The sequence below is a fragment of the Camellia sinensis genome, chromosome 5 (assembly GCF_055761805.1).
Source record: "Camellia sinensis isolate YWXY chromosome 5, ASM5576180v1, whole genome shotgun sequence".
In the NCBI taxonomy this organism is placed as follows: domain Eukaryota; kingdom Viridiplantae; phylum Streptophyta; class Magnoliopsida; order Ericales; family Theaceae; genus Camellia; species Camellia sinensis.
Genome location: NC_138965.1, coordinates 61,731,244 through 61,792,191, shown reverse-complemented (window position 1 = coordinate 61,792,191; position 60,948 = coordinate 61,731,244). Strand labels below are relative to the sequence as shown.

The 60,948-nt window shown below is 40.4% G+C and overlaps 1 protein-coding gene across 1 annotated transcript; it reads right to left on the bottom strand.

Annotated features, from left to right (window-relative positions):
* Positions 1 to 23,940: 23,940 nt before the first annotated feature.
* LOC145791441 (uncharacterized) lies at positions 23,941 to 30,127 on the bottom strand. The gene is made up of 3 exons (XM_082871795.1): positions 29,540 to 30,127; positions 24,319 to 25,494; positions 23,941 to 24,204 (listed from the first exon to the last, which is right to left on the bottom strand). Exons 1-3 carry the CDS (start codon positions 30,125 to 30,127, stop codon positions 23,941 to 23,943), a joined length of 2,028 nt encoding a protein of 675 aa, XP_082727921.1.
* Positions 30,128 to 60,948: the final 30,821 nt, after the last annotated feature.

Here is a 60,948-nt window from a genome sequence, read left to right as displayed (position 1 = left end):
CACTGAAAATTTTCCTTTTTTGGGTCCGAGAAATGGTCCAACTTTGAAAAAATGGAATAATTTCGAGAGAAAATTAGTCAACCTTAGTAAAAATTCTCAAAAACTATTTTTGCAAATGGCCACTGCTCGACCAACATGGAACTTACTCTTATGATGCACAACCTCGAATCCGTAACAATGGAAAATTGTTCCTTGTTTGAACGGCACTGCACGGCAACGGAAAGTTGCCCCTTGTCTGAATAGCACCGCAGCACACTGAACGACAATGGAAAGTTGCCTCTTGTTTGAATCGCACCGCAGCGCACTGTAACCAGTTCTCACAATGAAGGTCGCAATCTAACTCTTGGATACAGAAATGACAAGGATGATCAGAACCATTACATGGACACAATCGATTTGGAAGTGTTCATGGCTGGACTTCAGAATGAAGTTGCCTATGTATCCCAAACATGGGAATTAAGCCTGATGTAGTTCCAGGTTAAGGTACACTCGGGTATCAACCTCTCCTTTTGCGCTCTAACTTTTGCCAAGGCCGCCCTTCTAGGTTTTCAACCTTGCGAGCTTTGTTTTTCTTTTCATTTCATTTCTTTTCAGAATTTTTCATTTCTTTTCTTCTTTTTTCATCTTTTATTTTCCTTTCATCTTTTCTACATTATTTGCATTTTGCTTTTTCTTTTCTTTTTTCATTCTTTGTATTTTTTCTTTTTGTTCTTTTTGTTCTTTTTCTTGCTCTAACTTTTCTTTGGGTCGCCCTTCCGGGTTTTTGACCCAGCGAGCCTCTCAAGGGTAAAAGTGTAGCTTTGTCCATGTTGAATGGTTTTGAGATCTCGAAGCCATCTGAATCCAGGAGAATGGTTGTTGTTCGCTGATGATGTAGAAGTCCATCCAATTGGGTTTGAATTGCCTCCAGTGTTGTGGATAGGAGCTCAATTGTCCTTCAGCAATACTTTCTTCTTTCCTCCCTTTTGGGATTTGACATTCTTGCCAGTCTACAATGGTTTGTGAAAGGACTCATCCTTTGAATCTTTGAACATGTTTGATATTTTTGCCCCCTAGTTCGAGGGTTGCTTAGCTTCGTAAGCTTCCTTTGATCATATTTGACCTTCTTAATCTGACTTTTTGAATCCTAGTTCGAGAATTGCTCCAAATCAGGCCTCACATTGTGGTTGACCATTGAACATTCTGAATCTAAGTTCAAAGTTTGAAAGCAAAGGGGGCCGAGTCTCGAGGCCGAGAGCGATCCTAGGCTGCACATTCTCAAGAGCGATTCCACACAGGTCTTTGCAGGATAGCGCAAAACATTTTTTGAAATCTTTTAAGAAAGCGACTAGTCGCTCGCGCTAAAGACAATGTAGAACCAATCTGGATCAAGCCAGGATCCTTCTCAATACTCACATTAACAAGCATGATTTTGTTCATTAAGGGCTCTGCACGCCTCTCTTTCTCTCAATTGATCAAATTTTTGCAAATCCTGAGGAATTCCATCCTCTTTGTTTTCAATACATTGTTCAAAAAATTTTGAAAAACTTAGGTCAATGCAATGACTTAAAGGCACAGAAGAAGTAGGTGAAAATGCACTGCCGTTTCATTCAAATCTTCTGGCACAACTAGCTCAAGACGAAAAACAACCACAAAAGCGTAAAAATCACTGCTGTTTCATTCAGATCTTCTGGCGTAACTGGCTCCATGGCAGAAACAGACTCAAAAGAGTGTAAAAGACAAACACAAAACAAGAAAGTGATGTCCGAGGTAACACCCCTGAAATCACCCGACTCTAACAAAATAGAACTGACTCGATACAAGAAGACAAACCTGACTGACTTAGTACAAAAAGTCTTCCACTATACAGCACAACAAGACTAACCCAATACCCAAGTTAGAATGTAAAATAACTATCATTTGTACATTGCTCAAAACAGTGCGTGCCATCCACCACATCTGGGGTAAACTGAGCGTCATCCACAGATGGTTCATCCCCCGATCACATAATCACATTATCCCCCAAGTTCACTGATCCAGTGCCGATAGACTTTGCAGGACCCGGCGCGACGATGACCTCTTTATCAATCAGATCTTGTATTGCGTGGCGAAGACGAAAAAACATGTTAGTGTCATGGCCAGCTTGCTGATGGAAGGCATAGTAGTCAGTTGGGTTATGTGAGAGAGGGAGGTTCTTCGGTAATGGCCGCGACTCTAGGGGCTTCAGATGCCCCTTCTTGATCAGGACCTCCAGGGCCGCTGACGGAGACATGTAAAGTGGGATGAACACCCTCTGGCCTCGAGGTGGGTATTTGGCAGGTTGTGAGCTGGTTGTGTTGGATGTACCAGTGAAAGGGTCGGCAGGTGTTGACTTTTAATGATCTCTTCCGAGTGTAGGATTTGAGCTGAAAGGGGTGTTTCTGGTACGACATCCCTTGTCTCGGCTTGCCCCTTGATTCAGATTGCCCTCAACTTGAGTGGCAAAAGTATCATCCACAGTGTTTGCAACCACTACAAGCACTTGCTGTTTGTTCAGCCCTTCGGCTTTCAAAGCCTCAACAGCCCACAAAAGGTGTTCATGGGGGTTCAATGCCTGCCCCTACCTTGTTCTTACCACTTGGCTCAACTTGGCTAAAGGATCGGGTCACTATATCAGAGCGAAGACCGGTTGTTGCTGACATGCCACCACCCAGATCTGAGATGGATTCAGGTTGACCCTTTTCAATTGCAACTCGCCCCAAGATCAAGGAGCCTTTTGGGATGAAACTTCTGGCCTGTGGTGTGGTCGATGACAGAGTCAATATTCCGAAGGCCAGATCTACTACAGTTCTCTAAAGATCTTCAATCATTCTCATTAGCTCAGAAGTAGTGGGTTCATGGGTTTGAGATGATTGGGGTTCAGGTGCATTCATCATGCATAAGTCCATGCTGACTAGAATAAACACCTCAGGCTTGGGTAGATGGACTGGGGTGATGTATACGCCGGGGTCATAAGGGACGGTCAGTGTGTCGATTAGATTGAGGTGTGGATGAGGAAGTTGGCCATTGGGGTCTGAAGGTGGAGCTATCGTCCGGTTGTTGATGAGATTTTCGACCTCATGACGAAGGCGGTAGCAACGGTCGGTGCCATGACCGCGTTGCTGATGGTACACACGGCACTTGGAGGGGTTATGTCTGGCTGGGAGTGGGTTAGGCAGAGGTTGACGATCGAGGGGTTTGAGATACCCTCTTTCCATCAAGACTTTTAGTGCGTTAGTCAGGCTCATATAGAGGGGGGTAAAAGTTCTTCCCTAAGCTCGGGCTGGGCCGGCGGTTTGTAGGCTTGGATTGGCAAAAGGGTCGGCTGTGGCAACTGTATTGATTTCCGTGGGTTCGGGAATAACGCTACTACCAGCATTGGTACTCCCTAAAATTGCCCTCCATGTCGGTTCACTTGTTCTGGGAATGATCCCACTATTGAACGCATTCCCGACCTGAACCCCCAGTTTATGCAAACTTTTGAAAGTGAATAGTGGAGTGACTATCAACTTTTGCAACATATCATGCTCGAGGTTTCGCACCACTATCCACACTTGATCCCTTTAGGAAGGGCGATCTGTCATCTGTGCTGCCTTTGCTCTCCACCTTGCAACAAATTCCACAAAAGGCTCTGTAGGATTCTGGTGGGTAGCTTCAAGCTCTTGGGTGGTCATTTCAACTTGGGTATTATAAGAATACTAATCAACAATGGCCTCAGCCAATTCTTCCCAGTTCTGCTTCACTATATTTTCCAACTTGGCGTACCAAGTGGCTGCTACACCCGACAGGGTTCTTCCATACAGAGAGTTTCTGTAGCTTAGTCAGACTCATCAACTTCAGGACATCCAAGAAAAGTCAGATATGTACCATAGGATCTCCAGACCCATTGAAACGGTCAACATGTGGCATTTTGAATATGTCTGGGAGCCGTACGGTAACCTCGGTGTACCCATCCTCAATGTCGGGAATAGAGTTAAGGCCCTGTGCCTTTTTGAATTGCTTCTCAAGGTTCGCAATTTTCACTGCAGTCGGATTAAGCTCATTAATATCAAGGGGATAAAGCCTCTCATTAGGCTGGACTAGGGGCCTAAAAACTTGAGCTTGAGCCAACCCTTCTCGAGGATCTGGACCCTACAAATCTTCAGCTGGCGGAAGTGGGTCAAAGTTCGGCTGGGGTCCCGAAGCTAGATGTAAGGTAGATGCCCCAGATGGGCGTTGCGTTTCAGCACTGGTCTCATCTTACATGGTAGTTCCCTGATTTAATGCTGCTATCACGGCCACAACTTCTTTCGAACCCCGTGCCATCACGGTCTGTTGAGTTTGAACAAAGGTGATGCGACTGGCGACGGACGGACCAGATGAACCGGTAAGCCCTAATTTCACTGGAATAGATATGAGCATAACTGAATGACTGCACTCTCTACTGAATTCTGCCCAAAATTCTGCCTTAAATCTGATAGCCTCAGGTAAAACTGATTCCCCTAAAATACTGAGGCCCTCAGGCCTAATACCCAAACTTGCAAACTGATACATGCATCCTGTAAAGACACACTCTAAAAGCACATATCAAGCAAGTAAGAGCCAAAACACCCCTATGGAGGGGTAGGGTTTCCCTGTCCTATCTTGTCAGGAACTAGGGTTTCTCTATGCATGTAGCGGTTTCAAACAACCTACAATCGGGTAAGCAACCTGTTCTAGCTTGGAATGGTCACTATAGTTTCCGATATGCACTAGGTCGAATGGTAAAAAAGGGTGCCCCGATAACAATCGGGGTTTGTGTTCCCGTCGTGGCAGAGCCTACAACCGGTTAGCCTTATGGCACGCTTCTCAAAGCAAGCCTCTGGCAAATCGTTCAGGAAAAGAATACGGCAAACACGGTGTCCTAGGCGCACCAATGCAAATGCAATGCAAAGAAACACATAAGTGTAATCAAAACAAGATATCATGAGTTTGAATCAAATTCTCTAAATCCTCAACAGAGTCGCCGAAAACTGTAGACGTGCCCGAACGTCCCGGCTCCGCGCGCGAACGGTGCAGAATCCGTTGTGTTCATGTGGGCTTACTACAGTTCGGACTCAAATGTCATGGTTCTGAATCTAGTCTCGCAAAGTGCAATGCAAGACCGATAAATCACTAAAGAGTCCAAATTCGGCAAATCGTTTTAGAAAACTGATTTTTGTAAAGAAGTGCCAAATATGGACTGTTTTGCCAGATACAGAGTCGCCACCTAAATGCTTTATTTTGGGAAATTTAGGAAACCTTGTTTCGTGCCTAAGGCCACGTGTCCGTCATCACCAAAGTTGCCTCGGCTCGGGAACTTGGGTACGAGAGGGAAAGGTCATGCAATGAGCACCCCCCGCTCGCCCGATCAAAGATCGGCCTTTACTATCATGATATGTTGTTTTTGAAAACAAATGTGCTCTTATTCCGATTTATTAATCTATCATTACTACGTGATGCACACAGCAAACAAGTATAGACTAGACTGCCTAAGTTGGAACAAAACATCTCATGTTTGTTTGTTTGAAAATGGTTTGAAGGTGCTACTCGCAAGTAGGCTAAGACGTGGATTTGCCACCCTCAGGTGGGCTTAGAAAACATGATTTTGCCACTCTCAAGTGGGCTTAAAACTCGCATTTCGATGAATTGTTCCAATTCAAGTAATCCATCCTTCACCCACAGGCATTCAGGCAGTCTATATCACATAAGCAAATAGCCTCATGGAAAGCATGCTGTCTTGGCAACACCTACACTCATGCGAGGATGCTAAAGCATAAACACTCACCGAGTACCCCGAGCCAAAACAGAAACTAGTGAGTAATCAATGCATGATCCTAGTTCATGTTAAGATGGCTAATGCAACATATGGAAAAATGCAGCTAAGATAGGCTCGGCTATTCTAAGATGGCATGTGAATGCTACATTTGATTCATGTATTCAAATAGGAATTGAAATACAATGTGGTTAGTATGATGCACCAAGCCCGGTGCATGCAAGACAAATGAATGAATACAAACATGCGAAGCATAAGGATGCTAATCAAAACATGACCTAGAACTAACCATTGTAAGCGGTTAAGTAAAAGGGAGAAAGACGTGGGATTGGAAGACATTCACACACTCACGCAAACTTATTACAAAATTCGCCCTCTCGACAGAGGGTCCGAATAAATAATACAAGCCAACTAATTAACTAACTATCCTAGCTAATTAATTATTACACAACTCTTAACTAATTATGCAAATTAATTAAGTTACAAAACAGACTACGTATGAAACTAAAGAGGCTGCCACAGCTCTGCCTCGGAATGATTGAATGATACATGCTCGATCACCTCGCTCGGAAACCCGTTGCCATGCCTCATGTTGCCTCTGTTTGCACTGTTTTTCACCTCTGAGAACTGTGAAAATATCTGTGATGCTTCTGAACCATTTCATGGCCATGCTGAGAGGTCATCGGCCAAAATATGAGGAATCGGCCAAGGAAAAAGGGTCATCGACCAATTATGAGGCTGTCAGCCAAACACTTTTAGCCGATCGTCACACCAGATAGCCGATCGACCATCTTTTCCTACGAAAAACTCTTTTTGCTGTAGCAGAGGACAAACAAGGGCATGGCAATACATTTGCAAGAAAATGTTGTGCGCTTACACCCCTTATCATGTTTGAGACTCAAAGGAGTGTAAGGCTTGACTCTCGAGCCATCAATCACGCATTCTAATGCACGATGGCCAAAGGAGCCAAGTTGCACAAATCAATATCAAATGAAATGCACAAAACACATAAGGCACCTTAAACTCTATCATGTTTGATCAAGAGGCAAGGTAATGCACACACAATGCTATGCAACCTAAGTATGCAAGCGAGGCTAATGCAACATGAGCTAGCATGCAACAACATGTAACCTAAGCATGCAAACATGTATGCATACAATGTAATAGGTATGCAACGACAATACCAACAACAAGCATGCAATAACATATAATTTAACAAGTATGCAAGATGGTTAAGCATGCAACACCGTGCAAACTAGCAAGCATGCAACTACATGCAAAGATGGACTTAAACCAAAATGGGCAGACCTCAGCCATGCTCAAATCAGTGGCCAAAACACCAAGACTAAGGCACCAAAAGGGAAGACACACATGCACACATATTGGTCCACAAGCTAGGCAACAAGAACACAACCCTTAGGGGCACTCAAGGGGTGACAAAAGTGGGAGCATGGCAAGTCTATATGCTCTGAAATTACATGCAAAGTGAAGCAATATCATGCAAATAGCTCAAATAAAGCATGCCAAGAGACTTGAAATACAAAGCTAGTCAAGGGCTTTACACTACAACCATACCAAGCAATGTTCAAATGACCTAAAGCACTCAAAACAGACCTAAGGTAGGTCAATATGGTAGCAAAAACACGCTGGACTCACAACAAAGATGGCAAGAAAGATAGGCTCCCATATTAGCTCATGTGGGTGCCGAATAAATTATAAGTCAGAAGGTGTGTATCCTAGAAGACAGATATTATTCGGCTGTATCCTACGAGAATAGGAGGCCGAATACAATATATGGGCTGAATAGGGATAAACCCTCGAAGCCGAATAAAAGAAAGGACAATGATTAAAATGTAGGCCCTGGCCCCGAGGTCCAAGAGAAACGAGTATAAATACAGGAACTATGGACTTAGAAAGGTATGTGAGAATCATTTTGCTTAACTCAGAACACAAGCTATCTCGAGTGCAGAAACTAACTTGCCCGTCGGAGTGCTAATTCCGGCACCCTTGACCAGAGTGTTTTCCTTTTCTGGTGACTAGCTGAGGATCACTAGCGTCTCCCAGGATCAGAAGAGTATTTCCAAACCATTTCTCCACAATTGGCGCCGTCTGTGGGAATACTCGAATACATCCATGGCAGGCGTAACTGAAGATCCTCCGATAGCCACTGACGAGACTACACAAAGAGATGACCTCACACCAGCAAACATGCTCGGAAAGGAAACCATCGCTGCAAGACGCGCCCTGAACTTCGATTCACCAACAACTTTAGCGCAAAAGACAATGCAATCGATCATGGAATAGGCAAAGCAAAACGAACAAAGGTTGGAGAACATGATCGCTCAAAATGAATGTCTCCGTCAGGATCTGGCCTTAGAAGTGGCAAAGTCCAAAGAAGCTGTGCGCCATGATCCCGAACGACCTCTGAGGGCAGGCGGACAACGACCTCGAGCCCGACCAAAGGATATCGATAATGACTCCAACTCATTATCCAGGGAGCTCAATAAGAAGGGACGATCCGAAACTTCTAGCTCCTCTGAAGAAAGCCTACATACAAGGATTAAGCGCAGAAGAAACAGCTCGGACGAAGAGGACCAGCACGATCCCTTTGTCTGACGGATTGCAAGGGCGGTTCTGCCCAATAAGTTCAAAGCTCTGTCATTCACCCTCTATGATGGGAAAACAGACCCCACTGATCATATTCATCATTACAAACAAGCTATGACATTGCATGCAGACAATGAGGCCCTCATGTGCTGAATATTTCCCAGCAGTTTGGGACTATTAGCTGTCAGGTGGTATTACAAACTGGAGCCGGCTTCGATCAAAAGCTTCCATCAATTACAGAAATCTTTCAGGGCCAGATTCATCACCAACGAGGTATAGCCAAAACATGTCGATTCTCTCTGGGCAATGCAGATCCAGCCAGGAGAAACGCTCAAAACATATTCGGCGCGCTATTGGGAGTGTTTCAATCTCGTTGACGATGCTTGTAACAACTCCATGGCCATCATCGCATTCAAAATGGGACTACATCCTGACAGTGCCCTCCGCAGTTCCCTGACTAGAAGAGCCCCCAAAACAGTCTAGGCGCTGATGAAAAAGGTTGAAGAATGCTGCAAAGTGGAAGATAACGCCTTGAGGGTTAGAGCCGGACAAATGGCCAACAAAACGGCCCCTTCTGAAATTGCTCAGCCAATAAGTTTCATGCCGCCTCAGAGCCCTAAGACACGACAATGCGTTAAACGAGACAAAAGGCGAGATTCTCACCGGTCAAGCGATCAATGCCCCCAACGAACGAATGAACAACTGCAAGTTGACAGCAGGCGCTCGAGGCGTGCCGACAAGAAATATACGGAATTGATAGAGCCGATCAGCGCGATAATGACCAAAGTCTAACACCTTCCATTCTTCAAATGGCCGTCAAAGATGATGGGGCCTCCCGATACGCAAAGACGGGATAGGCGTTGCGAGTATCACAAAGATCACGGCCATGAAACTGAGAATTGTTACGCGTTAAAGGATCACCCGGAAGAACTGGTGCAAGATGGCCGACTGCAACAGTACGTAAGAAAAGGCAACCCAACCAAGGCACTGGCGTTAAGACAAGATTCGCCTCCACTCGGCGTTATCCATATGATCTACAGCCAGCCGACTCCGTGCATGCAATTCAATCGCATCCAGTATTACCTTTGAGTATTACCTTCGACGCTTCTGATCTTATCGGCATAACAGTCTCCCACATTGATCCACTGGTCATCAAATTACGCGTAAACCAGCTCATCGTTGAACGCATTCTTATAGACCCAGGGAGTACTTCGGAGGTTATGTATTATGAGACCTTCATCAAACTTGGCTTCAACGAATCAGACTTGCCTCCGGCGATCCATCCTTTATTCGATTTCAATACGAATCCAGAGTACCCGTTGGGAAAGATCACACTACCTGTTCGAGCGGGCTTCAAAACAGTCGAGGTAGAATTCTTGGTCGTAAAGCTTCCTTCGCTGTATAATGTCATCATGGGGAGAACCTGGTTGCATATTATGCAGGCCGTGCCAAGCACCTATCATCAACTCGTGCGCTTCCCAACAGCCCATGGCATTGAAGAGATCCGTGGCTCCCCGCAATTGGCACAAGCAGAGTTTTAAGAAAACCCTATCACTAACCCGAATTTTGGGCTTTGATACTTGTATATGTTTCACTTCTGCAATGAAAGGTCTCTCATTTTTCCTCATCGTGCAATTCACTTCCCAACCCCTATTGTACCACTCATAATAAAGCCAACTAAGCCTTCGGATTCGGAGCGCCCTTCGTGGTAATCACGATTGGCCAAATAAAGACTCCGGATTCGGAGCCCCTCTGGTGCATGACACCTTAGGGCCAACTAAGCCTCCGGATTCAGAGGCCCTCCGGTGCATTACACCTTAGGGCCGACTAAGCCTCCAAATTCGGAGCGCCCTTCGTGGATATCACAATTGGCCAAACAAAGACTCTGGATTCAGAGCCCCTCTAGTGCATGACACCTTAGGGCCGAAAAAGACTCCGGATTCGGAGCCCCTCTGGTGCATGACACTTTAGGGCCGACTAAGCCTCCGGATTCGGAGCGCCCTTCATGGATATCACCAGTGGCCGAATAAAAACTCCAAATTCGGAGCGCGATTTGGCTTCCGAAACTCACGCACTGGCTAGGCCAAGGGAAAATTTATTAATCTGATCGGCCATGTTTTCAAGCGCAAGTGCCGATCGATCATTGCTTTAGACAGCCCGACCTAGCCCCCTTCGGTAAGTACCTACACTGAGCCGATTGGACCATAATTAAAAGTAATACCATTCATCAACTTAGCAAGTTGGGCACACTTATAGCCCCTTTTACATACGAAAATTACTAAACAATTTACAAGTCTGTGTGACAACACCTAGCAAAAGCTAACGATTAATCCTCTAGACTCGGATTCGGAGCCCCTCTGGTGAATAACACCTTAGGGCTAATTAAAGCCACCGGATTCGGAGCAGCCAACATCCGTATCGCGACTAACCTAGTGGACTCCGAACTTTGAGCCTCATCGGCATATGACGCTTGTGAGTCGAATTAAATTGCAAATCCGACTGACCAAATTCGGGGTATGCAAACTGTGCTGGCACAACCACATGAACAAAGCAAAACATGCCAACATTTGAAATAAGGTGCTTGACTGAATATATAAACAAAATTTTTCAAAATGAGGCACAAAGGTTTGAAACAAAACATTTTATTTGATTAAAACGGTAGTTACATAAACGCAATCCGCGTCTGAGCATTACAATATCTATTTACAACTTCGAAAGCGAAAAAGGGGATAAAGTCACGTTGGTAAAGCGGCAAGGCCGAATCAACGCCCGGTTGCCCGAAAGGCCCCCACGGCTTGCCACGCCTTGATCCAATTGTGCCTAAGCTCACGCTTTGCACATCGCCAAACTTCCCCTGATACCATTGACAATGTCTAGGCAAAGATCCAGGACAAGGAAGGCTAAATTCACTGATCGCTGTTTCTCTTTTCGGGGTGATCTGCTTCGGCGACTTGGAGACTCACGAATCTCCCACTTTGTTTTTGGACGCCCTACCTCCCGCATGGGTGGGTTCGCTGCTGCGATCCATTGCAACATCAAGGTCGGCCGAAGTTCGAGCTTCTCTGCTGCTAAATAAAACCTTATCCGACACCCCACACAACAAATAAAGTTAAAGCAAGTGAATTTTGGCACGAAGCGCCCACTCCATTTATTTTTGATGCTGGCAGCGTTCTCGAGGCCCCAATCCCGAGGCGATTTCATTAACTCTAAACTCCAAGAGATGGATGTCAATCGACATTCGCCACGGTCTAATTATTATCCAAACGGCCTTTTGAAGTACATACACTGGCTAGGGCAAGGGCAGATTCATTAATCTAGGCCCCGCGCCGATTAATATTTGCCACAGCCACTCCACGTACTAATTTTTTATTTTTTTTGGAGTTACAACTGCCTATCTAAACGGTAATTATAGAGTCATGCGCCGATTAAGCCTCTTGACGCCATCAAGCCAAACAACGTTTGCATCCCAAATGCACTAAATATTCGTGCCGAGCTGGCAAACCCGTTCACATGATAAAGTACATAACTCGGGCCGATCAATATTTACACATTCATTCTAACATGTAATAAAACACGAAACACGTGTACGCCGAATGCAAACTACAACAAAATATTCATAATAAAACATTTTTATTCGGTCACGCAAGAATTACAGTTTTGAACGCGATCTGCGTTTCAACCTTATAGTGAGTATTCTTATATGGTGTCACCCTCATCCTCACTTTTCTCGACTTCAAAAGCGGAAAATGGAAAATGATTACGATGGTAGAGTGGAGATGCCGAGCTTCCACGGCTTGCGATGCCTTGATCCAGCCGTGTCTAAATCCACGATTCTCACATCGGCAAACATCTTGAGCAAGCTTCTCCTTGGTCTTCTCAATTCTAACCTTTCGGCCGTCATGAAAACCTTTTTCATAGGCCCTCCCCTTCGCAGACTCCACTGCGAACATACTCGCCGTATCACGATCGGCGAGCGCGGTACTGATAAGCCGCTGGGTGACCCTTTCTTCCACGATTAGGTTGGTCTGTCCGAACGGCTGTGCCTGAACTGCCTTAGCTCACGTTTAGCCGCCTCCGCGTGAGCCTCCAAGCTGCGAATACGTTCATCCTTCTTCTCTATGTCTCGGCGGGCAGCGCGCAGATGCATGCTGATTTCGTAGGCGGTGTAAAGTCCCTTCACTGCCCTATGAATGCCTTCACGAAACACTTCGAAGTCTTGTCGACCTACCATCGACTGCTGAACCTCGGGAGGAAAAATTTGTCGAGCAAACTCGACTGCCCCATTTGGATCTCGAACGACCGAATCTGCCTCTATCATGGGTTTATTACCCACGAAGACCGCATAGCTCAAAGGGCATGGATTCGCGTCGGATTCCCTTCTGCCACGGGGCTGCGAAGACCTGCTCTGAGGCTGCTTGTCCCTCCTGGCTGACCTACTACGACGTTAAGGAGATTGGCGTCTCTCCCGATCCCTCGAACTCCTACCTCCTGCGCGCGAAGGATCACCACTTCAATTCATGTCACCACCTAGCTCATCTAGCGTCTTCGCTTCCCCCTTGCTGTTAAAAAAGAGTCTATTCGACATTCACCCTATTCAATCTTCCTCAAAGACGTTCGACTCAGTTGTTTACTGAGTACATAAAAATAGAACTTGCGTTCATTTATTCAAGGGCAGCATCTTCGAGGAAATCTCATTAATTTTGAGACCTCAACCGCCTGGCGGCGATCGAGTCCGATCCCCCAGCCGCCCCACAAGTCGACTCACCATATTCATAAGTCGTCTCATCCAGCGCCTGAATGTTCATGAACCGCCTGGGGCAAGGGCAGATTCATTAATCCATTCGGCTTACGTGCCCCAGCCGCCCCATGAGTTGATTCACCTATATTCATAAGTTCGTCTCACCCGGCGCCTGAATGTTCATGAACCAACTGGGGCAATGGCAGATTCATCAATCTTTTCAGCTGTAGATTCATTAATCTATTCGGCTGACGTGCCGCAGCCGCGCTATGAGTCGATTCACCTATATTCATAAGTTCGTCTCACCCGGCGCCTGAATGTTCATGAACCGCCTAGGGCAAGGGCAGATTCATCAATCCATTAGTCTTATGTACCCCAGCCGCCCCATTAGTCGATTCACCTATATTCTTAAGTTTGTCTCACCCAGCGCCTGAATGTTCATGAACTGCCTAAGGCAAGGGCAGATTCATCAATCTATTCTACTTGAGTCGATTCACCTATATTCATAAGTTCGTCTCACCTAGCGTCTGATTGTTCATGAACCGCCTGGGGCAAGGGCAGATTCATCAATCCATTCTGCTTACGTGGCACAGTCGCCCCATGAGTCTATTCACCTATGTTCATAAGTTCATCTCACCCGTCGCCTGAATGCTCATGAACCAACTGGGGTAAGGGCAGATTCATTAATCTATTCGGCTGACGTGCCCCAGCTGCCCCATGATTCAATTCATCTATATTCATAAGTTTGTCTCACCCGGCACCTGAATGTTCATGAACCGCCTAGGGCAAGGGTAGATTCATCAATCTATTCCACTTGAGTCGATTCACCTATATTCATAAGTTCGTCTCACCCGGCGCCTGAATGTTCATGAACCAACTGGGGCTAGGGCAGATTCATCAATCTATTCAGCTGACGTGCCCCAGCCATCCCATGAGTCGATTCACCTACATTCATAATCGACTTACTAGTACAATACCCACGAACTATTCGGCATGTGATTGGTATATCAACTTTGCCGAGATTGCAGTTACCCAATCGGCGGAAGCCGTGCAGCAGGATATTCAATCTTGGAAAGCACAACAGGCTAATGATTTTTATTCAAAGTACAAAATGGTGAAAGGCAAAAATTCTTCATTGACATAACATCACAAACTGCATACAAGTGGGAGTGAAATGAGAAGGAAATTTTCATTAATAAATTTAGCGCAGATAGTGACCAATTTATACATGAAAACTACCCTGAACCAACAAAAGTCTACCAAACAAAAACTTACATCGGAATTAAAAATATTTAATAGAATTAGAATGTCTCCCGGATCAATCCTCGGGGTCAGATTCAAGTGGCTCAATGTCCACTTTCTCGTAGGGAATTGGTAGGGCCAATGTAACTCCAGCGGCAGTAAGGGCTTTGAGCCACCCATGTTTGAATCCCCGATTCTCGAATTTGGGGACTTTATCTACATATTCCTTGAGGGCGGCACCTTTTCTTGCCTCAAATGTCGCAGAAGCCTCAGAGTCAGCTTTTTCCTTGGCCACCTTCAGCTCTTCTAACTGAAGCTCCACCTCGGAAAGCGCTTCCTTCGCTAACTTGAGCGATTCTTCGCTTGCATTCGCCCTATCCTCAACGTCAGAACGGAGCTGATCACCTCTCCACCTCAGCTTCAGCTCGCGCACTCTCTATTGCGGCTCTCATGACTTCAAACTCGGCCCTACTCTTCTGACCGCCCACCTCTGTTTGCAAACGGTCAATCCTTCCAAGGGCATCATGAAGGCGGCGGCCTAAGTCGGTGATCCTGCCGACCGTCTGCAAAACAAGTTGGAATTGTCAGATAACTTGTAAAAACAAATTCAAGAGAAGTTGAGGTCACCTACCAAGAGGGCCGATTGAGCAGACAGGGCTACGGCCACAACATTCGGCATGACGTGAAGGGCAGCATTGTCAGCCGGCAAGGAAATTGAAGCCGCCAGGCTTAACGCTACAGCTGGATCCTCAATGGCTGAAGCGTCAGAGAAAATCAGCGTATCTTTGATTTTTGGCTGAACAATGAAAGGAGCAACCATGTCCGACTTTGCTAAGCGAGGCCATTTTTCAGCAGGACTAGTTTCTGAAATGGCCTCTCCCTCGGTGCTACGCTTTTTGCCCCGCTCCTCCGGAATCGCCGGTTCTTCAATGACCTGTTGCTCAACCTCTTTCTCTGTTTCGGCCGCAACAACTTGAACCGTCTCTTCAATAACAGGTTGGAAAGATTTAATCAAGGCAGGTTCAGAACAGGCGGCCTCAGCCTTTTTTCGGGCAACCATTCGTCCAGCATTTTTCTTTGGCGCCATCTGCATAAGGTTTTCCCCAGCCATACCTTCAAAAAAATCTCCGGGTAGGTCTCATAAATTTGCAAAAATATCTCCAGAAGAAAACTCCGTCCGACCCGAAGTGGACGGTGAGGTCGGCTGATTAAGTCCGGCAGCCTCAAACGTCGAGCGTAGGGCCTCGTCGACCTCTTCAGCCTCCTTAGCAAACTCTCAGGCTGGTTCGACGACTACCTCTACCACCGGCTCCACGTCTTGCTCCAAATCAGAAGCTTCGAGACCAACTTGCCTAAGGTTTTTGAAGATGGGAAAGATAAGAACCGAAAGATATTGATCGCCGGATGGAATTGGAATGTTGTCCACGACCGAGAATGTAGTATAAGTAGGCTCGTATCGAAGGAGTATGTGAGCGGCTCTCCCGTGCTTTTGTACGTTTGGGCGGCCGAAGTATCTGAGTACAATCTTAATTCCTTCAAGCACCGCGTCATCAGCTGAAGTCAGAATCTTCTTCAATTTATTGCCTGCAAAAGGCAAAGGGTGACTAGGGAAAAAAGCCGAATAAAAGATAGATTAATAAACACATGGCATTAGACGGGAACCTGGTTCACCCTTCCGTCTGGGAATAGGGTCTAGGCGATCTTCGCCTTCGCCGAACTCCCAATTACCTCGGACATTGACCATTACGTCATCAACTCTCTTACCAGAACTGGCAAGCATGGTTACCAAGTGATGGTCAGTGTCCTTGGCCCTGAGAAAGTATCGCCCAGCCAACCGGAAGATTTGGCTAAAGCGTAGCAATGCCGAATGGCTGGGATTCCGAGGTTGACCCTAAGGCGTCGGTTCAACTCTACAACCCCCATGATGATTCGAAAGAAATTCACATTGGGTTGAGAAGGAATCAGACTCCAATAGCGAAGGACGGCCCTCAGCAACAGATGAAGGGGAAAACGGACTCCACCCTCCATGATGGATAAGGGAGGAAAGACGATCGTATTTTGATCCTCCCTCTCCATGTCAAGAGTACTATCCATCACTAGAGATAAGTGGACATCGTCGGGGATAGAAAAATGTCGTCGAAATCTGGAGATACGACCCTCGGAAAGGAGATCTTTCAAGTGCTTAGCCATTTTCGTAGGGATTAAAGGGTATGCCAAAATTAAAATAACCACATAAAATAGGATTGCAAAGAAAAAAGAAGAAGACTTACAAGGGGCAAAGGAGACAAGGATAGAGGTGAAGAGCTGCAGAAAACGCGAATTAGAGAAGGAATACCCACTAGCAGTCCAGGAGGCTCGAACACTCGACAAAGCATGCACTCGAAAGGACTGAAGTTTCAAATCATAATAAATGCGAGCAATGCACGAATGAGGCGGGAAAGTGTAATGATGACCGAAAAGGTGTGCACGTTCTGGCATCCATATGGGGATATGTGAAGCCGCCTGACCTATTTCAGCTTTCCAAATTCGAAACGAAACACGCCAATTAACTACCGTCAATAAGGAGTTCGGGGGGCAATTGTGGGAGTTGAATAAATGATAAAGTCAGAAGGTGCGTATCCTAGAAGACAGATATTATTCGGCTGTATCCTGCAAGAATAGGAGGCCAAATACAATATATGGGCCGAATAAGCATAAACCCTTGGAGCTGAATAAAAGAAAGGACAATGATTAAAAAGTAGGCCCTGGCCCCGAGGTCCAAGAGAAACGAGTATAAATACAGGAACTATGGATTTAGAAAGGTAAGTGAGAATCATTTTGCTTAACTTAGAACACAAGCTATCTCGAGTACAGAAATTAACTTGCCCGTCGGAGTGCTAATTCCGGCACCCCCGACCGGAGTGTTTTCCTTTTCAGGTGACTAGCTGAGGATCAGTAGCATCTCCCAGGATCAGAAGACTATTTCCAAACCAGTTCTCCACAGCTCACAAACAAGGCATAAGGGCACAACTCTTAAACACAATGAAAAAGTGATAATCATGAGAGCATGGCAGAAGTTTATGGCCTGAAATTACCTACCAAATGATTCCATATCATGCAAATAGCTCAAATATGACATGCTATGGGGCCCAAAGTGCAAGGCTAGCAAAGCCAAATACACCATAGCTATGTAAAACCAAACATGCATGACCAAAACCACTTAAATTAGACCTCAAGCATGTTAAATCAAAGCCAAAAATGTGCTGGAGTCGAGCCAAAATATGCTAGAATAATAGGCTACAACATCAAGCATGTTAAGCTAGCAAAGAGGATTTACAGTACAAGTGTATAAAGCATGCAAGAGGTGAGCAAGAAAGCCCAAAACAGGGTTATGGAAGGTCTGGGAAGTCACAAAAATGAGCCTAAACAAAGCCTCCAAGAAGTAGAAATACATGCTCTTTTGGTCGGCCATTAACACATGCTAGCAAGACAAGAGGAGAGAGACCACCCTCTCCTATTCGGGCCCTCAAAATAGGGTTTTTACCACTGAAAATCCTCTGGATTTTAGTGGTTCTAAGGCCAAAAAGAAGTTTTTTGAAAAGTTTGAAAGTTGGCTCACAAGGCCTTACAAGCCAATGAGCAAAAGGGAGGACAACTCCCTAGCCAACCAAGACACAAACCAAGACTTTTAGGACTAAAAAATAGAGGAAAGTCAGTGCTTTTTGTAGTTCAACACCTCCCCCAAAACAGCCCCAAAGTAGTGTGAAAAGATGGCCAAGCAAATGTGTAAAACAAGCTCAAAGGAAGAGAGATGTTACCCTTGATGCACAGTTGCAAAACCAACCCAAAATCTGAGCTAAGACCAGCTTTTGGAGCTCAAAATGATCCTCAAATAACCTCATCCCAATGGTGGTTAACTTTGATGAAGGATGCCTAGGCAAAGGTGAGGTATATCTCCAAGTATAGCTCTTGTTATGCACACAAAGGCAAGAGAATGAGGCTCTAGGGAGAGAGGCAGAAATCTTGCCCTGGAAGTTTTGTAGAGAGAGAGGGAGTTTAGTGAGAGAAGCTCCCAAGCTTGTCCAAGAAGGTTGTCCCCTTTGAAAATGAGAGATATAGCCTCATATATAGAAAAAATGAGAGTTGTCTCGAAAATATCTGATTTGGGACAGCTAGAGCAAGTTGGCAACAGCTGGAGGAAAAATATCTGTCAATTCTAGGGTTTTTGGACACTTCTGGCTGACTGGCTATCTTTGGTGCCGACCGGCCACCATTTGTGGCCGATAAGGCTCACTTTTGGCTGACATATAGCTGCTGAGGTCAAATTGTGGCCAATGTAGTGCAATAAAGGCCGATGGGAAAAATCAGTCCTAGTCCATGACTTGAAGCAAGCCTAACTCCTTTATCTGGATGCCTTTTTAGGCCATTCTTGAGCCTAAACTGTAGCCTCAGAAGTATTCTTTCAAAATTTGGAAGCCTCACCTCCAAATTACATGTGTTCTAAGAGATATCCCTCTTTTAGTGAAGGATGTTCAGTTTCAGTCCAACTGGAATGATGCCCAACTTCAACCAATCATATCGCCGCCATCCAGGCTCGGCTTTAGGAGATTTTTAAGTGAAAAATGAAGCCCCAGAAGTAAGATTTCCAATGGTGGTGGCCTCATATCTGAAATCTAAGTATTCAAAAGGATAGGTCTAATTTAGCGAGAGTTGCCCAACTCTCTCTTAACGGTTCATGCCCATCTTCTTCTTCAACTTGGTTTCTTCCCTCTTCTCCAATTTTCCTCAACTTCAAACCCCTAAACAAGTTGTTTTCAAAGATTTTTCAAGTATTTCATCTCTCTTTCATTCATTTCCACTCTGTCCTGACTCAGTTTACCGAAAAGCGCAACATTTAACGAAATGCGAGCCTCGGAACATCGTAGGAACTTTATTTCAAAAATATTTTGAAAGAGAGGGTTTTAAGGTCTAAAAACCATCCAAAATAGCTTTGGTCCGAAATGGGGTGTGAGGTTAGGATTTAACTCTCCTCTTGTCGAAGAAATCTAACCTTTGCCCTGCACACCTTCAACCACCAAGTAAACAATCAGTAGCGCCCAAATCTTAAGGGCGGTCAAAAATGGGGTGTCTACACGAGCTTTCTAGTTAATACCAGTAAAAATGACAATTTGGTAGTACTTGTCATACACCAAACCTGCCCCTAAAAGTTTGGGCATGATCACTTCAGAAACGGACATCAAATCCGATATGTATAACATATGGGGCCTGAACGGAAGCATTTAACAACGCAAAATAACATCCATTGAGCTAATACTAACATGCCAGGATCGTACACTTAATATCAGGTAATTTAACGTATAATAAACACACATGTAGTTAAATATATATATACAAATATACAGACCCATCCCCATGTCTGAGGATGTAACAAAACTATGTTAAGAGAAGTTAATCATGTTCTACAACATCAGACAAAAGGTCCAGGGCACGAAGCTAACAACTCTGCAAGGACTCCACAAGATGAATGAGCTTCGTCTAAGTGTTTGGTCGTGGTGTATTGGGCAAAAGACAAGTGGTCCAAGCTGGACTAGGATTGACCTCCAGACTGAGTACCTACAGAGACAGACATAACACAGAGTGAGCGAGGCTCAGTGAATAAGAGTACTTAAACAATTCAACGATTAAACTTGAATTATAATGTATATAAGTGCAGAAGTTATGTGGTTAAGCTTAATCCGTAAAACTTTTTAGAACGGCCTTGGGCCCAGATATCATGCAGAGTGGCTTTTAAGCCTAGTAATATACAAAACGACCTTAGGCCTAACAGATTATAGAGAGTGGCCTCAGGGCCAGATATCAACAGCTGTTTTCAGAGTTGTCCACACTTGGTGGCTCATAATAGAATGGCCTCAGGCCCATTAGTAGCAAAACAGAATGATTTCATATTCACATAGATACCATTGTTCAAGAATGAACATAAGTTCCATTTATTCGTTAAGAAACGACGTAGGTCGCTTACGGAAAATAAAATGTTAATTATAACTATAAACAGTAAACCAAATGTACTATTTAGTACTATTACTCACAGTGCTATGGCGGAGCGATAGTTCCTCCCGGAGTGTGTCCTTCACACATACATAATTCACAAATTAGTTCTTTTCCCTTTTAAATCATTTTCTGATTCGTTTTGCTTCAAATGAATTTACAAACATCTTAAGAACATCAAATAATTATTTTAATAATATCATAGGGTCAAACAGGGAAAACGGAGCGGACGAACTTTTTCAGCATGGGCCACACGCGCGGCTGTGAGCCCCGCACGTGTCTTTTTTCCAGTAGCCAAAGACCGAAAATTCTTTGTTTTCCGCACGTGCAGCCATGACCTCCGCACGTGCGGCAGTGCCCCGCACGTGCGGCGATTTGCCCTATTTTGCAGTCTGAAATTCAAGCAACATCCCCACTTTGATAAACATTTACAAAACTCAAAATAGGTCCATTAATTGAAAGAATATGGCTCAAGAATCATGTAAATAGGAATCACAAACATATATTAATCTGAATATGAATTAAATCTTTTATTCCTTGAAACTCATAAACATAACTCGCTTCTATGGTATTTCCAACTTCCACGCACACACACACATAACCATTTGTTCATATAGATGAGTTCAAGCTTGATAATTGAAGAAATAAGATGTAATTTCTCACTAGATAATCCAAGTTGAGTCAAAATAACTAAATGATGAGATTATCTTGCTAATTATCTAACATACATATACAAGATCTCAATTACAACCCTAGGTCATACAATATCAAGGAATTCCTACTCCAAATCAAGAAAAGGGGTTGAACTAGGTGGATTAAACTCACCTTGAACTTCAATCTCTAGATACTCTCTCAATTTTTTTCCCAATTCCTTCCTTGTTGAACTTCTCATCTTCCTCTAAAACCCTCCTCTTCCAATTCTCTCTTAGGAGATATCTTGAGTTAAAGATCATAAGTTAAATATTTAAGGAATTAACTATATATATAAAAAGTGAATAAAACAAAAATCAACCAGTTTAATCATTCCAAATCAAAATTTCACAAAAAATCATATTATGACTTAAAAATCTTGTTGATCCCAAATATAGAATCAATTTCAGATTATCAAGCCTCTAGGGCGTTCAATTTCTGATCTGAACATTACAACTATAATAGATATTTCTCTTAGGAAACAAATATGAATCTCTAATCATAAGATTCGCTCAATTAAACTTAATTTCACAGTAAATAGATAAAGGCTCAGAGTAAGGGACTAAAAGTATACCAGAAACATATACGAGGGTCGGGTTGTTACACTCTCCCCCCCTTAAATAAGTTTGGTCGCTCAAACTTGTTTTACCTTAGGATAGAAACAGGTGCGGATACTAGTGTCGTATTTCCTCTTCTTTTTCCCAAGTAGCTTCGGTTTTGTAGTGTTCCTACCATTCTACTTTCACTATCGGAATCTCTCGGTTTCGTAATTGTTTCAATTGCCAATCTAAAATTCGAATCGGCTTTTCTTCGTAAGTCAACTTATCATTCAGAACAATTTGGTGGTGATCAATGACATGGGATGGATCCAGAAGATATCCTCGAAGCATAGAGACATGGAACACGTTATGTACTTGGCTCATACTTGGTGGAAGAGCAACTCGGCAAGCTACCGGACCCACTTTCTCCAAAATTTGAAATGGACCAATCTATCGGTGTGTTAACTTACCCCTTTTTCCGAATCTTGGATGTCCTTTCATCGGGGTGACTTTCACAGAAACATGATTGTCTACCTCAAATTCCAAATTTCTTTGTCGGTTATCCGTACAACTCTTTTGCCTACTTTGAGCAGTTTTCAATCTTTCTCGTATAGTTTTAATCTTCTCTGTTGTTAACTGAACAATTTCAAGCCCTAACAATGCCCCGTCTCCAACTTCAGTCCAACACACGGGGGAGCGACAGGGTTTGCCATACAGAGCCTCATAGGGTGCCATTCCAACACTCGAATGGTAACTATTGTTGTACACGAACTCTACCAACAGTAGATGAGCTTCCTAACTTCCCTGGAAATCCAGAACACACATTCAGAGCATATCTTCTAATGTCTGGATTGTTCTCTCGGATTATCCGTCAGTCTGAGGGTGGAAGGCTGTGCTAAACTTTAATTCTGTACCCATTGCTTCTTGTAGACTTTGCTAGAATCTCGAAACAAATTTTGTATCCTTGTCCGACACAATTGAGACTGGAACACCATGGAGTCTTACAATTTCATTCACATAAATCGCAGCAAGTTTATCTGCATTATACTGAGTTTTCACAGGTAGGAAATGGGCAGACTTGGTTAGCCGGTCTACAATGACCCATACAGAATTCATATCCCGAGGAGTCCGTGGCAATCCTACAACAAAATCCATGGTTAGATGTTCCCACTTCCATTCCGGGATTGGTAGGGGTTGCAATAACCTCGCCGGTCTCTGATGCTCTGCCTTTACTTGCTGACATTGCAAACATTTGGAGACGAAATCCGCGATGTCCTTTTTTATACTTGGCCACCAAAAATTTTGTTTCAAATCCCGGTACATTTTAGTACTCCCCGGATGCATTGAGAATCTCGAGGCATGTGCTTCTTCCATCAATTTCCGTTTAAGTTCCGACGCATCGAGAACACATATGCGGTTTTGAAATTTGAGTACTGAATTTATCAAATTGAATCCCGGTCTCGGTTTCGTTTCTAGCTCATCACATATTTTCTTCAAAGCTTCATCTTCTATCTGACGTAATTTGATTTCTTCAATTAATGTCGGTTGGGCCATTACTGCTGCCACTATGGTCTCCCGTCTATGCATCACAAGATCTATATTCATTTTATCCAATTCACCTAATAACTCGCTTTGTTTCGTAAGCAAATTTGCCAAATTCCCCGTGCCTTTCCGGCTCAGTGCATCTACAACTGTATTGGTTTTACCAGGATGGTAACGGATTTGCAACTCATAATCCTTAATAAGTTCCAACCATCGTCCCTATCGTATATTCAACTCCTTCTGCGTAAAAAGGTACTTGAGGCTCTTATGATCAGTATAAGCTTCACAGGTAGTCTCATACAGATAGTGCCGCTAAATCTTCCAAGCAAAAACCACTGCGGCTAACTCAAGGTCATGTGTGGGATAATTCTTTTCATGGGGTTTGAGCTAACGTGAAGCATAAGCGATAACCCTTCCATTTTGCATAAGCACACAACCTAATCCTTTATGGGAAGCATCACAAATCCTTCGGTACCAGATGACAGAGCAAGAACTGGAGTTGTAGTTAACTTCATTTTTAATTCTCGAAAGGCAGATTCCTGTTGTTCTGACCATTCAAATACAACTCCTTTTTGAGTCAGTTAAGTAAGTGGTACGGCGATTTAGGAGAAATCTTGAACAAACCTCCTGTAATACCCAGCTAATCCCAAGAAACTACGCACTTCAGTTACATTGGTAGGAGTCGGCCAATTTATAATTGCCTCAATCTTGTGCAGATCCACAGATACACCCTCCTTCGTTATCACATGCGCCAAGAATGCTACCTCATGTAGCCAGAATTCACATTTCTACAACTTTTCATACAATTTCCTTTCTCGAAGTGCCTGAAGAATTAAACGAAGATGATTCTCATGAGCTTCTGCATTCTTCGAGTAAATGAGGATGTCATCAATAAATACTACTACAAATTCATCCAGATAAGGCTTGCAGACACGATTCATCAGATCCATAAATGCTACTGGTGCATTAGTAACTCTAAAGGGCATAACCAAAAATTCATAATGACCGTATCGGGTTCGAAAAGCTGTCTTCTCGACATCATCGGCTTTGACCTTTAATTGGTGGTATCCGGACCGTAGATCAATTTTTGAAAACATTTGTGCCCCTTGTAGTTGGTCAAACAAATCATTGATCCGAGGCAACGGGTACTTGTTCTTCATCGTTACCTTATTAAGTTCCCTGTAATCTATACATAATTGGAGTGTTCCATCTTTATTTTTCACAAACAGAACTGGTGCACCCCAAGGAGACACACTCGGGCGAATGAACCCCTTATCAAGTAAATCTTGCAACTGAACTTTTAATTCCTTCATTTGAACTGGTGACATTCTATATGGAGTCTTAGAAATGGGTTGAGTTCCCGGTGCCACTTCAATTGTAAACTCAATTTCACGGTCTACTAACTCCCCCGGTAATTCTTTCGGAAAAACATCCAGAAATTCACAGACAACCGGAATCATGTCAGTATTCCCATTCATCATTTGCCCTTCCAAAATACTGCATAAATACCCCTGACACCCCTTCTGAATTAATTTACAGGCCTTTACTGTAGAAATCAAATAAGGTGGAGAAGTCACTCCATGTCCTTGAAAGGTAGATTCTGATTGTCCCGAAGGATGGAAACTGATTTGCTTCGTCAAACAATCAATAGTTGCACAATATTCACTCAGCCAATCCATACCCAGAATAATATCGAAGTGAGTCATGTCAAGGGGCAATAAATTGGCGTATGCCCGGATATCCCCAATTAGGAGTTCACAAGCAAAATATACAGAAGTGCAGACCATAGAGTCTCCCAAAGGTGAAGACACACATAGCATATAAGATAATACTTCTTTAGATTTATCTAAATTTTGCGCAAATAGTTTTGACACAAAAGAATGGGTAGAGCCAGAATCAAACAATACATGAGCAGAATGACTGTGGACAATAAATGTACCTGACACCAGTGTTGCAGTATTTTCCACATCTCCTGGAACCAATGCAAACACCCTGCCTTGTCTTGCGGTGTCTTTATTGTTAATAGGCTTAGCAGCTGACTCAGTGTTGGGAGCTGGTGTAGACCCCGCTGAACTTGTAGCAGCCCTATTGCCATTTTGTTGATTTCTCTGAGGACAATCCTTTACCAGATGACCCGTTTTGCCACACCTAAAACAGGCTCCAAACATTCGATAGCAAGTCCCACGATGCTTCTTTCCACATTCTGAACAAACAGGAGTCAAGTTTGGAGTAAGGGTGGAGGCACTAGAAGTCCCTAAGTTTTGTTTCTTACTAGGTGGAGTGATTGACCCCCTTGACAATTGTGTGTTCTGCCTCTTTTCTTTCCACTCGAAAATTCGAGTCTGAGCAGCAATAGTTCCTTCTGCTATAACTACCCTCTTGTAGCACGCGCCCGCGAGGGGGTCCTCGCTACAGTTCGGACTCGATTTGTGTCACGGTTCTTAATCTGAACCAAAGAGTCCAAATCCGACAAATCGTTTTGAGAAACAGATTTTTGAAGAGAAGTGCCAAACATGGACTGCTTTTCCAGATACAGAGTCGCCACCTAAATATTTTATTTTAGGGAATTTAGGAAACCTTGACTCGGTACCAAAGGCCACGTGTCTGTCATCACCAAAGTTGCCTCGGCTCGGGAACTTGGGTACGATTGGGGAAGGTCAGCTATGAGCACCCCCTCTCGCCCGATCCGAAGATCGGCCTCTACTAACCGTGATAGCCTGTTTTGAAAGCATTATGTGTTCTTATCCCGATTATTAGCCTAGAATTACTATGTTATGCGCACAGCAAACAAGTATAGACTAGATTGCCTAATTTGGGAACAAGCATTGCATCTCCGTTTGTTTTGAAGAAATGTTTTGGAATTTGCTACTCGCAAGTAGGCTAAAATACGGATTTTAATGAGCCATTCCAACTCAGGCAATCCGACCTTCATCCACAGGCATTCAAGCAGTTTATATCACATAAGCAGCTAGCCTCATGGTAATCATGTTATTATTGCAACACTCACACGCATGTGGTAAGCTAAAGCATAAATACTTACATCGTACTCCGTGCCAAAACAATAAACTGGTTAGCAATCAATGCATGATCCAAGTCCATGTTTAAATGTCTAATGCAACGCATACGGAATGTCACTAGAGTAGGCTCGGCTGTTCTATGAATGACATGTGAAAATGCACAAGTAGCATGTATTCAAGTTAGATTTGAAATACTAATGCAGTTAGCATGATGCGCCGAGCCCGGTGCATGCAATACTGATGAATGATGCACGCATGCATAGCATAAGGTATGCTAAATTAAACATGACCTATTACTAACCATCAAAGCAGGTAAGTAAAAGGGAGAAAGAAGAGGGGGTTGGAAGACATGCACACACTCACCCACACTTATTACAAATTCGCCCTCGCTCGGAGGGACTAAAAGAATAATACAACGACTGAAAGAATAATACAAATTAACTAACTCGCAAGCTAATTAATTATTACAAATCACCTAATTAATTAACAAATTAGCTAAGCATAAGAAAAGCAACAAAAGGGGCCTCAGGAAGAGGGTTCGATGCGCGTGTGCTCAGGTCTTGCTCGGAAGTGCACTGCCATGCATAAGCTACCTCTATTTTCCCTACACTGCCTCTTGGAAGACTGCCAAAGTCTCAGTATTACTTCCCTGGACATTGGGAGACACCACCGGCTGAGTAGAATCATCACCGGCTGTGGTGTGTAATCATCGGCTGTTGATGAAGCTATCGGCCCAGGAAGGATTGCCGGTCGGCACTAAACACTGCCGGTCAGCAGAAAGTTCCTGCAGAATCTGCAATTGACAGCAACAGAGGGCAACGCAGAGCATGGCAATGCAATTCAAGCAATGTATGCACCAATCACACCCCTTATCATGTTTATAAGTCAAAGGGCCATGATCCTTGGTTCTTGGACCATCAATCGCGCATTTCAATGCGTGATGGGCCAAGAGACCAAGTTATGCATTTTCATGTCAAATGAAATGCGATGCACACAATCAAACCAAGGGGCTTCTACCTCCATCATGACTTGGTCAAGAGGTAGAGCATGCATGCCAATGCAATGCAATCCTAATCATGTGAGCTAGCATGCAACATGAACATACAAGCAAGTGATGTACACTAGGTACACAAACTAAGCAAACAAGCAAACAAGCATGCCATAACTATGCAAACTACTAAACTATGCAAGATGCAATCTAATCATGCAACATGCTAGTAACTTGACCAAGGGAATGCATGCCAAATACGAGTGATTTCAAACATGCAACACATTGAACCAAAGCATGCAAACATGGGATAATGTAACAAGACTTGAATGGCATGCAAGGGATGGACTTACACTAATTGGACAGCTCTAAGTTAGGTCCAAAACAGTGGCCAAAGCTTAAGAAGATGGGACCAAACACACATACACACATGCACACGTTAAGGCCTAAACACCTAAGCATCAAAGGGCATCTTTTAAGCATACTTAAAAGGGAATAATCATAGACATGGGGCATGCATCAAGCTCTGAAAATCATGCAAGAACATGGTGCCAAACCAAGCAAACAAGATAGGCTAAACATGCAACAAATGGCCCAAGCATTCAAGGCAAGCTAATGAAGTATTGAACTACAATTGATATGACCACACATGGTAAGACCTAAATGACCAAAAATAGAGTTTTAGCACATAAAACAAAGCCCAAAAGACCACTTAGATGGCATCTAAATGGCTTGAATTCAAGAGCATGCACAAATGCACTTTCAAGGAGCATACCACACAAGCTCATAAGGGATCAAAGAGGCATCCAAGGCAAGCATATAAGCATGCTAAGGGGACTGAAATGATGCTATAAATGGTGCCAAACCATTAAAATAAAGCAAGTAATGCATGCTATACCCTCACATACTTAAGGCCAACAAGCCAAAAATGCAAAGGGGCTATACTAAACATGTCATGGCCGACCAAAATGACTAAGGACAGACCTCAAACATGGCAAAATAAGCACAAAAGCTTCACAAAGCTAGGCCTAAAACATGCTAGAACAATGGTTTACAACCTAAGGCATGTTAAGGCCTAAACATGGCATTACAAGGTAGGTATGCTAAGCATGCATAGTGTACCAAAACCAACTAAAAACAGAGGCATATTATGACATAATAAGCACAAAAATCAGCTAAGGCATGGTCGACAAGAGCCTAAGCTAGGTGCTCCCTCAAGAGGCCAAAAATGGTCCTTTTCAAGGACAACAAGGAGAGGGGGTGGCCCTCTCCTTCTTGGGACTTCAAGGCACCATCCTTACCACTGAAATCCCTCAAGATTTCAGTGGTGAGGAGGCCCAAACACCAAAGTTTCGGAGCTCACTCAAAATAGCACAAAATGGAGCCCCTCAAAGCTTAAGAGGGGTCAAACACCTCCAAACCACAAAACACTCTAAACAAACTATTTAGACGGCCCAAAAACAGAACTTTTTTATATTATACACTAAGCTCAAAAACAGTTCTAAGATAGGAAAAAATACAATGCAAAAATGGGGAATAAAGGGACAAACTTCTTACCCTTGAAAACCTTCTTCACAAATGGTGGACCAGCTGCTTCCTTGAGCTTAAACCAGCCCCAAAACTCCAAGAACAGACCTCTGGCCCTTCAAGAACCAAGAAAAGGTGTAACACTATGTGTTTGTGTGCAATAGTAAGACACAAACACACTTATACACACACAAGAGAGAGATATAGAGATAGGATATGTATGAAACCCTAAACCTAAAACTCAAACCCTGAAATGGCTGTCTAAAAATGTCTAACCCTTGCAACAAGAGAGAAGACCTCTCTTTATAGAGCTTATTGTCTTGTAAAGCTTACAGGACAAGCTTCTAAAGAGAGAGATCCCTCCATAGCCAAATGCAAGACAGCTGTGTCAAAATATCTGCAAAAGCAGATGCACAGTAGTCGGCCGGCCAAAGATGCAATTGACCAAAAAAAGATAGCCGACCGGCCATCTATAGTGTCGGCCGGCCAAACATTTGGCCGGTGGCCACAAAACACAGCCGATGGCCTCAAGCCACGGTCGGTGATGGGTGGGGATGGTCTACAAGCCCTACCCTGCCTCTCAAAGGCAAAACACAAGTGTTTGGTGTCAAACCAAGCACAAAACAATCGAGTCGAGAGGTTCTGCGACGAGGCGCGCTGCCAAGGCTTTCGGGAACTCAAGACGAACACAAACATGGATAATCACCGAGCGTTCAAATGGCGACGTCCAAGTCTTGAGGATGGTCAAAAATGGGGTGTCTACACCTCTCCAACACATCAACATAGGTGGGTAACTTCAACATGTTGACTCGGTCTAGGATAGCACTCCGTAATCCCCCCTTCAAATTTTCTTGCCTTCTTATAATTCGTATCCACCATATGAGGTGCAAACCGGGCTGGTTCTGCAAATTGAGCTTCATACTCTGTAACGGTCTTATTTCCTTGTCTAAAAGTTTCAAATTCAGTCACCTTCTTGTCTCGCATACTTTGAGGAAAGTACTTGTCATAAAACTGTTCCAAGAATCTGTCCCATGTTAACGCCTGGTGCGCAGTTCTCGTAAGCATCCACCACCTCCGTGCCTCGACTTCCAGAGTGAAGGTAGCAAGTTGCACTTTTTGAGCTTCGATACAAGGAAAGACTTCGAACAACTTTTCTATCCCTAGCACCCACGCTACAGCTTTCATTGGTTCTATTCCTCCTTTGAATGATGGCGGCTTCATCTTCTTAAATTCCCTCGTGAGTGTGATAGTCCGGTCCTCAACATGAAAATATTGTACCATAGGCGGGGGTACCGGTGGCGGTGGCGGTGGCGGTGGCGGTGGCAGTTGTGGTTGTTGATGTCGTTGTTGTAAGGTCTCCGCCATTTCCACAATCATTCTCTCCATTCTCTCCAACCGTGCAGAAGTAGCATCTTCCGGGTCTTCCGTTCTCATTCTCACCATATTCTACATTACAACCAATTACAACATACACAAGAAATATGCAATAGACAAGTATCATAATCATTAGCATTAGCAGATTGCATTTAACGTTGCCATCAATCTTTCCATACACATTCAGAATATTATGCATGATGCTTAAGTCTTTTCTAGACATCCTAAGGCTCAATGGATTCGTGTGTGAGATAGCAACTCGTGCTCTGATACCACTTGTCATACCCCAAACCTGGCCCTAAAAGTTTGGGCATGATCACTTCAAAAACGGACATCAAACCTGATATATATAACATATGGGGCCTGAACGGAAGCATTTAACAATGCAAAATAACATTCATTGAGCTAATACTAACATGTCAGGATCGTACACTTAATATCAGGTAATTTAACGTATAATAAACACACATGTAGTTATATATATACACAAATATACAGACCCATCCCCAAGTCTGAGGATGTAACAAAACTATGTTAAGAGAAGTTAATCATGCTCTACAACATCAGACAAAAGGTCCAGGGCACGAAGCTAAAAACTCTACAAGGACTCCACAAAATGAATGAGCCTCGTCTAAGTGTTTAGTCGTGGTGTACTGGGCAAAAGACAAGTGGACCAAGCTGGACTAAGACTGACCTCTAGACTGAGTACCTACAGACACAGACATAACACAGAGCGAGTGAGGCTTAGTAAATAACAGTACTTAAACAATTCAATGATTAAACTTGAATTATAATGTATATAAGTGCAGAAGTTATGTGGTTAAGCTTAATCCGTAAAACTTTTCAGAACGACCTTGGGCCAAGATATCATGCAGAGCGACTTTTAAGCCTAGTAACACACAGAACGACCTTAGGCCTAACAGATTATACAGAGTGGCCTCAGGCCCAGATATCAACAATTGTTTTCAGAGTTGTCCACACTCGGTGGCTCATAACAGAACGGCCTTAGGCCCATTAGTAGCAAAACAGAATGATTTCATATTCACACAGATACCATTGTTCAAGAATAAACATAAGTTCCATTTATTCGTTAAGAAACGATGTAGGTCGCTTACGGAGAATAAAATGTTAATTATAACTATTAACAGTAAACCAAATGTACTATGCAGTACTATTACTCACAACGCTGTGGCGGAGCGACAGTTCCTCCCGGAGTGTGTCCTACACACATACATAATTCACAAATTAGTTCTTTTCCCTTTTAAATCATTTTCTGATTCCTTTTGTTTCCAATGAATTTACAAACATCTTAAGAACATCAAATAATTATTTTAATAATATCATAGGGTCAAACAGGGATAACGGAGTGGTGGAACGTTTTCAGCATGGGCCGCACGTGCGGCTGTGAGCCCCGTACGTGCCTTTTTTCCAGTAGCCAAAGACCTAAAATTCTTGGTTTCCGCATGTGCGGCCATGACCTCCGCACGTGCTGCAGTGCTCCTGCACGTGCGGCCATGACCCCCGCACATGCGGCGATTTACCCTGTTTTGCAGTCTAAAATTCAAGCAACATAGCCACTTTGATAAACATTTACAAAACTCAAAATAGGTCCATTAATTGCAAGAATATGGCTCAAGAATCATGTAAATAGGAATCACAAACATATATTAATCTGAATATGAATTAAATCTTTAATTCCTTGAAACTCGTAAACATAACTTGCTTCTATGATATTTCCAACTTCCGCACACACACACACACACATAACCATTTGTTCATATAGATGGGTTCAATCTTGATTATTGAAGAAATAAGATGTAATTTCTCACTAGATAATTCAAGTTGAGTCAAAATAACTAAATGATGAGATTATCTTGCTAATTATCCAATATACACATACAAGATCTCAATTGCAACCCTAGGTCATACAATATCAAGGAATTCCTACTCCAAATCAAGAAAAGGGGTTGAACTAGGTGGATTAAGCTCACCTTGAACTTCAATCTCTAGATACTTTCTCAATTTTTTTTCCCAATTCCTTCCTTGCTGAACTTCTCCTCTTCCTCTAAAACCCTCCTCTTCTAATTCTCTTTCAGGAGATATCTTGAGTTAAAGATCATAAGTCAAATATCTAAGGAATTAACTATATATAGAAAAAGTGAATAAAACAAAAATCAATCAGTTTAATCATTCCAAATCAAAATTTCACAGAAAATCATATTATGACTTAAAAATCTTGCTGATCCCAAATATAGAATCAATTTCAGATTATCAAGCCTCTAGGGCGTTCAATTTCTGATCTGAACATTACAACTATAATAGATATTTCTCTTAGGAAACAAATATGAATCTCTAATCATAAGATTCGCTCAATTAAACTTAATTTCACGTGAAATTTCATAGTAAACACATAAAGGCTCAGAGTAAGGGACTAAAAGTATACCAAAAACATATACGAGGGTCAGGTTATTACATACTTGTATAGTCTACTTGCAGACACTGACATAGGGATAGCCAGAGTTGTATTTACCGCCCCTGAAATAAATTGAGCATGATGGTTTTCAAAAGATGAAAATGTGATTTATCTTCAAAAAGGGCATAGCGTGGCATGTGCATTTTATCTCTTGAGATTTGTATAAAATGTATATACTTTGTTAAGGGTTTCCTACTGGGCATTATGCCCACCCTATGGGATTTTTGTGCAGGAAAAGATGTGGTGATGCCGCCTAACTAAATGCGAGGAAATGTGTGTTGAGAGTACGAGACTCTCATTTTACTGTGACTCTGTGTGTAAGCCAAGGGCTGTATGTGTGTGGGTTTGAATAATCATTTTGTGTAACCAGGCTCAAGCCTTTGAAACTTGTAAACCTTTAGTGTATTTATTTGTTTAGTTACTCGTTGTTGGATTAATGTATTGTTGCATGACGAACTATTATATCATGTAATGTAAGTTTGTAGATTTATATTTGGTTTTTCCTTGAAGGAGCCATGATTGTTGTATTATCATTTGGGCTACAAATTTGGGGCGTTATACACTCAAAGTTTTGATCTTTTCTTTTCCAATACCAATGAGTTTGTTTGAACTTATGATGCTGGGTTGAACTTAGAATTTACTCTTTCATCATATTTTTGTAAGTTTTAAGCCTAGATTTGTTCAAATTTGGGTTTGATTTTTGAAGGATTGAAGCTCCAAAGCAGAGCAAAAATTTTGGTTTTGGAACACCCAGAACCGCACGTGTGGCATGGGGAACCACACATGCGGGAGGCAAGGCCGCATGTTCGGCGGGGAGTGTGATGGCCGGGACATAATTCGTCTCGTTCCTCTTTAAGTTATGCTAGGTACGTTGTTGTTGAAAGCTCCTTCTTAAAATCTTCATTTGTATTTAGTTCGATCCTGAGTACTTCACTTATTCTGGAGGGTACGAGTTCGGGTTTGGAGTGTTGGGAGTGGAGCTGAGAATTTTCTGGGTTGGGGGACCAGAGCCACACGTCCGAGGGCTTGGGCAGCACGTGTAGAGAGGGTTCGCACGTGTGGGACGTAAGGCCGCACGTGCGGAAAGTAAGGGGTTGACCTGGGTGCATACCGAAATAAATGCACGAGAAGCAACAAGTGCGGGAGAGGGAGGGCCGCATGTGCGGGGATGAAGGATGCCCGTGCAGGAGGCATGCTCTGCACGTACAGGCATGAGTGTCGCACGTGCGGTGGTAGGTGTGTTTGCAAATTTTGTTTTTTCTTCTCTTTGGGATGATTGTATCTCACTTTTGTTATATCTCTCTCTCTCTAAAAACTCTTTTCTCTCCCTTCTCTCTACATTTCCTACACCAAACAAGATCAGATCCTTGATCTCTTTAAATCCATTAGATTTTTGCCCATAGTTTCTTCTTCAAAGTTGGATAACTTCTTCAGGGCTTCATTGTGTGCTGTGGAGATCAAGTTTCCACAACGTTGATTTTGGGGGTTTCTTCCCTCTTCTTCTCCAAAGCTTGAGGCAGGGATTTTTCTTAGAGTTATATATATATTTTTGCAAGTTTATGTAAGTTTTGAGATTTCCATTGGTGGCATTGAAAATGTGGTTTCTGGCTCAAGAATATTGGTGGTTTTGAAAATGGGTTCACCTCTTGTGTTCTTTAAATGATTTTCTTGAAGATTTGAATCATATTGATTTAAGAAAGATGATTTTGGTGGGATTCCACCAAGGGATGAGGGAATGTCTAGTTTTGATGAAAAACCTAGACATTTGGGTTTTTTTTTTTTTTTTTTTTTTTTTTTTTTTTTTTTTTTTTTTGAAGATGTTGAGAATCTATGGATTTTCTTGTGCTAAATGAATGTATGAGTGGAAATTTCATATTATTGTTTGGAAAATGACAATTTTCTTGGTGTGTGAGGATTTGGGGATTTTGTTTTGAACTTATTGTTTAAGTGTAAGTACTTATATAGTTATGAACTGGCAAATAGTTGACAACACATGAAATATGGAAACATTGCCACACTTGGATATATATATATTCATATATGATATTTGATGAAATTGCATTGGAAAGAAAAATGGGAATTGTGATCGAAATGGAGGAATTGTGCGGAAAATATTGTTAATGGAAGATTATTATTTTGCTTTGTCATATATTGTATTGGCATTTCTAATATTGCATAGTTGCAAGTTTTGAGTTGAGATTTGAAAACTTTTACATTGAGAAAGAAATGTTGTGAAATGAAACTTATTGAAAGGTTATGGGGTAAATACGTTGGTAAGTCCAGATAGGGGGTGTAGATGAAATTGATTAATTTGGCCTGAGTGTCTGAGGTGAAAGACTTAAAACACGTGCGAATGAGGTACCATTTCCCTTCCGGTTAGCAATTGGTAAAGTGAGGTTTTCATAGAGTTAGTTATGCCTACTTGCAGACACCAACCTAGGGATAACGGAGTCGTATTTACCGCCCCTTGAATTAAATTGACAATTTATGCATTGTTGAGATTTCAAGATATCATTGAGTATAAATGATTTTCAAAAGATAATAATGTGATTTTCATGTCAAAAGCAGAGCATGACATATGCATTCCTTTTTATGAGGCTTGTATAAAATGTATATACTTTGTTAAGAATTTCGTACTGGGCTTTATGCTCACCCTATCGGATTTTGGTGCAGGAAAAGACGTCGTGAATCCCCCAAACTAGAGCATACATGTATGTATTGAGAGCATGAGGCTTTATTTTATTGTGACCATATTTTTGTAAGCCAAGGGCTATATATGTGTGGATTTGAGAAACCATCTTTTGTGTAACCGGGCTTAAGCCTGTGAATTTGTAAGCCCTTGAGGGAATTTATTTATTTTTGATTGAATGCTCTACATGCTATAGATTCATGTACTAGAATTCATTGAATGTATAACCGCATGTGGGATTATTTTGTATAAACATTGAGATCATGTAATGGAAAGTGTTGGGGATAATTCTGTATCTCTTAAGAGCCATGGTTGTTATTATATCGATTGTATTTTTTTTGGGGCGTTACCACTTGGTATCAGAGCTATCGGGTTTGAATACTTGGAGCTTGTGGGAAGTGGTTGTTATACCACAGTGGGTTCATTTCACACGATTCGAAGATGTCTTGTGTTTTGTGACTATGTGATAACATGTTTATATGACTAGATGGGTATGGAGTTGGACTTTTGGGATGTTGTTTGTGCCTATTAAATTCCTTGAGGTCTTATTAGAAGGGTACTTGATCAATACTCATTTTACTAAGAATTCGTGGTTTTTCATGGGACAAATTTCATCACAAAAGAATAATCCGTATGTGCTTACGTGACTAAGTGCTTATGTGGAGTGAAATTAAATGTTTGTTTGGTAGACAAGTATATAGAATTATTATGGTCATACGTGTGAGGCTAGCTGTGAGCACATTTGGGATTATGTGCTAAATTATCTACCTTGTTCCTTAATTAGGATGTCAGGAAGTGGTCAAGCTCGTGGTGGTAGAGGCGGGAGACGTGGTATGGCTCACCGGGGTGTGCATGAAGTACCTATTCATGAGGTCCCGGTGCAAGAGAAGGGATTCGGCCAAGCTAATGCGGCCGGACAAGCGGGCCAAGCTAACGTGGCCGAGCAAGTAGGACAAACAGAAATTCTAGGGCAAGTGGGACAGGCCGCAATAGGGGCCCTAGCCCGAGAAATGGCAGGGACTTTGAGGGAATCGATTAACATATTGAGGGCAGAGAACCAAACCTGGGAGAACGCCGTAGAGACAAGGGCAAATTTCCTTACTAGAGAGTTTTTGCAGGCCAAATCGGATGAGTTCCACGGTGGCCTTGAGCCTAAGAAAGCATATGAGTTGCTCGAGCAAACAGTGAAGACATTCGAGATGCTTCACATTGAGGATAGCAAGTTAAGGGTGACTCTAGTGATTTACTATCTCAAAGGGGATGTGAGACAATGGTGGAAGTACGCCAAGGGTCGAGTAGAGCCGACGTGGGAAACATTTGTGGTAGCCTTTCAAGATAAGTATCTACCTCCCACTGCTAGGGAGAGGTTGAGGCAAGAATTTCAAAACCTTAATCAACTTAACATGTCGGTGGCCGAGTTTGAAGCAGCCTTCTCTAGTTTGTCCCAGTTTGCATCGGAGTTAGTGGCAACAGAAGAGCGCCGTTGCATTGAATTTGAGAAGAAGTTGAGAACTAAGATTTTGTTCAAGGTTGTTGGGAACATGATTCGGAACTATGACCGTCTTGTGGAGGCGGTGGCACATGTAGAGATTAGCGTGGAGGCCGATGAGGAGAGACTTCAGGGTTTGCGATTGAGGGGTCAAGGGTCACAGGGGGACTATAGACCCAACAAGAAGAGTATGAACACTTTTTCACCTTAGTCCCAACCACAGCAATCTAGATCCACCTTTTATTTGCCTAGTGCAGGCCCGGGGAAGAATACACCAAGTGGCTTTCCATGTTTTAAGTGTGGCCAATCGGGTCATAAGGCCTTTTCAAGCCTACAGAAGGGGGAGGATAGCAGATGTTGCCACCACCACCACCACCTCCACCTAACCGATCCCAGAGTCAGTCTCAGAGTAGAGGGTAAGGACTTACTTGCTATCAGTGTTGTCAACTGGGGCACATGAAGAGGGTTTGCCCGCAGTTAGGAGGCGTATCTGGTGTATCATGGTCGAGGTAGACACAGAGCCACCAGCAGGCTCACTCAGTCCAGACTGCACAAGCTAATCAAGGAGCCATTTCGGTTCAGTCAGTGTAGCAGGCCTATGCTCAAAGAGATGAGCAGGTTGATCAGAGGCCACATGGACGTGTGTATGTTGTTATCGCGCCAGAGCAGTTACCAGGATCCTCAGTTGTGAGAGGTATTTTTGTTGTGTGTAATTCCGGGTGCGTCTTTTTCATATATATCTACTGCATTTACTTCTGCATTGGGTTTAGAGGTGGCACGGTTAGCGTCTCTGCTCAGAGTAGAGTCACCAGTTGGGGGTACAGTTGACTTAGATCGGAGGTGTCCTGGATACAAGATAGAGGTTGTCAGGCGTCGACTTTGGTTTGCTTTTGTATTGTTAGACATGTCGAGTTTTGATACTATTCTAGGCATGGATTGGTTATCTTTGTACCGAACTGTGATTGACTGTTACTGTCAGAGAGTTACAGTGTGCACCTCGAGTGGTGACTGTTTTTATTTTCTGGGGGACCGGGTTGATGGGGTCTTGTCACTAATTTTTGACCCCGTAGTAGGAGCAAGCTTAGTGGCCTTCTTGCAACTCTCTTGGATAGTGAGAGTGACGGGGCCCGTGCTGAATTGCCAAGGGTAGTTTGCAAATACCCGAATGTCTTTCCCGTGGATCTTACTAGTTTACCACCACGCTGGGAGATCGAGTTCTCCATTAACTTAGTGCCTAGCACGACACCGATTTCCACGGCGCCGTATAGATTTGCACCCGCCGAATTACATGAGCTAAAGATTCAACTCCAGGAGCTTTTAGAGAAGGGCTTTATTCGCCCTAGTACATCGCTTTGGGGAGCGCCGGCTCCCTTTGCGAAGAAAAAGGATGGATCCTTGCGGTTATGCATTGATTACCGCAAGTTGAATCGGGTTACCGTTAAGAACAAGTATCCTTACCCAGAATAGATGATTTGTTTGACCAACTTAGAGGGTCTTGTTGCTCCGCCAAAAAAGATTTGAGGTGGGGGTATCATTAGTTGAGAGTCCATGAGGAGGACATTTAGAAAACGGCCTTCGCAGCGTTATGGCCACTATGAATTTCTTGTAATTCCTTTTGGGTTAACTAATGCACCGACTTCTTTTATGGATTTGATGAACCAGATTTTTTGAGAATACTTGGATCGTTTTGTGGTCGTCTTTGTGGACGACATCCTAATTTATTCAACCTCCGAGGAGGAACACGAGGCTCACTTGTGGGTACTACTTGATTTTCTTAGGAAACACCAATTGTATGCCAAATTCGAGAAATGTGAATTTTGGTTAACCGAGGTGAAGTTTTTGGGGCTTGTGGTGTCGAGAGAGGGAGTAACTGAAGACTCCTCAGATAGATGCCGTGTAGGATTGGGGATAACCCAAAAATGTTTTTGATATCTGGAGTTTCTTGGGATTGGTAGGGTATTATCGACGTTTTGTAAGGGACTTCTCTAGACTAGCCGCACCTTCGACTAAGTTGACTAGAAAAGGTGTCAAATTTGTGTGAGTGAGGCTTGTGAAAGGTCATTCCAAGAACTCAAAACTAGATTGACTACCGCATCGGTCTTGATAATTCCGAAAAGAGGTTTGGGTTGCACCGTTTATTGCGTTGCGTCTCGGGATGGGCTTGGTTGTGTCTTGATTCAAGGGGGAAAGGTTGTGGCCTACGGTTCACGATAATTGAAAACTCATGAGAAGAACTATCCCACCCACGACTTGGAATTAGCGGTAGTAATTTTTGCCTTGAAAATTTAGAGGCATTATTTGTATGGCGAGAAGTTTGAGGTTTTCTCCGATCACAAGAGCCTAAAGTATTTTTTTTTTCTAAAAAGACTTGAATTTACGCCAACAGAGATGGATGGAGTTTATGGAGGATTACAACTTTGAATTACACCATCACCCGGGGATGGCCAATGTAGTAGCCGATGCTTTGAGTCAGAAATCGGTGAGTAGCTTGGCAAGTGTGGCCATTCGGGAATGGATTATGCTTGGTGATATCAGCAAGTTTGATTTGCATTTGGGTGAGTCCGGTGAGAGTGCAACTTTGTTCACTTTGAGTGCTCAACCTACCTTGATTAGTAAGGTCATAGAGGCACAACAAGGAGACCGTGAAGTAGAGTCAATTCGTGATAGAATTTCCAACGGGAAGGAAGAAAAGGGTTTAAACATTCACTCGGATCTAAGTGTACGTTATCTAGACCATTTGTTTATACTAGAATCTTGTAGAAAGGACATACTTCGGGAGTTCCATCACTCATGCCTTGCAGTACATCCGGGAGGCACCAAAATATATCATGATCTTAGTCGTCAGTTTTGGTGGAGGGGTATGAAGCGGGATGTCGCTTTATTTGCATCGAGGTTCCTTACTTGTCAACAAGTGAAGGCTGAACACCAAAGACCAGCAGGTTTGTTACAACCCTTACCGATAGCCGAGTGGAAGTGGGAGCACGTTACCATGGATTCTGTAGTTGGGCTTCCTAGAACACAGCGAGGCAATGATGCCGTTTGGGTAATTGTTGATAGGTTGACTAAGTCTACGCATTTCATTATGATGCACACCAACGACTCAGTTGAGCATTTGGCAGAGTTGTGCATTAGAGAAATAGTTTGACTTCATGGAGTTCCTGTAACCATCACGTTGGATAGAGATCCTCGTTTTACTACCCGGTTGTGGCAAAGCCGTCAGGAGGGGTTAGGGACTAAGTTGACCTTTTGCACCACTTATCATCCTTAAACTGACAGACAGTCGAAACACACTATTTAGATTTTGGGGGACATGCTTAGAGCTTGCATCCTTGATTTTAAGGGGTCATGGGAGAGGCACTTACCATTGATTGAGTTCGCCTATAACAATAGTTATCAAGCTAGCATTGAGATGGCAGCATTTGAGGCCTTGTATGGCCGACCTTGTAGATCACCGGTTTGTTGGGCCGAGGTGGGTGATGCACCGTTGTTGGGTCCAGAAATTGTTAGAGGCGATCGCGAAAGTTGCTCTCATTCGGAAGAGGTTAGCTACGGCTCAAAGCTGACAAAGGAGTTATGCCGATAAGAGGAGACAACCTTTATCTTTCGAAGTTAGTGACCATGTGTTTCTTAAAATCTCACCAAGGCGGGATTTGATGAGATTTGGTAACAGTGGTAAATTGTCTCCGAGGTTCATTGGGCCTTTTGAGATATTAGAGAGAATTGAGGAAGTGGCATACCGGCTAACTTTACCGCCACAACTGTTGGGGGTTCACAATGTGTTTCATGTATGAGCCCGACCCATCTTATGTACTTGATTGGGTTGATTTGGAGGTAGATGAGGATGCCTCTTACGAAGAACGACCAGTCCAAATACTAGACACCCGGGAGAAGTGCTACGTGGTAAAACTATACCGTTCGTAAAGGTGTTGTGGAGACACCATAGGGTTGAAGAAGTAACTTGGGAACAAGCGGAGGTCCGCTCCAAATATCTGGATTTGTTTGGAAATGCTTAGTTGTTTTAATTTGTAATATTCCCTAGTGTTGGAGGGAAATGTATCAAAAGTGTTGGTTTTATGTTGTTATATGTATTGCTATTTTAAACATGAAGTTGTTGTGGATTGATACCTTGCTAGATAGTTTCATACTTATGTTGCCATAAGCGGTTGTTGTTATTGAGGTAGTCAGGGTGGTAATAGTAAATGCTGGTTCAAGATCTATTTTGTGATTTGAAATTGTAACAAAGTGGTAGTAATTCCTAGAAACTCTTTGTTCAAGTAGTTGATTTAATTTCGGGGACAAAGTTTCCTATGGTGGGGAGGTTGTGATGACCAATATGCAATTCGTCTCATTCCTCTTTAAGTTATGCTGGGTACGTTATTGTGGAAAGCACCTTCTTAAAATTTTTGTTTGTATTTAGTTCGATCCCGAGTACTTCACTTATTCCGGAGGGTGCAAGGTCGGGTTCGGAGTGTCGGGAGTGGAGCTGAGAATTTTTTAGGCTGGAGGACCAGAGCCGCACATGCGCTGGCTTGGGCCGCACGTGCGGAGAGGGACCGCATGTGCTAGAGGTGAGACTACACGTACGAAAAGCAGAGGGGGTGGCATAGGTGCATACTGAAATAAATGCATGAGAAGCAGCAGGTGCGGGAGAGGAAGGGCTGCACGTACAGGGATGAAGGCCGCACGTGCAGGCATGGGTGCCGTATGTGCGGTGGTAGGTGTGTTCGACAATTTTGTTTTTCTTCTCTTTGGGATGATTGTATCTCAGTTTTGTTGTATCTCTCTCTCTCTCTAAAAACTCTTTTCTCTCCCTTCTCTCTACATTTCCTACACCAAATAAGATCAGATCCTTGATCTCTTTAAATCCATTAGATTTTGGCCCATAGTTTCTTTTTCAAAGTTGGATAACTTCTTCAGGGCTCCGTTGTGTGCAGTGGAGATCAAGTTTCCACACCGTTGATTTTGGGGGTTTCTTCTCTCTTCTTCTCCAAAGCTTGAGGCAAGGATTTTTCTTAAAGTTATATATATATTTTGCAAGTTTATGTAAGTTTTGAGATTTCCATTGGTGGCATTGAAAATGTGGTTTCTGGCTCAAGAATATTGGTGGTTTTGAAAATGGGTTCACCTCTTGTGTTCTTTTAATGATTTTCTTGAAGATTTGAATCATATTGATTTAAGAAAGATGATTTTGGTGGGATTCCACCAAGGGATAAGAGAATGTCTAGTTCGGATGAAAAACCTAGAAATTTGGGGGGTTTTGGAAGATGTTGAGAATCTATGGATTTTCTTGTGCTAAATGAATGTACGAGTGGAAATTTCATATTATTGTTTGCAAAATATCAATTTTCTTAGTGTTTGAGGATTTGGGGATTTTGTTTTGAACTTATTGTTTAAGTGTAAGTACTTATATAGTTATGAAATGGCAAATTGTTGGCAACACATGAAATGTGGAAACGTTGCCACACTTGGATATATATGTCTATATATATTCATATGTGATATTTGATGAAATCGTATTGGAAAGGAAAATGGGAATTGTGATCGAAATGGAGGAATTGTGCGAAAAATATTGTTAATGAAAGATTATTATTTTGCTTTGTCATATATTGTATTGGCATTTCTAATATTGCACAGTTGCAAGTTTTGAGTTGAGATTTGAAAACTTTTACATTGAGAAAGAAATGTTGTGAAATGAAACTTTTGAAAGGTTATGGGGTAAATACGTTGGTAAGTCCAGATAGGGGGTGTAAATGAAATTGATTAAGTTGGCCTGAGTGTCTGAGGTGAAAGACTTAAAACACGTGCGAAAGAGGTACCATTTCCCTTCCGGTTAGCAATTGGTAAAGTGGGGTTTTCATACAGTTAGTTATGCCTACTTGCAGACACCAACCTAGGGATTACAGAGTCGTATTTACCGTCCCTTGAATTAAATTGACGATTTATGCATTGTTGAGATTTTAAGGTATCATTGAGCATAAAGGATTTTCAAAAGATAATAATGTGATTTTCATGTCAAAAGCAGAGCATGACATATGCATTCCTTTTTATGAGGCTTGTATAAAATGTATATACTTTGTTAAGAATTTCGTACTGGGCTTTATGCTCACCCTATCGGATTTTGGTGCAGGAAAAGACGTCGTGAATCCCCCAAACTAGAGCATACATGTATGTATTGAGAGCACGAGGCTCTATTTTGTTGTGACCATATTTTTGTAAGCCAATGGCTATATATGTGTGGGTTCGGGAAACTATCTTTTGTGTAACGGGGCTTAAGCCTTGGAATTTGTAAGCCCTTGAGGGCATTTATTTATTTTTGATTGAATGCTCTACATGCTATAGATTCATGTACTAGAATTCATTGAATGTATAACCGGATGTGGGATTATTTTGTATAAACATTGAGATCATGTAATGGAAAGTGTTGGGGATAATTTCGTATCTCTTAAGAGCCAGGGTTAATATTATATCCATTGTATTTTTTTTGGGGCGTTACAATGAGGCCCTCACGTATGGAAAACAAGGGCAGAAGCACCTTGCATTCTTAAATAATTGCACCATCCGGCGCACGCGCGATGCACATGCGATGAGAATCACGCACGTGCGGGCAGGGGGCTCTGTACGTGTAGTTGTTTAGCAGACCGAGTTTCAGTTTTCTGCTTTATTTCTCCATCTTCCGAGCCTCTGTTGGCATGATTTCTGCATATATTTGATGATTATATGCATTACACGAACATTAAAGACAATAAGGACATTTAGGCCAACCAATCAATAAGTTATAACACAACTAATTAATTGCACAGTAAAGTATGCATGTTATACTTGTATCTGTCTGTGTAGGTCAAATGCCACGTTCCAGCCATGTGTTTTGCAGAGCTAACTATGAGTAACACTGTTGTAAAGATATGTTTAACTTCAGTATCTCTTTTCTGCTTTATCTTTTCCTTACTCTAAACATGCTTATATTACGCTTAATGAATGATGATCCTATGTTCTTACACTGTATTCGTGGCATCCTTAGCACCTGCTTACATTGTTACAGAGATCTCTGTTAGTTCCATTTTGTGGAACTCCTGTTTATTATATTGATGGCCATCACATCTGATTACTGGTCTTCAAGACCGCCTGAACTAGTTTGCTGTGGGATGTACCACATAAACATTATAAAGCGATCTCGGTTTCGACCCCACTATTGTTGCATCCCGTGCTCAGGTTTCATGGTTTAATATCATTATCCATTTCTTTTTTTCCTTCCACTATTTGAGTTTGAGTATTGGGATGTCATAGGCATTTGTTTTGATATCTTTGACAACTCTTTCGCTCAAGTGAGCCTTGCGTATATTAGTTCGCAGCGACTAATTTTTACATCACTTTTTGGTGTCATTTCACTCAAAAACTCTAGATCAACCCGTCTCCCTCTAAAATTTGACTTCTCTCTACAAATCCCCTAGGATCTAATCGCCTCTCTACTCTACTCCCTTTGATAAAAAGATAGAGAATCCCGTGGGCTTCCATTTGATCCGAATAAAGTCGAGTTTGGGCACCTTTGAGGTTTCTCCACTTCTCCTTTGGGCATCTACACTTGAGGTAGGGATATTCTACACCTTGATATTATTTTTATCCTAGTTATTTGTTGTTATGTATAAGTGGTGAAATTTTGGGAGTATTTGAGTAAACCTAGGGTTTGGATTCTAATTGAAAAGAGGGGTTTCTATGTTGTGTTACATAAATGATTATGGGGTTTTGGATATGAGGTTATCTTGTGTTGGAATTGTGGATTTTAGTCTATGGGTTAATATTTGAAAAAGGGGGAAATTTTCCCTAAAATGTCTTGAATAATTATTTTGTATAAATAATGAAATTGGCATGGAAACTGTGAAATTGGGGGAAAGTATAGATGAATGGTGTTGTTGGATTTGTCTAAATTACTCACCTATGGAAACTTGAATAAATTATTTGTCTTGAGATTGAGTACCTATTTAGAAATATTTGTATTGGGCTATCGGTGGATGATAGTTATGATTATTGTAGAAATTGCATGATGATTAGGTAAATTGAAACTAATCATTTAATTGTGTCATTGAATATGATAGTATGTTAAGGCATTGAATATGTATACTTGATAGGCATTGAATATGTCGGTACTTTTAAATACATTGTATATGTATAATGTTTTGGGAGGAGAAAGGGGATGTACTCCACGTTTTGAAAGGAGATAGGGGATGGACTCCATTGAAATTAAGTTAGCCGGAGTGTCTAGGGTGAAAGTCCCGAAATTATGTGTATACATGGGTACCGATCCCGCGGACGAAATTTTCGTAAAATGGTAAGATTGAAGTATGATAGTTATGTTAATTGAGAACCACTGAGTTGTAGTCTTAGTTGGGTTATTCGGGGAATTATAAACTTGGCCTATGAATTGAAATGAAGTGAATTAACTTGAAATGAATAAATGGGAATGGATTGAGATGTGAATATCAGTACTGTGTGGTCATGTGAAGAATGTGCATTTGTCATAAACATTGAATATATCTCTGACATTTATATCTTCGTTAAACCTCATATATTGTGATAGACTGTTTCTACTAGGCTTTGGCTCACCTTACTTGGGAAACCATTTTCAGGTACCAGTGACATACCTCCTCCAAGGACATAGTTTGGGAGAACTTAGGAGCTGGAGGCTTTATTTTGTGTTTTGTGTTTAAATGTTTAGTCAAGCCAAGGGCTTTATATATGTACAGATCTTGTGACTCTCTTTTGTTATAACCAAGTAATGTCTTGGAAAGATGTAAACCCGTAGGGCATTTGTTTTGTTGTTATTAACTGGTATTATATGCTATAGATTCAGGATGAACATTTATGAATGTATATTGAATGTATTACCTGTTGTAATATGAACTCTGATGAATGAAAGTATACCAATTCTATTATGCTCACCTCTCTTATGAGTTGGATTATTTGTATTATTTTGGAGGCATTACAATTTATGTCCCTATATGAAATTAGAATCTGTTAAGTTTATGGTTTGCTTTTCAGTCAGGACATCATTCGGAACTTCTTTACACTGTTGTTATTGACTGGGCTCTAGCTCATGTTTCAATATGTATATCAATCCAAATGACCAATCCAAAGAACAACAAGGGTAATAACACATGGACAACAACATTGAACCATGAAACCTGAATAAAATATGGGTCAAAACCAGAGTTGCTATAAGAATCAATTTTGAAAAATAACTTTTTTAAAAGAGTTGATAAAATTTAAAAACTTGTTTAGTTATATATTCTAAAAATAGTTTTTAAAATTTTGAAATTTCAAAACTTGCTTGCTTTTTAAATTCTTAAATAATTTTTAAAACTCTGTTTCGTTTTGAAATTTTCAAAAATAGTTTTTGAAATATTTTTAGTGAACTTTTTAAATATTTTAATCAATGTTTTTTAGTTTTTTTATATTTTTTTTAACAAAAAGTATTAAATACTAACAAATATATAGAAAAATATGCAATATTTATTTTATTTTTTAAAATTTTTTTAGATCGACTCAATCTAAATATACTTAAAACGTATAAAATTTATGAAAAAATCTTAAACTTTCAAAAACCTTTCCAAAATCCAAATTGGGCTCAAATTCTCAGAAAAGTGACTTAAAATAGTCTTGATATATATATATACTAGTAGTCTAATGAAAAAAAAAATGGAAGATTAATATTAAAGGCACAATGTAATAATATTATGTATGTATTTTTTTGTCACTTCAGTAACATGACCACTTGAATAACACACTATATGTGCTCAAGTGACCATGTTATATAGATATGTCAATATATATATATATATAAGAAAATTAATACTTTCAATTGAATGTAATGTTAATAATCAGGCTTAATGAACTCTAATTTCAATCTAAAACTGAAAACAAAAGGAATTTATGTATCTTCTTGTGTAGAATAGAACGACTAGGAGCAGCATAAAGAAGAACATCTTAATCGAAATTCTGCGATCGAAATTCCGGCCCCGCACAAAGAAGTGTTCGAATATTTCAGAGCCCAATTTGCCCAAAGCAGGTTTGATAATGTAATTCACAAAAACTTCCCTTGCATCAGTCTCTTCAACTTCCTTTATCTTCAAGTGTAGGAATGGTGGTTCTGTGATAGAGCTTTTATACTTTGGGGGGAGGGGATCTTCAAGTGTAGGAATGGTGGTTCTGCGATGGAGTTTTTATACTAGGGGGGAGGGGGAAGTGGGTGGTTGCGGGGGTGGGTTTGGGGGCGATTTGGACAATTAACCAATATTTGACATGTGACATCTCTCATAACGAGCAACACCTCTTTTATTTGTCCATATTGGTCTTTTGCTTTACAGCGTGTACATCCTCTCTCTACATCTTTCTGAGGAATTGGATTGTTCAATCCACCATTGGATTGGACCATCTAATCCGGCTTATTGAGTCTATTTTTGAGTCTCGTTTGGATAATTTGAACAGTTTATATTTTAGGATTGTCGAGTATGTCATTTTTTCCAAAAAAAAAAAAGTCGATCATATAATGGAAATCACATGTTTAAATCAATTTTATATAGACGGTGAAAAACTAAATGGTTCAAACAACTGTCCGTACAAAATTGATCCAAATACATGACTTCCGTTATTTGATCGACGTAATTTTTTGCAAAGATGATATACTCTATGGAACCCTCTATACAAAATTGATTCGAGCACGTGATTTTCGTTATCCAATCGACTTAATATTTTACAGGGGCTGGCTCTACCACATGGATGACCTAAAGCAAAAAATTAAAGGCAGACTGCTTTGGTTTTGTTTTGTTTCTTCTTTTTCAAGGCCAGGAACATATTGAAAAAGATTTTTATTAGAGATGAAAGAATACAAGTTTAATGAAATAATTGGACCTATTTTTACCAATTTTTTTTTATCAAATTTAAATTTGATGCAAGATTTGGTGAATGATTGGAGTTATTCTAATCATATTAATTTAATATTTGATATTATCATGTCGTGTTTATGTGTCATGTCAATAAATTTTATTTTTAATCAAAAATATCAAGTATATAAAAAAAATCAAAATTTTCCTTATACGCTATGCACGAGACTTTATAAATTAAAAAAAAAAATCATTATAATTATTTTGAAATAATTTAATATTTTGTCTTGTGGTATACATGAAATTTATAATTATTTTTAAGGGCACCATACTGAGAGGCATTGGAGTCTTGAGCATGGGTTAAAGCCTTTTAGTATTGAGCCTTATCCACTGAACCCACCTCGGAAACTATTATTAAAGACATTATTATTAAAAAAACCTATTTTAAGAAAAAAGTTAAAAGCTAATCTTTTAATTTTTTTTTAAAAAAAAAACGTACAAAAAGAAATTAATTTTAAACTGTGTTCTCAAAAATAGACCTAAATATTTGTGACGGTAAAAGCTTATATTGTATTTTAATAGTTTCAATAAACTTTTGCAATATATGCTTTCGCCCTGTCAAGGCCATAAGTTTAACACGGCGCTGCCATGTCACAATAATATCCTGCTACGTCACAAAATACTAAAAAAGTAAAGTGGGCCATCATATTAAAGAGTCTCATCACTTTAACCCTATTTAAGTCCTCTCTCCCCAAACTGTTGCTATCTTTGCAAACCTATTTGCATATCTCTTCCCTCATCATTTCTCTCTCTCTCTCTCTCTCTCTCTCTCTCTTTCTCTCTCTCACATGGCCAGCCACCATTATCACCGGCCATCGACAGCATTCTCCTATCCAACATTATAGTAATATTAATTTTGTTTCAATTAATTTTTGCATAATGACTAAACCCATACCATTAGCAAATCTATCACAGCAATATAACCCATACCATCATTTTCAACCAGCAATTATATCACCAACACTGTCACTCATTGTCTCTGCAACTTCTAATTTTTCTATCTAAAATCTTCCTTTTCACTCAAAAATGAAAATTTCCAAAATGAACGAATAAAATTTAATTTTTCTTTTTTTTTCTACTCACCCAAATTTTTTTTTCTCTCTAATATTTTGTGTTATCCAAACCTCACTCTCGTTTTGGATTCATTTTTTTATTATCTACAACTAGAGATACATATACATATAAAATAATTCCACATAGTGAGGAATAATAAAGAGGTCCAGTTTTAGAGAGTAGAGGATATGGGTAAGCTTTTAATTTATTGAGTGTATTGGAGCAGACAGTGAGAGAAGAAAGAAAGAAAGAAAGAAAGAGAAAGAAGTTGGGGGTCTATAGAGAGAGAAATTGAGTTCGGTAAGAGGGAGAAGGGAAGAGAGAGAGAGAGAGAGAGAGAGAGAGAGAGGAGGAGAGGATTTGGGTTTAACAAGTTTTTAAAAGGAAGTTAAGGTTAAGTTTTATGTACAGCCTCTTAAATTGACTGTTCTACAAATTTATTAATTTTTCGAGGCAAAAATTATTGGATGTCCATAAACCTTTACTCCACGGCTCAGCCGTATAAAACATGAAAAATGTTAAGAACTCAAATGCTTTTTTAATATTTTTATCAAATATTTTATATGAATAAAATAATTAAAAACTTTAACATTATTCATAAAACATATCTCCTGTAGGCTGGTCAAAATCTTGAATCTGTCCTTGCCTTTTTTTCCAGACAACACCTTCCGGCCTACATCTTAGACAGGAGGAAACCTCATCCAAAGAAGACAAATCTACCCCAAATAGATTAATAGATACTGAAAACTGTTAAAATGTTTGAATTTCCAAATTGTGGACCAATCAAAGGTTGAAATTTAAGTAGATAAACGGACTCAAATGCAAATATAAGTTCAGAATACAGTACAAGCACTAACCAAACACACTAGATCGGGACATCATATATTAACATAAAGTGATGAATTTTATTATTTAAATTAATAAAAATCAACGAGAAACACTATATTTGCTCTGATAGCATTACGCAATGTTTCCACACTAAATACAATTATATCCAACAAAATGACACCATTTCAAATATCCAACATTATAGTCAATAGAATCATTGAACGCGATCATAAGAATCCTGAAATATAATAGAAGTTAGAATACAAATGTCATCAATATATATAAAAGAAGATTAATACTTTCAATTGAATATTAACAATAAGAAATGAATATATACAAGCATGAATAAAGACAAAAAAACTAATGAACCCAGAATAAGTAGTGGTATTCAAATTTTCAATAAAAAAATAAAAAAATAAAAATGAAAAGGGATTTATTTATCTTCTTACTTAGCACGACCACAAGTAGCACAAAGAAGACAATCATAGACCAAACTCTTGGATTGAAATTCTGGCGTTGCACAAAGAGGTGTTTGATAATTTCAGACCCCAATGCTCTCACAGTTGGTTTCACAATGTACTTAATGAAAACTTCCTTTGCAGAACTGGCTTGAGCTTCCAAGTTAAAGTGGGAGAATACTCTGGCCTATATATAGACGAATAACTAGAAGTTGTTGAAGGGGGAGGATACACTGGCCTATATATTGACGAATTACTAATTTATTACTACTTTCCCACTTGATTATGTTTTTCCAGTGGCCAATATATAGACGAATTGGAAGGAGTTGTTGAAGGGGGAGAATACACTAGCCTATATATAGACGAATTACTACTTTCCCATTTGATCTTGTTTTTCCAGTGTTATTACCTTTCCGTTTACTACTTTCCCATTTGATTTTATTTTTCTTGTTGATTTTGTTTTTTCAGTGTTACTACTTTTCTGCAACACCCGCCTCTCTACTTAGATGTTCATTCTGCGGTTTACCCTAATTATGTGTCTATATGTGCATTCCATGTTTATCTGTGTGTGAAGTGTGTACTATGTATTATGTGCATTCTACTCTGCTCAACAGATATGTTAATTTAAGAAAAAGACATGTCTAATTCGTTAAATTGTAAGGTTACAAATTAAATAATGGACTAGGTGGTTAGAGCCTATTTCACCCTAATTAGACAAAGTGGAGTTAAGGTAACTTGGGTTATAGTAAGAAAATTAATTGAAGTGATTGTAATTTTGATTAACTTAAGTCATAATTTAGATGTTTTATATATAGATATTTGAATTCAAGTGATGAGAGAGGGAGATATAACCTGAGGGAGAGAAAGAAAATTCTAGAGTTTTAGAGAAGAAGGAGAAGAAGAAGAGAAGAGTAGCAAGAGGGTTAAAGTCAATCTTCCACAATTCCATAAGCTAAGGTAAGAATTCTCGTCTCATCCTTGGGAATTAACATATGAGATGGGAGAATTTGCAGTGGTTGAAGAATTAGGGTAGTGTAAGTTATGTCAAGAACCCTGAACTCAAGATTTCATGTTTGTATATGGCATACATAGCTTTATTCATGTTCAATTCCTTTCTTTTACATAATCTTTGGTAGTTGGAGGAAGGAATTTTTGGATTTGAGATAGGAAAGTTACACTCAAAGTTTTGATCTTTTCTTTTCCAATACTAATGAGTTTGTTTGAACTTAGAATTTACTCTTTCATCATATTTTTGTAAGTTTTAAGCTTTGATTTGTTCAAATTTGGGTTTGATTTTTGATGTATTAAAGCTCCAAAGCGGTGCAAAAATTTTGGTTCTAGAACACCTAGAATCGTATGTGCGGCATGGGGAATCGCACGTGCGGGAGGCAAGGCCGCACGTGCTGTGGGGTGGCCCGCAGGTGCGAAAAACATGAGCAGAAGCACCTTGCATTCTGAAATAATTGCACCATGCGGTGCACGCACGGCACACGTGCGGTGAGAGTCCCATACGTGTGGCCAAGGGGCTCCGCACGTGCGGCTGTTTAGTAGACCCAGTTTCAGTTTTCTGCTTTATTTCTCCATCTTCTGAGCCTCTATTGCCATGATTTCCACATATATTTGACGATCATATGCATTACACAAACATTAAAGAAATAAGGACAATTAGGCCAACCAATCAATAAGTTATAACACAACTAATTAATTGCATGGTAAAGTAAACATGTTGTACTTGTATGTGTCTGTGTAGGTCAAATGCCACATTCCAGCTACATGTTTTGCAGAGCCAACTGTGAGTAACACTGTTGTAAAGATATGTTTAACTTAAGTATCTCTTTTTCGCTTTATCTTGTCCTTGCTCTAAACATGCTTAGATTACGCTTAATGAATGATGATCCTATGTTCTTACACTGTATTTGTGTCATCCTTAGCACATGTTTACATTGTTACAGAGGTCTCTGTCAATTCCATTTTATGGAACTCCTTTTGATTATATTGATGGCCATCACATCTGATTATCGGTCTTCATGTCCACCTGTTTGGTCTTCAAGACCGCCTGAACTAATTTTCTATGGGATGTACCACATAAACATTTATGTCCCTGTATGAAATAAGAATCTATTAAGTTTATGGTTCGCTTTTCAGTAAGGACCTCATTCGGAACCTCTTTACACTGTTATTATTCACTGGGCTCTAACTCACGTTTCGATATGTATATCAATCTAAATGGCTAATCCAAAGAACAATAAGGGTAATAAGAGATGGACAACAACATTGAACCATGAAACCCGAGTCCGGAATATAATAAAATATTGGGTCAGAACCGGAGTCGCTATAAGAATTAATTTTGAAAAATAACTTTTTAAAAAGAGTTGACAAAATTTAAAAACTTGTTTAGTTATATATTCTAAAAATTGTTTTTAAAATTTTGAAGATTCAAAACTTGTTTGCTTTTCAAATTCTTAAATAATTTTTAAAACTCTATTTCATTTTCAAATTTTCAAAAATAGTTTTTGAAATATTTGTAGTGCACTTTTTAACTATTTTAATAAATGTTTTTTTGTTCTTTTATGATTTTTTTAAAAAAATATTAAATACTAACAAATATATAGAAAAATATACAATTTTTATTTTATTTTTTTAAAATTTTTTAGATTGACTCAATCTAAAGATACTTAAAACGTATAAAATTTATGAAAAAATCTTAAACTTTCAAAAACCTTTCCAAAATCCAAATTGGGCTCAATTTTTCAGAAAAAGTGAGTTAAAATAGTCTTGATATGTATATATATATATACTAGCAGTCTAATGACAAAAAAATAAGATTAATATTAAAGGCACGATCTAATAATATTATATGTGTATTTTTTTGTCACTTGAGTAACATGGCCACTTGAGTAACATACTATATGCGCTCAACTGATCATGTTATATAGATATGTCAATATATATAAAAGAAAGTTAATACTTCCCATTGATTGTAATGTTAATAATGAGGCTTCATGAGCTCTAATTTCAATGTAAAACAGAAAACAAAAGGGATTTGTGTATCTTCATACATAGAATAGAACGACCAAGAGCAGCAAAAAGAAGAACATCTTAATTGCAATTCTGCGATCGAAATTCCGGCCCCACACAAAGAAGTGTTTGAATATTTTAGAGCCCAATTTGCTCACAATAGGTTTGATAATGTAATTCACAAAAACTTCCCTTGCAGCGGTCTCTCCAACTTCCTTCATCTAAAAGTGTAAAAATGGTGGTTCTGTGATAGAGCTTCTATACTTCCGGGGGGGGGGGAATCTTCAAGTGTAGGAATGGTGGTTCTATGATGGAGCTTTTATTCTAGGGAAAGGGGGGAAGTGGGCGGTTGGGAATGGGGTGTTTGGGGGCGATTTGGACAATTAACCACGATTTGACATGTGACACCCCTCGTAACGAGCAACACCTCTTTTATTTGTCCATATTGGTCTTTTACTTTACAACGTGTACATCCTCTCTCTACATCTTTTTGAGGACTTGGTTTGTTCAATCCACCATTGGATTGGACCATTTAATCCGGCTTATTATGTCTATTTTTGAGTCTCGTTTGGATAATTTGAACTGTTTACATTTTAGGATTGTCGAGTATGTCATTTTTGCAAAAAAATAAAATAAAAAAAAATAAGTCGATCAGATAACAGAAATCACATGTTCAAATCAATTTTATATAGACGGTGAAAAAATAAACGGTTCATACAACTGTCCATACATAATTAATCCAAACACCTGATTTTCGTTATCTGATCAACTTAATTTTTTGCAAAGAAGATATACTCTACGGAACCCTCTATACAAAATTGATTCGAGCACGTGATTTTAGTTATCCAATCGACTTAATATTTTATAGGGCTGGCTCTACCACATGAATGACCTAAAGCAAAAAATTAAAGGAAGACTATTTTGGTTTTGTTTTGTTTCTTCTTTTTCAAGGCTAGGAACATATTGAAATAGATTTTTATTAGAGATGAAAGAATACAAGTTTAATGAAATAATTGGACCTATTTTTTACCAAAATTTTTATCAAATTTAAATTTGATGCAAGATTTGGTGAATGATTAGAGATATTCTAATCATATTCATTTATTATTTGATATTTATCGTGTCGTGTTTATGTGTCATATCAATAAATTTTATTTTTAATTAAAAATATCAAGTATATAATTTTTTTTTTAAAATTTTCCTTACACGCTTCACACAAGGCTTTATAAATTAAAAAAAAAATCATTAAAATTATTTTGAAATAATATAGTATTTTCTCTTGTGGTATACATGAAATTTATAATTATTTTTAAGGGCACCATACTGAGAGGCAATAGAGTCTCGAGCACGGGTTAGAACCTTTTAGTGTTGAGACCTATCCACTGAACCCACCTCGGATACTATTATTAAAGGCATTATTATTAAGACCTATTTTAAGAAATAAGTTAAAAGTTAATTTTTTAATTTTTTTTCTTTTTTAAAAAAACATACAAAAAGAAATTAATTTTTAACTGTGTTGTCAAAAATAGACATAAATATTTGTGATGGTAAAAGCAGATATTGTATTTTAATAGTTTCAATAAACTTTTGCGATATATGCCTTTGCCCTATCAAAGCCATAAGTTTAACACGGCACAGCCACGTCCCAATAATATCCTGCCACGTCACAAAATACTAAAATGTAAAGTGGGCCATCATATTAAAGAGTCATCAATTTAACCCTATTGAAGTCCTCTCTCCCTAAATTGTTGTTATCTCTGCAAACCCATTTTCATATCTCTCTCTTTCTCTCTCTCTCTCTCTCTCTCTCTCCCTCTCATGGCCAGCCACTATTATCACCGGCCATCGATTGCATCCTCCTGCCCAACATTATAGTAATATTAATTTTGTTTCAATTAATTTCTGCATAATGACTAAACCCATACCATTAATAAATCTATCACAGCAATATAACCCATACCATCATCTTCAACCACCAATTATATCACCAACATTGTCACTCATTGCCTCTGCAACTTCTAATTTTTCCATCTAAAATCTTCCTTTTCACTCAAAAATGAAAATTTCCAAAATGAACGAATAAAATTTAATTTTTCTTTCTTTTTTTTACTCACCCAAATTCTTTTTTCTCTCTAATATTTTGTGTTATCCAAACCTCACTCTCTTTTTGGATTCATTTTTTTATTATCTACAACTAGAGATAAATATACATATAAAATAATTCCATATAGTAAGGAATAATAAAGAGGTCCAGTTTTAGAGAGTAGAGGATATGGGTAAGCTTTTAATTTATTGAGAGTATTGGAGCAGACAGCGAGAGAAGAAAGAAAGAAAGAAAAAGAAGTTGGGGGTCTGTAGAGAGAGAAATTGAGTTGGGTGAGTGTAATAATCCGACCCTCGTATTTGTCACGGGTATACTTTCAGTCCCTTATTCTGAGCATTTATATGTTTATTGTGAAATTTCATGTGGAATTAAATCTAATTAAGTGAACCTTATGAATAGAGATTCACATCTGTTTAATAAGAAAACATACCTGTCACAATTAAAATGTTTAGACCGAGAATTGAGAGCCTTAAGAGCTTAATAATCTGAAATTGGCCTTATATTTGAGATTAGCGTAATTTTTAAGTGATAATAAGTTTTTTTGTGAAAATTTGATTTGGGATGATTAAATTGATTAAATTTTGTCTTATTCAACTTTATATATATATATATGTGTGTGTGTGTGTGTGCATATTTTAGCTCTTTGACTTAGAGCCTTTTATCAATATCACCTGAAAGAGAGAGAATTAGAGAGGAGGAGGGTATGTGAGGGAGTTCATCAAGGAAGAAGATTGAGAAATTAACAAGGGGTTATAAAGATTCTAACTTAAGGTATGTATAATTCATCCCAATTGTTCCCTCCCTTTGATAATTGAGTAGCAATTTCTTTATGTTATGCAAGTTAGGGTTTATAATATGGAACAAGTATGTGGTAAATGATTAATTAGAATCATGTTTCTTGAGCTTGGTTATGTAGCTAAATGACCATGTGTGTATATATGTCTATGTGTGTGTGAAGATGGGAATATTATGAAGTTAAGTTGTGTTGGTAAGTTAAGATCAAAGATCCAAATTGTATGTAGATTGATCTATGTTGTAGCTTCTATTTACATGATTTTTGACCTATGTTTTAACAATTAAAAGATCTATTTTGAGTCTCAAGAATACTCACCAAAAATTGAGTTTTGCTGAAATTTTGAACTGTAATCTGTCTAGATCGCCGCACGTGCGGGGCTCACTGTCGCACGTACGGGAAGCACTGTCGCACGTGGAGGGCTCACGCACGTGCGGCCTACGATACAAAAAAAATTTCACTCCGTTTTGCGTGCTTAACCCTCTGGTATTTTTGAAATATGTGTTTGATGTCCCTAAGATGCATGTAAATTCGTTCGAAGTAAAATGAAGCAAGAAATGAATTAAGAAAGAAAAAGAACTAATGACTAAGTTGTGCATGTGTGTAGGTCATAATTCGGGAAGGGCAAGCACTCCGCTAAAGCACTGTGAGTAGTAGTACTGTAATCGCACATTTCTTTACCATTAATAATTCTTATTACTAACGCTCTGCTCTTCACAAGTAGTTACGTTAACATTATGTTGATTGGAAATCGGTGTGAAGTTATGTGAATGTTAAAAGATCTTCGCGTACATCGGTATGACTCTGAACCAACCCTGTATTCCGGTTACGGTTAATGGTTATCATTAATGTGCTATAACCTGTAAATTACCTATGAACTCCGCACAACAATTACATACGAATTATTAACACTATGCAATTAGTTGACGGGAAGGAATTATGAATGTAAATCTCGTTTAATGGGAACATGATACTTTGAACGGGAACAAGATGTTTTGAATGTCCTATCATGAACTTCTACAATCATATTTGGTTCGACACATGTTTTATGGCATAGATATCGTAGACTTCCCCGAATGTCCCGGGAGGATGAATCCCCGTTTTGTTCATTTGGGCTCACTACAGTTCAGGACTCAAATGTCACGGTCCTGTATCTAATCTCGCAGAGTGCAATACAAGACCGAAGAATCATCAAAGAGTCCAAATCCAGCAAATCATTTTTGAAAACAGATTTTTTTTTGAAAGAAGTGCCAAACATGGACTGCTTTGCCAAATACAGAGTCGCCACCTAAATATTTTATTTTGGGAAATTTAGGAAACCTTGACTCGTTTGCCTAAGGCTACGTGTCCGTCATCACCAAAGTTGCCTCGGCTCGGGAACTTTTGTGCGATTGGGGAAGGTCACTTCGTGAGCACCCCCGCTCGCCCGATCAAAGATCGGCCTCTACTAACCATGATATCGAGTTTTGAAAACATTATGTGCTCTTATTCTGGTTATTAGCCTAGATTTACTATGTGATGCGCACAGCAATACAAGTATAGACTGGATCGCCTAAATTGGAACAAAACATTTCATGTTTGTTTTGAAAAACGGTTTGCTCCTCGCAAGTAGGCTAAAATGTGGATTTGCCACCCTCAGGTGGGCTTAGAAAACATGATGATTGGCCACTCTCAAGTGGGCTTAAAACTCACAATTGATGAATTGTTTCAATCCAAATATCCCAACCTTCACCCACAAGCATTCAGGCAGTTATATCACGTAAGCAGTTAGACTCATGGCAAGCATGCTATCATGGCAGTCACTCATATGCATGCAAGGATGCTAAAGCATAAGTACTTACCGAGTACTCCAAGCCAAAACAGAAGCTATGTTAGAAATCCATGCATGATCCTAACTATACAGAAATGCCTAATGCAACACATGCAAAAATGCAACTATAATAGTGTAACAGCGCCCGCGTGGGACCTCATGCTACAGTTCGGACTCGATTTGTGTCACGGTTCTTAATCTGAACCAAAGAGTCCAAATCTGGCAAATCGTTTTGAGAAACAGATTTTTGAAAAAGTAGTGCCAAACATGGACTGCTTTGCCAGATACAGAGTCGCCACCTAAATATTTTAAAATGGGAGAATTTAGGAAACCCTGACTCGGTGCCGAAGGCCACATGTCCGTCATCACCGGAGTTGTCTCGGCTCGGGAGCTTGGGTACGATCGGGGAAGGTCAGCTATGAGCACCCCCTTTCGCCCGGTCCGAAGACCGGCCTCTACTAACCGTGATATCGAGTTTTGAAAACGTTTATGTATTCTTATTCCAATTATTAGCCTAAGGTTACTATGTTATGCGCGCAGCAAACAAGTATAGACCAAAATGCCAAAATTGGAACAAAACATTCTATGTTCATTTTGAAAATGGTTTGCTACTCGTAAGTAGGCTAAAATGCAGGTTTGGCCACCCTCAAGTGTGCTTTTTTAGAAAAGACGGTTTTGCCACTATCTAGTGGGCTTAAAACAAATTAGTTTTAACGCATTATCCCAATTTAAGCAGTTTGACCTCCACCCACAGGCATTCAAGCAATTTATCTCATGTAAACACTTAGCCGCATGGCAAGCATACTTTTATGGTAACATTCACACGCATGTTGGATGCTAAAGCATAACCACTTACATTGTACTCCGTGCCAAAACAATAAACTAGTTAGCAAATGTGCGTGTCCTAGTTCATGTTATTTTGCCTAATGCAACACATACAAGATGCAATTTTTTCGTTAGGCTCGGTTGACCTAAATATGGCATATGATATGTAACCAACTGTTTCGTGTATTCAATTTTGGAACTTGAAAATACGAATGCGGTTAGTATGATGTACCGAGCCCGGTGCATGCCAACAGATGCATGAATGCACGCATGCATATTATAAGGTATGCTAATCTCAAAAATGCCCTAATCTACCATTATAAGCAGATAAATAAAAGGGAAGAAAGAAATGGGGATTGGAAGACATACACACACTCACCCACACTTATTACATGTTTCCCCTCACTCAGAGGGTTCGAATTAATATTACAGTCCCAAAATAATGAACAAATAAAATTATTACAAAATTTCTCTAATTAATTAAAAGAAAGGAAGCAAAAGGAAAGAAGAGGGTGGCCACAGCCTCTGCCTCGGGATGCGCGGATGATGCATGCTCGAGTCCGTCCTGCCCGGAAAACCCGTACTGTACTCTTGTCGCCTCTGTTTGTACTGCCTTGTCTCTCTGAAAATTGCCAAAGTACTGGAACAAACTCCTTGCATCCTACAGAGCACCACCGGCCAGACAGAATTTCCACCGGCACTTCAAAATTCTCATCGGCACTTTATTGGATTCATCGGCATTCCAGATAGTGCCGGTCGGCACTAAATTCTGCCGGTCGGCAGAAACTTCCTGCAGAAGACAATCTGATAGCAAACAGAGAACAGACAGTGCATAGCATGGAGTTTTTGGACACATGTAAGCATGGTCCTACTTCTTATCATATTTTGAACTCAAAGAAGCATGACTTTCGATCCTTGAACCATCAATGGTACATGGTGAGTCAAAGGATCGAATTTGCCATTTGATATGAAAATGCATGCAACAAATAACATGAAAACCGGGGCCTTATCAAGGTGGAGTCAAAGGTCCCGATGACCGGGGATCGAGGCACATTGCATCACTTGAAGTATGAATGGTCCTTGATTCCCACACTTAGTTTGACACCCCAAACCAAGTAAATGCAATGCATGTAATGCTCAACAAGGCTCAAATGGATCATGCCATCAAGATGTAAAGCACACCAAGCATTATGCAACCAACATGATAAATGTATAATATCAAGTATACAATGTACAAAAATGATATAAACATGGACCAAATTGACTATGGGATTGATGTGCTACAAAGCTTAATGAAACAACTATGCAACAAACATGGAGCAAGCATGCAAGAGGGCTTAAAAAATGGCAAAGGGGCAGGCCCTCACCCTTCTCAAAACAGTGGCCAAAAGTGCTTAAAATGATAGACAATCAACTCATGTTAACAAGCAAACTCATGGTCCCAAAGCTAAGGCACTAAAGGAGACAACTTACTCCCACCAACATGGCCATTCATGGCATGATTAAAACAAGTAAAAAAAAACAGAATTTATGCATGCAAGATAGGACCCCAAAAACTCCTAATATGGCAACTAAAATAAACCCCATGAAACAAATACACCAAGGCTCATTCTTAGGCATAGGAAGACACACCCTTAGGATATGAAAAAGACCATGCATGCACACATGTAGGCATGATTCTTGGACTAAAAAGAAAGTCCTTAGATGATATTAAACCAAGAGGGTAATCACAAACATATATGCTAGAGGCCATCATGCTCAAAGCTTTTAAGCTAAAATACAAAGTAACCCTAACAAACATGTCAAGCATGGCTAAATGGATAACCAATAAACCTTAAGCATGGAAAAACAACACCAAGGACTTCATGGAACTAAGCCAACTCTCACAAGAATCATGGCCTAACCATGATGTGCACTTTTAAGCAAAGTAGAACAATACAAAACAAGTATTACAAGCATGCAAGGAGGCACAAGTTTGACCAAAAAAAAGAGATTATATATGACCTAAGATGCCTAAAAAAACGCTGGAATGAAGCCAAGAAACAACAAGCACACATGCTATCCTTTTGAGCCCAAAAAGCAAAGAAACAAAACCATAAAGGGAGAGGGGTGTCCCTCCCCTATGCAAGACTTCAAACCAACTTTTTTGACACTAAAATACACTGATTTTTGGTGATGAAAAGATCAAAATGCTGAAGTGAACAAAACCTTATCAAAGAGGCACCAAAATAGGCCAAACAAGGCCTATGAGGGTGAGTTTGCAATCTAACCACAAAGTGACCTCAATGAAAGTGTTAGAGCAGGAAAATATGAGCCTTTTTTATGTTATACACAAGAGCCAAAACAATAAACAAAATAGGTAGAAAACCAATGCAAGTTTGGGGAATAAAAGGGAAGATGCTCACCCTTGAAGAAC

What these genes read in the sequence shown, in the direction of transcription:
- LOC145791441 (XM_082871795.1), bottom strand. Translation starts at nt 30,127, where the DNA reads ATGGTGAGAATGAGAACGGAAGACCCGGAAGATGCTACTTCTGCACGG. An exon ending in TGGATACGAATTATAAGAAG is followed by an intron (nt 25,495 to 29,539) that starts GCAAGAAAATTT and finishes ATTGCTGCTCAG; the next exon opens with ACTCGAATTTTCGAGTGGAA. An exon ending in ATTACAGGGAACTTAATAAG is followed by an intron (nt 24,205 to 24,318) that starts GTAACGATGAAG and finishes CACCAATTAAAG; the next exon opens with GTCAAAGCCGATGATGTCGA.